At 38.0% G+C, this 72,089-nt stretch overlaps 1 long non-coding RNA gene across 1 annotated transcript; it reads right to left on the reverse strand.

Moving 5' to 3' along the window:
- Positions 1–30,826: 30,826 nt before the first annotated feature.
- LOC308499683 lies at positions 30,827–46,698 on the reverse strand. Its single transcript, XR_013993623.1, has 3 exons — positions 46,527–46,698; positions 32,452–33,330; positions 30,827–32,309 (listed from the first exon to the last, which is right to left on the reverse strand). It is a non-coding gene; the product is annotated as an uncharacterized lncRNA (long non-coding RNA).
- Positions 46,699–72,089: the final 25,391 nt, after the last annotated feature.

The raw sequence follows: 72,089 nt of genomic DNA on the forward strand, positions 1-72,089 counted from the left end.
GCAAGAGATCCATCCAATTTCTGTGGTATGAAATGGTATCACACCTGTTCAGTGACATCACAAAAAAACAGCTGCTATTTCTTTCACTGTTTTATCTCCTGTAAATGTTAAATATTGGGTTTTGTAGATGTCTAAATGTCAGGGGGACATTTTAAAATAAAAATGCCTTCTTTCATTTTTGTTGTATGCCTCCAAGTTTGACTTCTTATTTTTTTCCTTTCTGCTCTGCCAAAAAAGTAAATGTAAATTATGAGAAACACAATAGGACCACTTTGTAACTGACTTTCTGGGCAGCACACAAAAAGACTGCTGTTCTCTGATTGTTTTTTTGTCAGCTTCAAAAGCTATCTTTCTTCTGAAGTTTATAAATTTAAAATATTAGAGTTTAGCAAATGATTCAATCTAGCTCCCAAGATAGCTATTTGAAATCATATGAAATTGTTTGAGACCAGAACTGACCTGGTTAAATTTCAGTCCCTAAAAAGAGAATGTGGATGGAGTGGAGTGAGGTTACATACCGAAAATTTGAAAGCCATGAACTGAGTAGCTTATACTTTTTGCCTTAAAATTAAATGTCAAAGTTTTTAGAAGTTAGGCGTTTTGAAAAATGAATATTAAGATTTCAAATGCAAATACTAAGTCTTATTAAATAACAGAATTTAAGCACTTGAGAAATAGGTTGAAATGATTTGAAAATCAGATTTTGTTTTCTAGGTACAAAAACACTTACTGCGTCACGGTCTTTGGAATTGTGCAACTTCATAGGCGAGAATGAAGGTTTGAGGTAGGGTGGATGGTAATAGTTCTGTACTGGCTGAATTGTTGCAGAACTAAAAAGTTAAGAAATGTGAGTACATAAGAGTAATGTTTATCCAAGATGTCCAAACCATGGGTTGATTACGTTTTTTTTTTTTAAGTCATTAGAATCTACGTTTTCTATATAGTGCTAAGAAACAATTGATTACCCAAGTTTTTCTGTTTCTATTGTTGCTTCGATGTTATATAGAGTCAATCACAGACAGCCTTTTCTTTTTGATACTACTTCTTTCTGTGTAACATTTTTATTGCCTTATTTTCCCCTTCAACTTTAGAAATATTTTGGGTTTCCAGAAGTGATCTGAGATATGTTGCACATAATCACTTAAACTAGTTGTATCAACATGTTCATAATTAAGTAGTTAGAATAAACCTTAATAAAAAATTCAAATTATGTCTCTGAATAGGAATGTTATAATGGATTGATAGACTTCTAAATGGTTTACTGTATTTTAGGTCACTTTGACCATATAAATAATTCATATGTTTGGTTATAACTGCAAATATCAGTGCGTGACATTTAGCACTTTTAACCCTGATTCCTTTTGTACTTTCTACTGCATTGAAAATATGAGGACAGCAAATCAGTATTTGCTGTTCTGTTTCCTACTTCATGATTGAAATGTTTCCATCACAGTAAGAGCTACCACCCTTGGTTATTCACTGGCTGAAGGTGAGTTGGTGTGCTGTAGTTACTTTCTTATATTTTGGTTTTCGTTACCTTATTTAGCTTTCCATAGAATAGCAATGGTTTGCATATTTAAATATTAGTTCTTTTCTAAGTGCTTGCCTATTCAATATTGGATCAATAGTTGATACAATTGCTGCTTGGTCATCCATGTTTTCATCTATATTTTTTTATTTGACATGAATCCTGTATCATTTCTGATGTCTAATTTGCCACCAAAATGATGTGTTATGTTTACGATAGGTCCAAAGTTCACAAGGCAGTTAGACATGACTTTAGATATTTTATTACATCCTCCTATGGATTTTTTCGTCATTTTTCCTCAAAGGGTAATTCACTGCAAATCCATTTTTCATTTTGCCTTTGTATCTTTGTCAGAAATCAAATGATCTCATAAAAGTGGATGTACTTTTGACTTCTCCATTTTGTTCCATTGATCTATTTGTTGATCCTATTCCAGTACCACATTATCTTGATCACTTTATAGTAAGTAATGAGTTCAAGTAATGTAATTCTTCCAACTTTGTTCTTATGGATATTCTGGTTGCGTTGTCATATAAATTTTAGAATCTACTTATTGAATTCTAAAAAAGAAGCTTGATACTCATCATATGACAGGAGTAGATCAATTTGGGGAGAACTGAAATTTTAACATTAAGTTTTGAAAACCATGAACATGGTATATCTTTCCATTTAATTAAGTTTTCTTAAATTTCTCTAAACTGTGGTTTATTGATCCATTTTGTATTTTGAGTGTCACTGAAAAACATGCTGAAGTAGGATACTAAATGCAGTTTTCAGCTTCTTACCTCAAAGGAACTCAGTGGGTTATAAAGTTTTCCTGGTGCAGGCTTATACTTGTCTTTATACTTCCTAAGGCTGATTCTCTATGGTCAATCAGAAAGAATGTATCAAGCACACTTTCCAGGAGTGATGTGCTAGCTCATCAAAATCTGTTGCATGCATTCTTTTGGTGTTTCTCTTAGACCATAGTCACTCCTTTAAATGAATAATTTCTGTCACCATTAGATTTACACTCAGTGAATGTTAAAAATGATCCTCTGTTGATTAGTGTTTTGTTGAATATTTCATCATTTTCATCTGAATAGATTCATACTCAAAACAATCTATCATTATGCTTAAGTTTTGAGAGGTGAAAACATGCATTGCCCATTGTGCCAAAATTTGGGTGACTGTTACTTTCTGCCTTTGTTCTTTATTGGAGAGTTATGGCATCTTTTCATTAGTCATTGCTCTCCCTGACTCATTCATCATCACTGTAGTTTCCTATCCTCTTATAGCTTACTTTCCAAGGATTAGTACTATAACCTTAACATTGTACCTTTTGCAGCTTTATTGGCTTATTTTTTTTCATGTAAATGCTACATTCAAAAGTAAACTATACTTTGTATTGTTTATCCAACAGTACTATTAAATATTTAACAATGGGTTGAGGTCAAATGGTGATGACACAACATGTGGAAATACAGGAGAGATGATGCATTAAGTGTTGAAATAAATTATTTCAACACATAGCGAGCCTTGCTATTTTTTGGACTAGAATAGGAATATGTATGTATGTACATACACACACACACACACACACGTGTATATATATGTAATTTAGACTAGTAGGTGAATGATTTAGAGGCAGCCTTGGTCAATGTATACTTAATCTCTCCAAAATAATCACTCTTTAGCAATATAAAATTGTTAGTGTATGGAGGAGGCTAATTTATTTGGTTTTCCAATACATTAGGTAAATGATTCTTCTAAACTGGTCTCAGTGTAATTTCCTTGCAAATAAGGATATGAAAATAATCAGCAGCAATCATGTGTTAATAGCTCACATGCTGGGCAGATGGAAACAGTGTAGAAGCACCATTTAGTTGAGATCATTTTGGCTCCAAGGCTTCTAATCTTTGCTTTAGCAGAAAACATTGCTTTGGCCAGTCAGATGACACTACCATCACTGTCAACATTTTCCTTTTTGCCAGAGGACCATATTTCCTGAAGAAACCTTTAGGCAGTGATTCCTCTTCTTCTTATTCACAATCCCTTCAAGGAGTTATTGAAAGATATGAAACATCTCTTCAGAATAGGGCACAGACACAAATACATATACACCCACCCAAATTTTACATTCATTTTTAAGGGGATCATAAACATTTTGAAATCCATGCATTGGTCCTCTAGAGTTTCATGGACCCCAGATTAAGACCCCTGATTTTGAAAGATCCAACAACTAGATAGTTGATTATTCTGCGAGTATACCCCAATCAATCTACTTGCTTTTTAAAAACTTTTCAGACCTCAGTCAGAGGGTCCCCTCTGGAATAATTTTATATAGTAGAATGCCTTACAGAATTAGTGTCACCATTCCAGAAATTGTCTTGAAAGAGTTCAAACACACACACACACACACACACACACACACACACACGCTCAATATGCATCTATTATTTTGTTTTTTAACAATAGTTAATCATGTGTGAAGTACCTATTCCACACCAGGCATATTAAATATATAATCTCTATTTTTTTAAACTCCTTTCCAAGATAGGTTTTATTATCATTATCACCATTTCATAGACTCTTCCACAAAACACAGGACAAAGCTGAGCCAGGAAAATTTTATAGCCCAGTATTCAGGAAGGGATTGCACTTTAGGTTTTCCAAGGATTAAAGAACAAAAGAAACAGTTCTGTAATTACTACTATATTTTAAATCACACATTTACAGATAATATTTTTCTACTGTTTATTCACAAAATCTGCAGCTGAGGCACACAAAGTATGCTAGCATAAATAGCTCATGGTCTTTCTGTAGCTTAATTTTTAATATAATTTCAACAAATATTTATTAAACATCTATTATATTTTCGAGACTCTATGATAGAGGTAGAGAAGTAAACAAGACAAATCTAGTTGCAGCTTTCTTGGAAGTTTTCGGATAACAGAGAAGGCAGATAACAAATAAGCATGTTCAATAAATTGTGAGAAAGATGGCCAGGGAATATCTTCCTAATGAAGTGATATTTAGCTGAGACTTCATGTTTGAGGAGGGGTTACCCAGGAGAAGGTGGTGCTTGGAAGAGATGGTGAAAGAATATTTGTTTAGCCCAGGAGGCAAGAGAGGAATCATTTGAGGAACCAAAGGAAGTTTGGTAATGACCAAAGAACCTATCTGAGAGGAGGAATGGAGTTGAGGAGATGGGAGAAGTTGATGGTGCAGATTATATACATAAGCTCTTGTAAAAACCTTGTGTTCCCAAGGAAATCCATAGGAATATTAAAAGTAGAGGGTGACATAAGCGAGGTTTCACTCTCTGCCTGAATTGTAGAGATAGATTTGGAAGGCGCTAGCACTGGTGAAAAGCTACCTATTGGGATGCCATCCCATTAGCAGAGCTCTATCAGGGGTGACACTTGGGTTAAAGAAAAGGATAGATTCAAGAGATTATTAAGTGGTAGAATTAACAGGTTTTGTTGATTGACAGAACATGGGGGTGAGGGAAAAGGTGGAGTCAAGGATGGCTCTTGGGTTTCCTGTGTGAATAAGTTCGTGAGTGGTGGTATCATTTACTGAGATAAACAATAATGGAGGATGGGCAAGCTTCTGTTTAGGGCTTGTGTTTAAGGAGCCTGTGGGATTCAAGAAAATTTGAGTGCCCTAAATATCCAGGGTTACCTTTACAAATAAATCTATTATGGGTAATACAAGTCAGTCTTCCTTTCTGACCCTGGAAACAACCAAATCTACCTAGATATGACCAATTACAACCAACAATAAAAAGCACTTTGGAATGAACTAACCAAACGAATGAGAATGTGTAGTTGTTTCGTAAACCAATATCCAAGAAAATACACATTTCCCTTTGCACTTTCTAAGCACTAACTTTAAAGGATAGCTGTAATTCAAGATATAAAACTTACATGAGTATAGGGTGAAAGGGGCCCAAGCACTCTCTCAAGATACACAATTGTGTGGGAATTTTTGTCTTGGGTAAACCAATCTCAATCTAGAATGCAGTTCCTACAGTGGGGATGTAAAGAGTAGAAGATGAGAAGTCCATCGTCAGCTACTTCTGACATTTATTCATATATTAAATAATATTTATTATGTGTACAGAATTGAGTACAATTGAATACCAATTGACAGTAAGACCGTTAGATAAATGATTGATGGGGAATTGACATTTATATGGTGGCAAATAAACTAGATGACTTTCTAGTTTCAGGTGGAAACCAGCACATAATGGAGGGAGCAGGCTATCTTCCCCCAAATACAGAGGTCAATCCACGTATCAGTATGGGGGCAATCAGCTATTGGGTGTGTCCTGATTTCATGAAATGCAAAGAAATAACATGACGCATGATGAATTCTGGCCAAAATGTGTAAATTGCATCTGATCAAGATGTTAGCTCTAACTTCTCATTTATAGAAAATTCAGGAGGAAGAAGAACTACCCCACAGGACAACAATCAGACAAATCCAGGTGGTGGGTCGTTCTACGGAGTAACTGACCTAATCTCATCGAAAACAGGAGCTTATCGATAAATGCTTCCTCTTTCTTCCCCAGATAGATGATCCTGAGAAAAATGTCAAGTTATTCTGTGGGATTGAACAATCAGTGACAGTAAAGCTGGCCAGCTCAATAATGCATCTTTATATTGGCTTTCCTTTCCTTCTCACTATTGACCCCTGAATCACCCTTTCCAGTAAGGAGCTTGAACTTAAGCCTTCGTTCAGGTTGTGCTTTCTGGAGGACCTTCCTAAAATGGAGAGGAAGTGAAGCGCTGCCAACAGGTTCAAGGAACCAATAATATACTACATTTCGCTTATCTGTTCATCAGTTGATGGATATTTGGGTTGTTTCCACTTTTTAGCTATTATGAATAATACAGCTACGAACATACTCATACAAGTTTTTGTGTAACAGATCTTTTCATTTATCTTGAGTATTTATACCTAAGAGTGGAATTACTGGATTATATGCTACTCAATTGTTATCCAAATAGTATTTTGGAAACTGTTCATATTATTTTTATTCCACCAGCAATGTACGAGTGTTCCAATTTCTCCACATTCTTGTCAACACTTGTTACTGTCTTTTTTTATTGTAGCCATCTTAATAGGTGAGAAGTGGTATCTCGGATTTTTTTTTAAAGTAACAGATTCTACTTGAAGCTAAACTCACAAAGATTTTGTAACAAGGAAACAAATGACAGCAACTTTTGACCAGAAAGTAGCTTACAGAACCTGCAGCACAACATAAATAATTCATTTCAGAAGGAGACAGTTCCAAGGTAAGGTGAAAAAGCCCTAAGATTACAGGAAGGCAGCTCCCTACCAGCACAGAAACATTTACTGGTAAATCTTGCAACTAAAGCACAGGAGGAGGGTGGGGAGAAGAGGAGGGTGGAGAAAAACTACAATGCTGGAGGTGATTTGGTTTTGTGTCTGGAGCATAATTCCTCGTGTCCTGCGTTCCCCTCTTTGTGGCTTTTGTTTACATTTTCCAATTCATGATGCCATGAAAATATTGATTCCTTATATTATTAATAAATCACTTATCTTCCTTTTTCTCTATTTATATAGGATATGATTTCAAAACCTTGCTTTTTTAATGTTACAAAAGATTTTAAAATTTTTTGAAAAATGTTTTCTCTTAGAATTTTTTTAGATTTTGGCCTCCTTTGTGGAGCGAAAGCTCTTTTTGCACCAGACTAGACTTGGAAAAGAGAAGATAATTTACTGAAGCAGAAACACAGGGTAACGGTATATCTCAGTAACTTTAAGAGAAATACAAAAACTGTTTTTGCCCTAAGTACAAAGGTACTATGTGTTACTGCAGAACATTTGGAAAATGCAGTAAAGGAGAAAATTGAAATCAGGTGTTTTCTTACCACCCAGTGATAATGATTATTAATGCTTTGGTGCATATCCATCCAGATTCTTTGCTATGTCTAAAAGCAACGATTCAGAGGATCACCAGTATCAATCCAATAGGGCAGGCAGAACTTTGCCAAGAAATGTACAGGCATTCCGGAACTCCTCACTTTTCAGGATTCCTGCCAACATGCAGGGTCTAGCTCTGGGAAGGAAGGCTGGTAGGAAGTAACAGGTTCAAGGTTCTCAGCTTTCTGATTGGGTTTTGAGCAGGGTTCCAGATCTGGTTGTCATCGAAGATAAAGGGAACAAGATGAGGGTCCCCTGGGTCCGGGGAAACTGGCCTTTTGCCAAGTTCTATAAGAATGGCAGGGTGATGGATACAATGTGCCTCTTTTTCCTGTTAGGACTATCTCAAAGAGAGGGGATAGACTTAGCCTCTATAGCATTTTGTGTTCCAGAAAGAGAAAGGCAGATAACCAAAACAAGGACTAACATCGTGCGGGTTGAAAATGAGTCTTATTTCTAATATATTATACATTTTTTGAAAAAAAAATATTTAAACGTGTGCTTTAACATGGTGACTTTGTTTTCAGCTCAAGCTACTAGTGGGCTTAGTGGAATGTTTAAACAAGTACCGTAGAGATGTGCTCACAGAGCGTATTATGTTAATGAGTATTTTTAATAAAAGAAGCAGAAAATTGCATTGTGTTATGGGAAGCAATTAGAGATATTTGAGGAATGTGTATTCTTGTTGTCCTTACAATAGTTAAACAGCTTTTAGCTTTCAGCCAAAGTGTTTTTTTCCTCAGAAAGTTCTAATAAGATGCAAGCTATACATAGGTAGAGAGCCTCATGCAGTAGTGGGTGTTCAATAAATATTAAACACCATCCACAATCGTTGAAGTTTCCTATGTTATGTCTGCTCCAGAAAGGACTTTTTCAGCAGAACTATGGATTAAGGATAGCCTGGGGCTGCAAGAAAGAGAGACATAGAAACTTTGCCCACAGCCTAATCCCACACACCAACGTATCAGAACAAAAAGATCAGTATATGGCGGTAACTCCTGCAGTCCTCCCGACAGACTGAGCAGCCTTTTCTTGCTATTGGCCCTTTATGAATAAGGAGTTGAATCAGCCTGTGATAAGGCAACTGAGAAGCTGGCCTTTTGAAAAGGATAACCTGCGAATATGGTCTTGGGTTTTACTTACATATTTACATCTCTCCAGGTCTAGCTGCAACTTGAGAAGAAGTTGGAAATAAGGAGATAAGTATTCTTTGGCCCAAATGAAGGGCAGAAGTCAGTCTCCCCTCCGATCTGCAGTCTGGATCTCCTATCTGCGAGTTGAATCTCCATTGCGTGAGGGGCAAGTGCAGATTGTGCAACAGAGGGCCCCTGTGTGCATCTGACAGGAGAAGTTTGTTCCGAGTGTCATAGTGTTGTTTTCATCTTGATAGACTAGCACAGTCTGGGTCAGATGGTGGGGGGAGGGTGCTGGGGAAAGGAGAAAAAAAGGAGAAATGCTCAGGTAGCTGAACAATGAAAGCTTACATGCTACATGGACAGAAATGAAAGGGAGTATGCAGACGGCTCAGTGAAACCACTGGTTGGCTGAGGCAACTGAGAAAGTGGAGTGAAGATTTCAGGAAGAATAACATTTGTGAAGGCTGAAAAGAATCAAGGGCATCAGAAATGTGTAGTGGAAAAGTGATTTGAAATACAGTAATATGTCCATTAACCACAGTGCCATCACCACCAATCATCTTCAATCTAGGAGGAGAATTCAAAACTCAAGAGAGACCTATCTTGGCCTGTGTCTATACTTCATATTGAAGTATTTATTTTCGTCCTTGGTATGAGGAGACGCTGCTACTGACGGCATTACTATTCATGTGTGTGAGTGGGGCTCAAAGCTGCCTGATTAATGATGCACAGTCCAATCCTGTCTAAGTACACATGCAGACAGGCTGTCTGTCACTGTTGGTGGCTTTCCCTCTTCCTGTTGGGGACTCCATGAACTCTCAGTTAACAACAAGCTCCTCCAGGATAGAAGTATGCAGCATCCATCTGTTGACTGCTTTGGTTTCCCAGGATTCAGAGGATATCTTCCATCGCTAACTGTTGAGCTTTTATACGTTCATTCTTCCTACTTTGCTTTTGTTGACCCTGCTTCTAATGAAGCCCCTTTGGCTTGTGGCTGGTGCAGCTGCTGTGGTTTAGTGCACATGTCCAGGGGCAGAGATTCAATGAGCAGAGCTTAGATGGTGATGGAGTGACTATATTCTGGATCTTTGTTTTTGGCACGCTTGTATTTCCACTGGTGTTAATTATGGCCCATGGAGGATGCTGTGGAGACTGCTGGAGGAAGCAGGTGTCCCAGTTACTGTCGTTCTTCCCTTGGTGAGATGTTTACAGTGCAGAGATTTACTTTAGTTGACTGGTGCCATGTCTTGGTCCTTTTGGGGTGATGTCTACCAGAAGAGAGCTTTTTTGAACAAGCATCTTATTTTTTTATTTTTAGTTTTTAGGTTGTCCATGCATCTTTGATCAACAAATTGCCTAGGAGGTGGCATTTGCCTTTAATTCTTCCCAGTGGATTTCTGGAAGTTTTCTCTGTGAGGATGGCAATACCACCTTAGGCTTTGGATTACATTTTTGCATTGGTATGATTTTGCATCATTTAGGACAGAATTCCAAGGAATCACATATGCTTTCTTGCACTTTGAGTTTAAAAGTTTGGTACCTGAATGTATAGAATTTCCAGAATGATTGCATCAATGTTGCATAATACTGCCTTCTGTGCTGGCTAGTTGCAGGGGGCACAGCCCACCATCCCTTGTGGGAGTCAAACGCAGCAACCTTATGGTTGAGAGGATGCATTCCAACCAACTGAGCCATCTGGGAGCTCGGCAGCAGCTCAGCTCGAGGTGCCGTGTTCAATCTTAGTTGCAGGGAGTGGAGCCCACCATCCCTTGTGGGACTTGAGGAATTGAACTGGCAACCTTGTGGTTGAGAGCCCACTGGCTCATGTAGGAATTGAACCGGCAGCCTTTGGAGTTAGGAGCATGGAGCTCTAACCGCCTGAGCCACCGGGCTGGCCCTGGCTTGGTTTTTAAGAGGGTGCTGGGCATAGTCTGATTCTGGCTTTTAGAAGCATGATTTTGTCTAGCACACTGCACAAATAGATGTACCCAAATTCAACTGGTGGCGGAGAGCAGATTTCATAGCTTTAGTAAAGTCTGTCACCAAATCTAACATGCTGGGTTCATCATTATTTTCAGAGTTTAGGGAAATTTTCTTGAAAGATACCTACTTGTTAAGAATCTGGTATTAGAGTCTGAGGCTAACAAAATGCATTGAACCAATAGTATTAAAGATGTGAAAATAAAGTGGGTCAGGATTAAGTTTAGTTTCAAAAATTAAGTTCTGTGGTTTTTGAGGATGGTCTCTGATACCATAGAACTTGGCCTTCTTGCTTCATTGAGGAAAAAAGCTTGTCTGTAAGACAGATGTAACATTTGGACACTTTTTTCTTTACCATATTCCATATTCTGGTTCTTATCAAAACTGCTCTTTTCCAAATAGGTTTATATGAGCTGGTCAAAATTAATTAATTAATTAATTAATTAAGTGAGACGAAGTACAGATATAGAAATATTTCTACTATTTATTAAGTAGAGTGGTTGATAGTATGATTTATGGGTATAAAATTAGAAAAATTATATATTTATTATATGAAAGTGTATATGGAAATGAGATGTGTTATACATTATGAAATAAATTGCAATATTGGGGGATTAAGGAGGGATTTGCCTTTCTACTTTTAGGTATTAGTTGAATCTTTGTAATGTATTAATTTTTTATTGTGCTTCATTTTATTGTGATTTGCAGATATTGTTTCTTTTTATCAAACTTATTAGAATGACATTGGTTAGTAAAATTATATAGGTTTCAAATGTACAATTCTATAATGTATTCTCCATCTATTGCATTGTGTGTTTGTCAGAGTTAGGAGCATGGAACTCTAACCGCCTGAGCCACCAGGCTGGCCCTGGCTTGGTTTTTAAGAGGGTGCTGGGAGTATAGAGTATAGAATTGTGGGGGCAGGTAGTTGATGAGTCAGGAAAGATTAAATTGTGCAGGTCTTAGAATGACATATTAAGACATTTAGACTTGATTCTGTAGACAAAGATCATTAAAGGCCACAAAGCATGACAAGATCTGAAATATAAAGTCAATTCCTCTTCTATCACCACATATTTGACTCCCTTACCCTCTTCTATATTAATTTTATGAAGAAAAAAATACATGTGTTTATTGGTCATTTTGGGGCATCTTTGAGTAGACCCCACTCTTTTATAAAGTGAAGCAGCATTTTTTTATGGATGCTTAGGTGTCTAGGGAGAAAAGATAAATTCTGGCAGACTCGTGGTTGGATGAGAGAGCCCTGAGTATCGGGGTTCAGCAATCCTCAGAGATGAAATTGAAGAGAATGAACACTAAGAGTTAAAGTATTTGAATGAAGCAACAAGGTTGCCAATGATCATAAATATGTGGCTATTCACTTTATTATGTACAGCTACCGTGACTAATGCTCTTGACCCACAGGAGAACTAAAGAAGAGATAGATGTGATCTCATCTTTTAAAGATTGTCTAATTAATTAGAGAGTGAAGACCTGAACCATAGAGTAATCCCAAAGCAACCTAAAAGCAAGTGAATGACAATGTAATATACATAGTTAACATTATTTCTAAAGGAATTCAAGTCAGGAAAATATTCTGTGTGGGTCTGTTAGCTTAGCTAATCATGGTCATTATGCTTCTAAGAAAGGATCATTTGAAATCAACAATTCTCATTCAAACAATAAAGATAAATAAATCATACTTAATGTTTCCCAGAAAATTACAATTTTAATAACATTTATAGATAAAATACTGTGGGAGAATGGAGGAATCAGTAATTAATTTCTCTGAAGACGTCAAAGACGTGTCATAACATATGGAAAAGACCTCAAAAGATGAGAATTATTTTTTTATGAGAAGAATGGATAAATATTCCAGACAAAAGCAGAAGAAATAGCACAAATATAGGAAGAGTATAGAATTGTGGGGCAGGTAGTTGATGAGTCAGGAAAGATTAAATTGTGCAGGTCTTAGAATGACATATTAAGACATTTAGACTTGATTCTGTAGACAAAGGTCATTAAAGGCCACAAAGCATGACAAGATCTGAAATTGTTACATTAAAGGCCACAAAACATGACAAGATATGAAATTGTTACATACAAAAATTATAATTTAGAAATTAAAACAACAGTTCTGCACTGCGCAGGCAGCACTTTCGGCCATAGTGGAAGTTTCCTCTGGGCAATTAAAGACGCTGTTAAAAAGGAGTTTCCAGCCCAGTGAATCTGAGGGTCAGACCGTGGCCTCGTAGAGTGTGATGACCTTCTGTCTAGACAATGGCAAAAGTATCATATCAAAGCAGTGTTCAAATTCTGCCCTTACTGCGGAAATCCTTTGCCTATAGAGGGGCGTGAGAAGCCCCAGACCTTTGTCAGAGAGCTGTGTCACCCTTCCGAGACTCGAGACTCGGGGAGAGCTGAACGCCAGTTCAGAAATCTCTTCCAAGAAACAAACTCTGTCACCTCTCCCCCAACAGACCTCTTCTTAGACAGTGATAGTGCTGGGTCTGAAGATACCTTGAGTTCCTGCGAGAGATACAAAGGGTCCTGGAGCTGACCCCAACCCCCAAAAGCAGCATGCGGAGGCGAAGCCCTCAGATACGGAAGCGGAGCTGGGTGAACACTTTGCTTGAGGCCTTGCCCACAGGTACTATACTGATGGACAAGAGTGGGCAACACTGAGAGCGGGGATTCTTCCAGACCAGGAGAATCAGGACATTCTATATGAAGGTACTTTATCCACAGGTGGGCAGGTGATGGGCTGGGCTGGGCCATAGGGAAGCCAGTGCAAGGGGAGGGGCACCCCTTTCTGAGAATGGGAAGGAAAGCCACATCCTGGATTCAGACCTGATTCAAGGCAACTTTCTCTTACACTGGGGACTCTAAACCTACCTATCTATGGGGGTTGGGCAGGAAGAATAAATTATTGCAGGAATCTGGAAGTCATGTAATTGGGAATGGTGGGGACTGTGGCTAACTGGGGATCATGTGCCTTGTATAAAAGAGGGCGTTCTTTCAGTTCCACCTACTATTGTCATGTAGGAGTGCAGGCCCAGTGTGCCGGAATGATAAGGATGATGATTGTTGTAGCCACCCTGCAGAGATAGGATGGACAACCCCCTCCATCCCAACCCAAAATTTGGTTTGGATATAGCGACTGATGATGTCACACACACACACCAAGAGGATATGAAATATTTATTGTCTGTGTAATTGAGGTCTCTGGTGAGAGCAGGTCTGAAATGCCTTGAGATAACCAGGCAAGGGGCCTGGCCTGGGTTTTTGCTGTGGTTTAGGGGTGGGGCTGGTGTGCGGGTTTCTGCACATGGGCCAGGACCTCACATGGTTTGAATTTCTCACTTGCACCAAAGGAGGGAACACTCAGGCTTTCTTATCAGCTTGCCCATATGTGGGCAGGAGGAGAAGACAGAGGGCTGGGCTTAAAAAGCCGTCAAAGAGTCAAACGTCAAAAACTGGAATCAGACACTTCATTACAATAGAGAAAATAATAACTGTGCTGGGATTATTAGCATTAATCATATCTAAGATTTATTAAGTGCTTATTCGAGGCTAAGCCCTGTTCAAAGTGATTTATGTGTGTTTTTTTGCAATTTTTAAATTGAGATAAAATTCATAAAACATTAAATTCACTATTTCAAAGTGTATAATTCAGTTGGGTTTTAGTATATTCACAATGTGCAACCATCACTATTAGTTCCAGACCATTTATATCACCCCAAAGGAAACACCATCATACCTATTAGCAGTCACTTCCTATTCCTACTTCTCCCCAGCTCCTGGCAACAACTAATCTACTTTCTGCCTGTATGGATTTGCCTGTTCTGGACATTTCATATAAACAGAATCATACAATAAAAAACAAAAAACAAAAAAACTTCAACAGTTCAGATGGAAAGCCATAGAATAAGTTCATAACTTCTAAAACAGGTGCTGTTGACATTTCAGACATGCCTATTTAATCATACCATCTATGATTATGACCAAAAGACATAATTTATACATTCTTTGATACCCTAAATCTTTTCCTATATAATGCTGAAACAAAATTGAAAAATTATATTTGTTCACAGTTATAGCTCTTTGCTAAATGGACAAAAAAAGAAAACCCCCAAAGCACTAACAAAAATGAAACAAAAAGTGTAAGGAATAAGAAATTCACAATTTTACTTAAAAGCTTTTTTTGGTTTCCCACTTTATTACTACTAATACTAACAATTGCTATTTACCTTTTTTGAGTGCCTGCTATCAGCTATATATATGTACATATATATATATATATACATATATATATATATATACCCATATAAAAAACTATACTTTTAATTATATATATATATATATATATATATATATATGAATTTAAAAAAATGTTTTTTTATTTAGGAAAAAGACACTTAACAGGAGATTTACCCTCTTAACAAAATTTTAAGTATGCAATATATTATTGTTGACTATAGGTGCAATGCTGTACTGCAGATCTCTAGAGCTTGTTTATTCTGCTTGACTAAAACTTTATACCTATTGATTAATAATTCCCCACTTCCCTCTTCTCGCAGCTCCTGCCAACTACCATTCTGCTCTTTGATTCTATGATTTTTGACTATTTTATATACCTCATATGAGTAGAATCATGTAGTATTTGTCTTTCTGTGAGTGGCTTATTACACTTAGTATCATGTTCTCAAAGTTCATTTATGTTGTTGTATACTGTAGAATTTCCTTCTTTTATGAAAGACTGAATAATATTATATTGTATGTATGTACCACAGTTTCTTTATTCATCTGTCTGATGGACATTTAGATTGTTTCCACATCTTGGCTATTGTGAATAGTACTGCAGTGAACATGAGAGTGCTAATATCTCTTTGAGATCCTGATTTCAATTCTTTTGGGGAAATACCTGGAAGTGGGATTGTTGGATGCTATGGTAGTTCTAATTTTTAAAGGAACTTCTATACTGTTTTCTATAGTGGGTACACTATTTTGCATTCCCACCAATCCTACAAGGGTTCCAATTTTTCCACATCTTCACCAATACTGGTTATTTTTGTTTGTTTGTTTGTGTTTTTTGGAAAATGGCCATCCTGACAGGTGTGAGGTGATATCTCATTATAGTTTTGATTTACATTTCCCTGATGATTAGTGATGAGTACCTGTTAGCTATTTGTGTGCCTTCTTTGAAGAAATATCTATGCAAGCCCTTAGTCCATTTTTTAATTGAGTTATTAGTTTGTTTTTTTGTAGAAGTTCTTTATATATTTTGAATATTGACTTCTTATCAGAGAGATGGTTTGCAAATAGTTTCCCCATCCTGTAGGTTGCTTTTTCACTCTGTTGATTGTTTCCTTTACTGTGTAGAAAGAAGCTTTTTAGTTTGATGTTGTCCCACTTTTTTTGTTGTTGTTGTTGTCTGTACTTTTGGTGTCAAATCATTGCCAAGATAAATGTTGTGAAGATTTTCCACTATGTTTTCTTCTAGGAGTTTTTCAGTTTTGGGCCTTATGTTTGTCTTTAATCTACTTTGAGTTTAGTTTTTGTGTATGGTATGATAGGAGTCTAATTTCATTCTTTTGAATGTGGATATTCCAACACCATTTGTTGAAGAATCTGCTCTTTCCCCATTGTGTATTTTTGACACCCTTGTCAAATATCAGTTGACCATATAGCATGGTTTGTTTGTGGGCTCTCTGTTCTGTTCCATTGGTATGTATGTCTGTCTTTATGCTAGTACTAGTACTGTATTTTATCATATGTTTTGAAATCAGGAAGTATGATACCTTCAGCTTTTTTGGTCTTTCTCATGATTGATTTGGCTCTTTGTGGTCTCTTTGGTTCCATGTGAATTGTAGAATTGGTTTTTCTGTTTCTCTAAAAAATGCCATTGGGATTTTGAGAAGGATTGCATTGAATCTATAGATGGTTTTGCATATTATGGACATTTTAACAATATTAAGTTCATATATTATTCTAAATGCTTTACCTATAATATTTAAAACTTTTTCTAATTCTAACTTTTACTGTTTAAATAAACTGTTTCAGAGTTGATTAAGATTTATAGAAAAGTTGTAAAGATAGTACAGAAGGTTCCATATACCCTACACTCGATTTCCCCTATTATTATTAACATTTTACATTAGTAAATACATTACAATACATTAGTATTGTATAATATTGTACAAACTGTATTGTACAATTGTATATTGTAGTATTGTACATTACAATACGTTAGTATTGTACATTTGTCATAATTAGTGAATCTGTGTTATACGTTATTATTAACCAAAGTCTATCGTTTATTTGAATTTCCTTAGTTTTTACCTAATTTCTTTATTCTGTTCTAGGACCCATCCAGGATACCATATCACCTTTAGTCATCATGTTTTCTTAGGCTCCTCTTGTTTGTGACAGTTTATAGTAGTGTTCTTATTATATCATCACAGTAATTTCATGTGGTAGGACTATTATCATTTTTTTCTCTTTTATTTTACAGATGAGAAAACTGAGGCTCTGGTTACACAGAAATGGAAGTCAACTCTGCAAATCTGGGCCAGAGCCCCCATTCACAACCACTGCACTGCACTGCTGCTAATATATTGGATATTCAATAAAAGGTAAATGAATGCATAATTGCATATCTGGACCATGATATAAGGCAGCATGTGGTAAGTGCTTTAGAGCCCCCAAAGGTAAATGTTATTTCTGGCTTGTAGACATTTAGTAAAATTTGTGTAAATTTTCAACAATGAGGTGAAGTTTGAGCTAGGCTCTGAGAATTGGGAGGAATAATTGTATAATACTTTTCAAAATGTTAGAATTGTCCTGATTCATTTTTATTACGTCTCCAAGGACAGATGAATGGTTTTTGTCCTGGAGTGAATGGCTTGAAGACAAAAAGTTTTGGGCCATGGTTTAATAAACTTTCGCTATCTAAGCAGAGTCATGTCATAGAATTTTATTTCCAAGAGGACAAAACATTTTTAAAATGTGGTTTTTAAAAAATATTTTTTAACTTATGAACATTTAGTCTCACAATTAGCTTGATCACATTTCTAAACTCTTTCCCAACCAATTGAAGATGAGAATGAGATCAATTTTGTTTGATTAATGCATTGTTCATTCTTTCACACCATTCTGTTACATAGAAAGTCGTGAATATTTTAGCAGAGTTTAATTTTCTTCTTTCTATTTTGTTTTTGACTTTGATAAAGAGAAATAAAAATGCTATTAAAAAAAGAAAGTCATGAATAAATGTTTGTTGAATGAGTGAATGAATGAACCTAATTCAATTCAAAGAAATGTTTAAGATTTCTTGTTAATACTTTTGGAGGTGGAAGCAACACAGGGTTCCCCTTCTCAAAGAAAAACTGTTAGAGAATCCTAGCATCGTTTAATACTTGTACATGGTCAGACTCCCTGGGGTCTGTAAAAAGGAAGAACAGAGTAGTTCCAGAGAGTCTTTGCCCTTTACTCTTCCTATAATACCTGCTTCCCCTAACTATCTGAATTTTAAAAAATCATCCCTAGAATGTTCTAGGAATATGTTCTATTAATGTATACAACTTTTCTAAAAAATAAGGGGTAGGTCTTAGAATATCAAGTGTATTTGAAATGAACTCTATTGAGAATTGTTTTAGAATGACAGCTAGCAGCTTTACTTTGTGTTAATTAACTATGTTCACATGGGGCAACAATTACGCTGTTCATGATTGGTTTTATAAAGTAGTGACTGTCTAAAAAAACTGCATTTTGTCTCAGAGGAGAATGTGATACATATGTTATATATTGGATCTTTAGTGGTTTTGGGAAAATAACAGAATTTCCAAAATTGGAACTTGGTACTTATATCAATGACAGGTCAGACTGAAAATACGTCCTTTGGAATTATGACCTGGCTTTCTGCTGCCATCCCTTTCCCCCAACTAATGTGATATGTTTAAAAAGGGAAACTAGCCAATTGAAAATGTCCTGGCAGATTAAATCTAACCTTGCAGGAACCTGGAAAACTGCCCTCTAGTGGAGCTTATTGAAATTTAGGCCTGAAGGATTCCAGTAGAGCTCTGTTTTAGGATTAAGGGTTGGATGAAATTCCACATTGGTTCGATTTCCCCTATTATTATTAACATTTTACATTAGTAAATACATTACAATACACTAGTATTGTAATTCCATAATTCCATAATTCCATCACTTCTCTAAAGCAGTGATGAGAATGACAATTTAAAGTGTAAGGAGTAGAGGTCAAATGTCACCTGTAGAAGATACATTTATCATTTTGTTCTTTTTGTTTATAAGCTCATGTTAGTAAGGCCTATGTTTTCAAGTAGTTATAAATGTGTAAAAAAGATGTTATAAGCCAAAATAAAATTAATAAAAGAAAAAGATGTAGGCAGAATAATTAAACCTATGAAGAATAGAGGCACTCTCATTTACTATGTGGTAACTGTTTTTGGTGTTGGCTTTTAACGGTGATTTTGAGAAAAATGGCAACATCTTTAAATTTAAAATTAAAACATTGTGTTTTCTCTGTATCTATGTTCCTGTGTGGATAGCTTGGGAATATTCAGATGATTCTCTGGGCTTATCCTGACAAGGCAGAAATATGTATTGGCAGAATGAGAGGAAAGCTTCAAGGTGAATGTGTAGATGAGCAGTTATCTTTTACATGGTTTGATTTGAGCACTGTTGACAGGATGGATGATACTAATGAGGGAGCACCAGAATGATAATCTGCATTTTAAATATTCATTCTCTAACCAACATTCCACCATTGGAGATGCGTATCTTCAGCTCTGCATACTCTAGTCAACAGTTCTTTGTTAAAATCTTAATACATTATCAATGAATCTTTTAAGTACTAACCAACACCCTAAAGCAATCTTTCTCCATTGGTGGACCATCTGCATGCATCACAATCACCTGGAGGGTCTGTTAAAATCGCTGATTCTGACCGTTTGAACAGAATTTCTGGGTTGGGAGATGGTTGAGCCAGGGTGATTCTTACACCCAGTGAATTGTAGAATCACAAATAAGCTGAGAGTCCTCTGAGAACAAAACTCTGTAGAATACAGAGTAGGCACATGAGGAAGAGGAAAGCCAATGCCAGGATGAAGGGGAGAGCAGAGAAGGGGTGAATGAGAGATACCAAAGCTGAGCTTTGGCCTCTTCATGATTCTTCCCAGGGCCAGTCCTTAGAAGAATTAGTGTTGCTCTGTCAGTGGCTCTATGACTAATCTTCCTGATCAGGCAAATGGAAGACATGAAAACCTTCTTTTGGAGATGGCTGTACTAGCCCACAAGAATGTATGAAAAACAAAGAATTCTCAGAGATAAACTCCCTTAATTTAACCAAACCCCTAGGGGTAGTAGGCTTTTCATTTGTGCTGGCCCCAGTGACATGTGGTGCATATCCAGATATGTCTTGGGTCTTGTGATCACAGTCTTTCTTTTGAAAACAGTTGCTGACAATCTGTCACTCCTTTGTGTTAGAGCTCAGCCCGTTTGAAAATGCAGGGTATCAGCTGCTGTTGCTGTAGGTCCATTTCTGTTTTCCAGCAGGTGGGTGTGTCTATTTCTTTCCTTTCATCTCCATCCAGGCTTTCTTCTTTCAAGCACTTTCCGGTTTGTCAAGCCAAGTATGCCTGTCATGTTGGAACCCAGCCCTGGGACACTCACCAACTTCTCTTTGTGTTAGTATCTCCCTTGACTATGTTTCCATTCTTCCTTATCTTCCTAAAGCCTACCAGTCCATTCATATGGTCATCTGTGTGTTCTATTCTCTTTATTGTGGGTGCTCAAAAACTACTAGTTAACCTTGTAGCCTCACGTCTTCTGTGCTTTTGCTTTATCTAGACCTGCCTAGTGCTTTCCCTCTGGATCACCTTGGCTGTCCCTTCTCTCTTCTTTCCAGTATTTTCTATATCAAGTCATACTAAGTGCTTCAATAGCTACCCTAAACTGAAATATTAGAGCTCAGTAGAAAGAGAGTGGGTTTCAGACTCAGGCTAGGGTTGGAATCCTCTCTTTGCTACTTATTGGTAGCTCCGAAAACAATAATTCTGTCAGAGAGTTGTGAAAATTTAATTAGATAACATAGAAATATGCCAAGCACAGCACCGATAACAATAGATGTTCAACACATGGTAGCAAGTATTATTCATATTTTTGTAGGAAAACTTTCCATACTGCTGTAGCCCACGACACTTTTTCTTCCATTGTATTTGTGTAGATTTTCTTGGGTTTGGGATTCCAAAATAAGTGGGAGACTAGGATATACAGCTTTTACCCGTGTGACCCAAGAGTAAAGAGACTTTTGAGCAAGAGGAAGTGCTGTGATCTACAGACGTGCTACCTCATAGGCAGAGGTTTCTCTCAGGACAAGGCTGCTGGTGGTCTTTGCCTGAGTGTTCTAGTGGTTCCCTCTTTAAGCACAAGCCATCCCCAGAGCAATCTGCTTTTTGGAAGGCACATGGTTTCCTCATATTCAGTTAAAGCCTTGGAGTCGCAATCGGACTAGCTCAGAATATCTTAGGTAAGCCAAACGCTGTGGGACCATGGAACCTCCACCGTGTTATGGGTTTTTTTGCTGTTTCCTGGCTCTGGTGCCAACACAGTTTTCCAGTCTCCTGACAATCTATTCCCATTGCTGCTTGCTTCTGTTATGCTGCACAAGAATTTTTTAGATTGAGGAGCCCATAGAGAATGATGCCTCTGGCTTGTTAATCTCTGAGACCCCAGGAATGAGTTTTGCTGGTCTCCTCTTCCTTCCTTTTTGAACTTACATAGTACAACATGAACATAAACATCTTACACCTGGGAACCTCTGATTGGTTTCAGCCTACAAGCCATAGTCTCTCACATATGTTCTAACCTAGGGGTTCTCAAATTGGTACCATACCTGGGAGCCCTTCTATGAAATTCCGCTATGTCCTCCTCTGTCTACACTCTATTAAAAGTTACTGTTGAGAACCCCTTTAAGAATGTTGGGAAAGAGCCAGATTGATTTGAACTCTTTGATGGAATGAAAAAAATATTTCTTATTTTCCAGCTTTATTGAGATATGATTGACATATGACATTGTGTAAATTTATGGTGTACAACATGATGATTTCATATATGTATATATTGTGAAATGATTGCCACAATAAGGTTAGTTAACACCCCCCTCTTCTCACATTGTTACTTTTTTGTGTGTATGTGGTGAGAACATTTAAGATTTCCTCTCTTAGCAACTTACAGGTATATGATACAGTAGTATTCTTAACTTACGTTGTATATTAGATCTCTAGAACTTATTCATCTTATAACTGGAAGTTTGTACCCTTTGACCAAACTCTCTCTTTCTCCCACCCAGCCCCGTCCCTTGGAAATCACCATTCTACTGTCTGTTTCTATGAATTCAGCTTTTTTAGATTCTGCATATAAGAGAGATCATACAGTATTTGTCTTTTTCTACCTGACTTATTTCTCTTAGCATAGTGCCCTCAAGGTTCATCCATGTTGTTGCAAATGGCAGGATTTCCTACTTTTTTGTGGCTTACTATTCTTTATCCATTTATCTTTTGATGGACACTTAGGTTGTTTCCGTGTCTTGGCTATTGTGAGTAATGCTGTAGCAAACATGGGAGTGCAGATATCTCTTCAAAATCCTTATTTCATTTCCTTTGGATATATACATAGACGCAGGATTGCTAGATCATATAGTAATTCTATTTTTAATTTTTTGAGGAACCTCTATACTGTTATCCATAGTGGCTGCACCGATTTACAGTCCCACACAAACACATTGCAAAAGGGTGCCTTTTCCTTCACATCTTGCCAACGCTAGATAGCTCTTATCTTTTTGATGATAACCGTTCTCCACAGGTGTGAGGTAATATCTCCTTATGGTTTTGATTTGCATTTGCCTGATTATTAGCAGTGTTGAGCATCTTTTCATGTATTTTTTTGGCCATTTATAAGTCTTCTTTGGAAAAATGGCTGCTCATTTTTATAGGACATTTTATTTTTTTTGTTGTTATTGAGTTGTATGAGTTTCTTACATATTTTGGGTATTAACTCTACATTAGATGGTTTGCAAATATTTTCTCCAATTCCATAGGCTGCTTTTTCATTTTGTTGATTGTTTCTTTTCCTGTGCAGAAGCTTTTCCATTTGATGTAGTTCCACTTGTTGAAATAAACCTATACATATATAGTCAACTAATATTTGACAATGGAGCTAACAATACTCAGTGGGGTGACGATGGTCTCTTTAATACACAATGTTGAGAAAGCTGGATAGTCATATGCAGAAGAATAAAATTGGATGCCTATTTTATACCACTCACAACAATTAACTCAAAATGGATTAAAGACTTAACCATAAGACCCAAGACCATAAAACTCCTAAAAAAAACAAAGCTCTTTGATATTAGTCTTTGCAATGATATTTTGGATGTGATACCAAAAGCACAAGCAAAAAGAGCAAAAAGAAGAAAAATGTTTCTTAAAACTCTTAAGTTATCTGCGAGAGTAGACAATCTGGGCCTTGTCTGTCTACTTCTTACTCCTCCCCCAAATATTCCAGTTGAGCAGATAAAAATATCTAAAGCCAATTAACCAAACAACCAACCAACCAACCAACCAAACAAACAAACAGATCCAACCTCCCCCCCAAATTCCTAAAACTATCCTAAAGCCAAAAAGATACCCCCTCCTCTTCTACTCTCCCAGACCCTATTCACCCATTCTTGGACTAGCTTTTCCTTAACTTTCCCTTTACATCATTGTGCCCATCACCAGCAGCTCTGTCCTTGTGGTCCTGGCCACCTCTCAAACTCCGCCTTTCCTCAGGACCTTCAAAAACTTATTGTTTGTGCTTTATTTGATGCAGATTACATACTGTGTGGTTTTTAAATTTTATTAGTAAGGTTGCACCTTCATGTTTCATGAAGGTGCAGCATGCTTCATGAAGGTGCAGCAGCTTGTACCCCCTGTAGAAGGTAGCACGATTCTTTCCTAACAAGCAGCTGCTCAGTAAAAATACCTTGACTTCTTATGGATTTTTTTGCCTTAGTTATACTTCACAATTTTCCTACTTGCCAAGTTCTGTTTCTAGCCAACATGGGATTATGCCTGGCACCTGGGAACAAAGATGGCCTGGAGAACTCAAACCTAGAGATAATCCTATAAACTCATTTAGAACAAAGGTTTAATTATCCCCCCTATCAACTGAGCCTTTTATCTGAGCTGAGTTGAAGTAAGCAACAAATTGGTGAGTTCCATTCTCTCTGCTTGCTTTGGCTACTGTGACTATCACAAGGAACACAAGTCAGCGTGAGAGGAAAACCAAGGATCTGCACAGCATAGGTGGGTTCTGTTTGGTTATGTTGGCCAAAGAGCAACGTGTGTTAAGTGAATCATTGAACAAGTGTTTGACCTTTCTCTGTGGGGAAACAAGCATCTGAGTTTGTTTCACGATAGACTAGAGCTAGTCTGGGAATGACACTTACTTTCTAATGCCTGATTTTCCCTACTTATAAACCAGAAGGCTAAGTGGTGCTGTCTTTGGAGGTGGAGATGGCCAAGTGCCAGCGGGGGGAATAGAAATAAGAAAGGGGTTGGGGACGTCCCAGTGTGGCCTTTTATTGCTGCCAAATGGGTGGACTCTTTCTCCTTTCTCCTGACCTCACTACCTCTCACTGCTTTGAGGGTCGGAGGAAGCCAGAGGAAGCTGGTGACCAGCAGTAAAGCCTGATGGCATGCCTAAACGGTATCATTTCTACCTCCTGGAAACTTCTTGAATCCATCCATCTCTTTCCATCTTCACCACCATCTGCCTAGATGTGGCTTTTTATTCAAAATATTTAATAACTAGCCTGGCACAAGGCACTGACCTATCAGGATGGAACTGGTTATAAACAATCAGACTTGTCATACTGCTCAGACCTGCTCTTTGGAATCTAAGGTCCAATTGCCTCTGGTCTGGACCCTGTAAGGGCCTTCTAAGTGGATCCTTTAGTGCCCTGTAATCCACTGCACAATAGCCAAAGTTGTGTTTTTCAAGTGCAAATCTTGTTTGGTCTCCTTCCACCTCACTTTAAACCCTTCTAGGGCCCTCCTTAGCTCTTAAGATAAAGAGAACTTCCTTAACATAGCCTTTGAAGCCTTATATAATTTGTCCCCTATCTCCTTTTGATATAACTGATAGTCTATTTCCCACACCGAGCTGTAGGCTCCACGAGAGGAGGGACTATATTTGTTTTTCCCACACAATTATTTCTCCAGTGATACCTAGTATAGTGCCTGACACAGAGCACTATACAGAGCAGGAGCTCATTAGATACTCTTTGAGTGAATAAATAAGTCATGAAACAACCCCAACTTTTCCAACATGTATATTCATATCTAATCTTGGATTTTTATTATATATATATACATGTGAATGTGTTTTTAATCAACAGTTTCATAGAAGATACTTATTCATATTTCTTATATTGTTGAAGAGTCACAGTATTCTTTTGTGGTGGATGTCAGACATTTGGAAGCTATTCTAGGGTGTCCTCTTTGCCCTTCCCTTCCCCCACCACCCATGTCTAAATAGTTCTGTGGCACTAGAGTTCTATTTCCCAAATGATTCTCCCAATTGATCCCTCCTTTCCAACCGCTGACTAGGTTCTGGTTCAGTTCTCATCATTTTTTGAAGTTACTTCCAACCGGGTCTTCCTGTCTCTTTCTTACTCTTCCTCAGTCCATCTTCTGTTGAGCTGCTAGGGGAAATTTTCTAAAACCCAAACTTAGTCATATCATTCTCTTGCCATAAAATTCTTTAGGATATCCCATAGAAGAACAAGTCTTAGTATAACATATTTTGGGACCTATCTACTCTTTGAGACCTTATTCATTAAATAAATAGTTATTGAACACCTATCATATGTATATATGATGGGTTCTGTTGGAAATATGGTGAATGAGGTAGTATGTCTTTGCCCTTATTGAAAATACTGTCTAATATTGGATTCGCTTGGAACAAACATACAGATTTGTGAATACCAGAACCTGCCATACCCTCATATTTCTTTGCTATGACTGGGGTGCCCCTTCTACTCCTTACCTCTATCCACATTGACCCGATAAGCTTCTATATTTTTCAGAACTTAATTTAAGAACCATTTTTCTTGGGACACTTTGTCTGATCACCTCCTGTCCTCTAAGAAAGATTTACTGTTCCTTCATTGTCAATCCTCTATCAGAGTATTGGTTACACTCTTTATATTTCTTTGTCTTTCTTCACACTAGTCTATAAACCCCACATCAAAAGATATTTTGTCTTAGTCATCATCATCTCTCCAGAGAATAGAAGGGTACATGTTAAGTGGTAAGCAAGCATTCAGTATGTTTGTTGACTGAGAAAATGTTTTCTTGGAATGTCAGAGCCAAGAAGATATAGTATGTATTTAATTGGTCCTGTGCCAAACAGATTTTAAGATCTTAAGAAACCATAATTTGTTACAGTAATTTATTGATATATTTTAAAATTCAGTATATTTTAAAATGTAGGGATCCACTTAATTCAATATCCTTTGTTTAAGTGGAATCCAATTGTAAACTGACTCCTTATAAAGCTTCTTATCAACTATGACATTTAAGTTGTATACTTTGAACGATACACACACATTTACGATGAATCTCAGGAGTAAAAATTTCATTTGACCCTTTCCTGCTTTGATTTGTCATGGACTTTGGTATAGTCTGGTAAGGTAAACATTGATATGATTCCCTCCTGGAATTTGACAGACTTTCTTCCTATTGATGGGGATAGATATTTTAGCAATTTATTCTCAAGCTAGGTATCTCAGCCATCTCTTTTTCCCCAGGACACCTATTTTCACTTCTATCTCTTGGTTATCCTTAAGTATAAAGTTAACATAAACTACTTCTTCTTGTGACAGCAGACTGTGGTTAGAGTTCTGTAGGGTTAGAGCTCTGCATATATAAATTTTATATATATGCAATTTAAAAAATTTTTATTTTAAGGAGGGTGCAGCTCATAGTGGCCCATGCGGGATTGAACCGGCAACTTTGGTGCTATCAGCACCATGCTCTAACCAACTGAGCTAACTGGCCACCCCACAAGTATTTATTAAGTACCTGCTCTGTGCCCAACTCTCCAGTAAGGTGCAATTATTTCTTTCTTAGTCGCCACTGTGTTTTCAATGCCTAATAAATGCTTGATGAATATTTTTTGAATGAATGAATTGTTGGAAAATGCGCAGCCTGTTCCTGGAGGGATTGGGAAGAAGAGCAGGAAGAGAACTATCGATTATGCTCCTACTATTGCCAGGTCCTATGTTCCCACTTTTCACACCTAATAGATTTTGCAATAGCCCTTTGAGGTAGATGTGCTTATTTTGTTTTCCATGCATCCTTTGTTTTCCCTGTTGCAGAGCTAAGGCATAAAATAGGAATCACATACTCAGTATCATTGTGTTCCTATCTCTGACTTAAGCTGCCTTTATTGTCAGACCTTAGCTCTTCCAAAGCCCCCTCAGTCATTATGGAAAATCTGGTGGTGTCCCCTATGGACTCATGAAAATAGCCTTTGCATTTACCATTGCCCTTCCATTTCCACATTGTGTCTACCATGTTTTCACTTCTTGGGTCTGCTGCTGTGGATGTTTCTGCCTGTCTGCCTATGTCTCCAGGGGTTGGGCTGCACCATTCTCTGTGGCACTGGGGCTGCTGTACTATAACATCATGACCTATTTTGTCCACAGATGCAGCAGTGTCACGGATCTGTGACCAGGTTATCTTTCTCAAAGAGAGAACAGAGCATGTGGAGGGAAGGGCTGATGTGGGCAAGGGGCTCATGTGATGTCTTACATGTGGGGTGGATGTCAGAGCGTGGAAATTGCTGTAATGCTGCTGGGGGAGGGAAAATGGCTGGAGCTTCAGGTTAGAGAGTCCACCATCTGGCTCAATCCACCTGATAAAATCTGCTGTTAAGATAAACATTCCAATCCCATAGGAGAAGGAGAGAGGTAGGAGACGTTTGGGATCCGATGGGAAATAACCCTTGGTGAATAAGTAGTATGTTCTTCTTTGTAGAGACCAAGCAGGCTTTAACCAGGAGGAAGGTATGAGAGAACAAAAAAGGAAATTAACCTGGGCCAGCCCGGTGGCTCAGGTGGTTGGAGCACCCAGGCTTCTAATGCTGAGGTCACCAATTAGATGCCCATATGGGCCAGTGACCTGCACCCTTTATAGCTAATATTGTGAACAATGGCTCTTGTGACAGACCGCTTCAGTGGGAGGTGGGGTGGGGCAGCACAAGGCTCATAATACCAGCATGGGCCAGGGAGCTGTTTCCTACACAACTAGACTGAGAAACAATGGCTTGAACAGGAGTTGGGGGTTGGGGGAGACGGAAGGTGGGGGAAAAAAAATTAACCTGGTGAGTACTGTGTTAGCGTTTTCCTCTTTCTCCACCTTCGAAGGAGGAAGCTTCCTCTTTGCTTCAACAGTCCTCAGGGACTGGGATTTTGTTCTGGTTAGCGTCTGGGGTATAATGTTGGAAGGAGCCCCACCAGTCTATATTGATATCCAAGAGACAGGGCAGAGAGCTATTGAGGAAGAATAACAGATCGAGAGGTAAGGGGATACTGAGAAAAATAAAGCTGTAGTATGTATGGATTAGAGTTTGAAAGAGAGAGAATATAAATGAGAGGGAGAGAGGAGTGATTACTGAGTAGCCGTTACAAAGACTTCAGAGATAATGATGGAAAATGAGGATCTTTGGCATTTTTGCTGTGCCTGAAAAACCTCAGTAAAAATTTAAGATATTTTAAAGTGTATCTTTGGGTTTTGGACTTATGTTTCTGTTGGATACAGCACTGATCTAAGGCTGGCCATGAGAGCGTTTCAGCTTTGTGTTAGCATCTTTGAGAGCCAAAATGAAGCCATGAAACCATTGGCAAACAGAGTGATGGGTTTTGAGCTGCAGACAATATGCGTTTCCAGAGAGAGACAAATCAGGAATCAATATGGGCTGTGGTTGTTGGTGAAGGTTTCAAAGAGCTTAATGAAGCATAGCTGGGAATCAGATCTCAAAAAATACATAGGATTTGAATAGATGGAGAGAAGGAAGGACATTTTAGCCAGTGGAAATACATCTAAGTAAAGGCATAAGGTAGGAATGAACATTGTATCTTCGAGGGGTTAGGCAGGAGTTCAGTCTAAGGGGAAGAGAAAGAAGAGTGATGAGTAACAACTGGGAATTAGGATATATCAGTAACGGGTCAAGTCGTGGATGGCTTTAGAGGCTACACCAAGGATACTGTATGTGATCTACAAAGGACACAGATATGTTCTCTAGAGTGATGAAAACTACGGTTTTAAAAAGATTCATCTGGAGAAAGTAATTGAAATGGAGGGAGCCTGGAGACTTTTTGTTGTAAATCCATGTGTGAGATTTTAGGATTTGGACTTCGTGGAGAGGAAATGTTGAAAGGATGAACCTTAGGACTTATAATTGATTGGCTATTCAGGACAGATGTGATATCAGATTCTAATTATTCTGGTCTAGATTAGATGTTTTGGAGAGTTGTGGTTTCATTCATTCATCTATTTATCTTTTCACACATTCTGTAAATATTTATTAAGTATCTACTGTGTTCTCCATACTGGGATACAATGAACAAAACCATTGGCAACTCCTTGACCTTATGGAACTTACATTCACTAGAAGGAGAAACAGAGAAGTAAAAATACAAACAAATAAAACACGTAACATATTAGCTGGGATAAATTCTTTGAAGAAACAAAAAGAGAAGGGGAATTATGAGTTGGGGTAGGTAAAGAAGTTACAATGATAAGCAATTGAAATGGGGCTTTGGTAAAGGAACTAGTTGTCAGGAAAAGATGGATTTGGACACATTAGTGGTATTATTTTCTGAAAAATGTAGGCCAAGAATTCTCATGGGATGTTAGGATTGGGAGTTTAGATTTGGAAGCTACCAGCATATAGTGTAGTAATTGAGGCCTTTAACCTTGGAAGGACTCTTACAAAAGCAGGAAGATGAAAGCCTGAGGTGTCAACCCTAGATGATGCTCATTTTTTAGAAGAATTCCTTGGTAAGAGGAAGAAGACCCAGGGAGGGAGGAGCAGTATTCACATGTCACCAGGGTTAGAAAGAGAGGCAGGAAAGGAAGGGGACTTGCTTCTTTAGGATGTTTTTACTGTTCTTATGTAGATGATAAGTGAAAGGTATAAGCTCATCAATATACACACAATCTTAACCATCCTAATGTCTTAAGACAGTTTCTGTAGCTATCTGGAAGATTGCTGATGGAAAGGGCAGTGAACTACTTTGTTGCCCAGAAATGGATAATCAAAGTAAGATTCATTTTTCTCTTAACACCAAAAAGAACCATGAGAATGACAGTGCCCCAGTTAATGAATACCTTATGAGTGCTAAAGACTGTAGAAGTGTTTATTTCACATTTAACCCATCCACTCACCCTCTGTAAAGCTGTTACAATATGTCTCTTTATTCCATAGCCCCTGATCTTGAAGTTTTATAATCTAGCATGAACAACACCAATGTGGCAGGGCATGAAGACTCTTTAGACAGGGAAAACCCAAAAGCAAATATAAAACATGAAACAAAAAGTAAATGAATAGGTGACTAATGCTGTGGTCTGAAGGGAATGGCTTACCAATTAGTCAATGATTTCCCATTATTTTACAAGGCAAAGTTACTAATCTTTTCCTATAAAGTCAAGGCTGCTAATGTACCTGGGATTTGTTTCCTCTGCCTTAGAATATTTGTTTTTTAATTTAAAAGGTTACTATGATAGAAAAATGAAGTGAAGTGTGCTCTAGGGTGCTGAGGGATTGAATTATGAGTTTTAGTCTGTGAATTGTAAAAGATCCTTTGCCGACACTCCTGTGTGAACTTGCAGGCTTGTATTATACACAATAGTGACGCAACATCCGCATAGTTCTGGAGACTTTACATGATTGTTACCTACATCTCACGTTACCAAAATCTTAAATATTAATGATCTCTTGTAAAATCAGTATGTATCCAACTGTATGGAAATTTAATAAGAAAAACCAACTAATATTTAATATAGGTCACAAGCCCCTCAGGCACTCATTTAAAAAATTAATTTACTACTTCTTTATCATATTTATTAACTTGCAGGGAAATTAAAATAATCACAAGTGATGGCAGTGATTGCAACAAAATTTCTTTTAATAATGTCACATGAAATACTTAGAGGCTGAGAATATTTGTTTCTATCCTTGTGTGATACAGACCATCTTTTGGTAATGGAAAGAAACAAGTGATCATCTTTAGTATTGATGCTCATGAATTATGACTCATCCCCAGTTTGGGAACCCAGAATGGCTGACTAGTATTATCCCTGACTTGTAAACTCAGGTTTTGCTATTGGAAGCAAATGCTTCCAGTCCCACCTATTCCTCTGCTCTTTTCTCTCTAAAGTTCAGGACTGAAAGGGAGTAAATATTTTTATTTTTGCTTTTTCTATAGATAGTAAACATACTATTACCATTCTTGAACTACTAATGACAGCTATTTGAAGACAATATGATGTCATTTAATTTAGTTGCCTGTTTTTTCTCAGACTAGACATTTCTGATACTGAAGTTGATTCAGTTTTGTATTTCTTTGTTGTGAGAAAGGAATGCTTACTTTCTTAAACTATTTAAAAATATTAGAAAATTAACATATATCAACCCAACACCAGTCTCACTATAACATTCAAAGTAGCTTAAATATTGTTTTAGTTATGAAGTTCTATGCTCCTGTAATTGATAAATAGAGCAAAGGAAAGTCTAGGAAACAGTAGTTAAATTGATTTTTGTAATCCTTCTTCCATAGAATCATCTGGAATGTATTAAACACTTCTTCCCTCTACCTTACCATAAAAATCTAAGGGGAAATAAATATTTTTACAGAAGTGAATCATTCTTGTTTGAAGTTGGTGAAAGTGAAGGCACACTCATTTCTTTCTTTGTTTAAGTAATTCCAAATACTTTACTGCATGGTTTAGTCCGGTCAAATAAAAAGAGGAATTGGGACCCATATTCAAGAAAAGTATGTGTAGTGTACAATATCTGTGTTGCTATGTGCTTTGAAAGACTCAGAAAAAAACTTTACATGTATTTCAACATGTCACATATGTTTACATATTATTAACATCTTAAAACACTGGACACAAAATGAAATGTATAAAAGCCAATCTTCTATCACGAGGAACAGAAAAGAGAAGAAGCAGACATTATAAGCTTTCTTATATGCTTTATACCCAAATTATTTAAAAAATAAACTAGAATGTGGCTTGAAGCCATAAGTGTAAAATAGATTATAAATTAATTTGGAAGCAGGTGTTTCCATGGTTGTGGGAAAAACAATGCCAACTGAACATTTCCATAGCATTAAAAGAGCAGACCATGGTTATTCTTACAGCAGGCCAAAAAAGAGAAATAAGATCATAATGCTGGAACATATTCTTCACTTTCTGAAACAAAACCTGGAGCCATAAATGCTGCAGCTGGAAGAGTTTTGGAGGAGTTTTGATCTTGGTGGGCGAATGCAGCATGAACGTCTTTAGTCCAATGCACAGCTTGTGGTAAAATCCATATCCACAAGGTATTTTCTATTCCCAACTGGGACGTTTCTGTTCTTTTTTTTTTTTCTTAAAAAGAAATAAACAAAGACCAAAAATTACTGTATTTGTTAAATTTCAACTTGTCATTTTTTGGAGCAAGGAAAGTTGCAAAACAAATTCTCAAGCTAGCCATATATCTAGTTACGGTATTATTATACTTTATACTCACTGGCGCAGGATCCACTCCATTAGTGAGCTGCACTGAAGAGTGACAATGTCTTTGCGTCCGTGGGCAGTGTTTTCCTCTGATAAGAGCTGTGTTTCCACTTGATCACAGATTCCATCTGCTAGTTTTCCAACACCTAATTCTAGCAATTCCCACCCTCCACCTTAGAAAAAGGTCTCACACAGGATTCAGTTGTCATTTTATCCCCTGGCCGTGGCTAAATGGCATCTTTTTCACTCTAGTCTCCATAGAACTTGGACATGTTATGGGATACATATATACAAATTAAAAAGAAGTTACCTGGCTCTCCTGATAGTCACTTGCTTGATTATTAACGGCTCTCTCACATAGTACATTTGATTTCATAATTAACATGTGCATACACATTTAATATAAAATATTATTTGATATATGCATATAACGACCACAGATGTAGTGAAATTAATACAACGGTTGCTTTCCTCATGTTTTAGTGGTAACTTTAATCTCTTCTGGTATTTTCATTAACTTAAAACTACTAGGCAAAAATAAATAAATGAATCACGTATCAAACAATTATTTCCCACCATCCTCCTCAAATTGAGTAATCATCTACTGAATTACCTGGTTGTTTAGATTTGGTTGAATCATGGCATTGTTATTTCCAAAGGAGAAGAACAGTTGAATATTAGTAACGTCATATGGCTCAACCTAATGGATTCAAGATCAATTGCCAATCATGTATTTCCCTTAGCTGAAAATATTTGGAAGAGGAATCTTTCCCCCATGCAGTTCCATTTGAGGGATTCAGCTTTCTCCCACTAATTTACCATATGCCCTTGTTTCTTCTTCAAGGACCCAATTTCTCTGCCTTCATATTCTTTCATCTTTCTTCTATTGTTTCTGGAGAGAGAGAGAGAGAGAAAGAGAGAGAGAGAAAGAGAGAGAGAAGATGGAGAACAGTGGGATGTGATCCTTCCCCATGAAACTGTCCCCAAATCCTCCAACAAGTTCTAAACTAAAAAAGTGTTTGGCTTTAGGTAGATTTTTTGCAGAAACCAATGAACAGACTAGGTTTCCTGACTGGATAGAGGTGTGGGAGCCCAAGGCAGCCAGTCCTGAGCATTCGCAAGAAGCACCAGGAGGACTCAGCCTTGCACAATCCTATAGGACGTGTTTTTATTATTTTTTTTTTTAAGGAGGGCGCAACACTCAGTGGCCCATGGGGGGATCGGACCCGGCAACCTTGGTGTTATCAGCACCATGCTCTAAACAACTGAGCTAACTGGCCACCCTAGAATGTGGTTTTGCCCAAGTTTAAACAGATCTCCAAGTTCTCTATTTGACATCTGTGTTTCATTTTGGGGCCCTGTCCAGTATCGTTTGAATTAAGACTCAGAGCTGAACGGCTGTATATTGACTTCCAAACGATGGGGTATATCATGCGGGGAGATTAGGGGTTTGTTGGATTGCCTAAAAATCTTGATGATTTTGGAAATTCCATTTAAATTTAGAGCAAAGTTGTGGAAACCATTCAGAGATAGGCTTTTGGGGGAAAATGCACTGTTTAATATTGGCTGTTTCAGAAAGAAGCCAAGTATGTGCTGAATCATAAACAAGATGGGTGGTAAATTCTGTCAATATAAGATATATGAGAACATATATAGCACTTCCTGTATGTGGTCTGGTTTTGTTAATGGAGAGAAGAGACAATTTGTGGCAAATTCCTACTAGCAGGAAAAATCATTGCTTTTCTAGAAATTAAGGTCAGGAAATGGGCAAGAAGCCAGAGAGGTGAACTACCCGGCCTCATGACAAAACTGCTCATATGTAAACACCTAACCCTTTCTTGTATGGGGATGAGGCCGTAGAGGGAGGAGCTGCGGAGGGCAGGGTGCCCATTAAACAATATCTCTTCCAGGGTGGTCTCTGCTTCTGAGGGAGCAGAAAATGTGGCACAAGATTTCGACTGCAAGTTTTACTCCCTTCCTGGGTCTCTCTTAAGCCTAGTGCTGTTGACTGTAGTGCTACATTCACAGACTTCTCTCTGGGTTCTTTGGGGACCTCTGCTGCCGGAGAAGGCCTTGTCTGGTTGGGCAGAGTGGGAGTGATTCCTTAAATAATTGAAGAGGCGAAGCCAGAAGAGGATTCCAGCAGGATCTTCAGAGACTGGATTTCTCTAAGGCCATAGGAGAAGGATGGGGGAACTTGGAGCCGTGGAGTGAAGAAGGTGTGTGGTGTGCAGGGGAAGTGAGTGCCAACTAATCAACCTGCTTTATCTTCTTACCTTTTCCTTCAGGGGAGAAATTGGTAAAGCTGTGAAAGACTGCCAGTATTCTACTTCTCACCTTCACTTAGGGATAATTTTCATAAGATGGAGAAAATTGTACTCACTAGAACAGGCAGATGTCCTGTTTAGGAAATTGCTAGGGGTATAGAATGAGATTCTAAGGATATGGATGGAACTCTTTTGAGCTAGACAAACAAAGAGCTTTCTTACTTCCCGGTGGGAAGGAAAGGAGAGACTGGTACTGGTGGACACACCTGACTGATGGAAGGTCACGTGCTCTATGATGCAGTCTCTCTTCAGGACCGTGTAAATTTGTAATCAAGGTAATACATTCAACAAGGGCTTAGTGGGGTTTTGGTGGAAGCCGATGATGAAGCTCTGTGTGTAATTATGGGAGCACATGCTTGGCAGAGCATGAAGTCAGACAGAAGGATGAAAAACTTGGACCTCACCTGGAGTGTGCTGCACTCTCACAGTTCGTATAATTGGCAGCTAAGTTTAACCATGTCTATGATGGATGTGTGTGTGTGTGTGTGTGTGTGTGTGGTCACCTAGCTGAGTAAAAGGAGTCATGGCTTCCCGGGAACCTTCCAGCCCCAGGACTCTGTATTCCCATGGCAGCACTTTACACACTGTATTGTAATTACAATCCTTCTGACTACTTTTTTCCCCCCACACAGATATTTCTAATCCACTGAGCGGTCACTGTTCTTTCATTCAAAGGTTCCCTTGTTTCTCTGTTTCCATAGGAAGGAAAATTCTTTCAAATAACTCGAACCTTGTCCCCATCAGATGGAAATAATAAGAACAAAAGAAAAAGGGAGGGGAGAAACCCCCTCGTGACTTGCATATGATACTGCCATCCTCTTTTCTGCCTTCACATCTCTGTTTATCTTAGCCTCCTGCCTCAACGCTTTCCTTCTATCCAAATCTGACCCATCGTTTCAGGCCTATCTAAAGGCACAGCTCCGCCTGAAGTTTTCTCTGATCCTTCCAGGTCTTGCTGCCTTCCTTTCTAGCACTGATCCTGTCTCACTAACTCCACTGCCTCCTCCTTGAGGATGAGGCGTGTTTCACACTTCTGAAACCTCTGCAGTGCCTAGCACAACACCGAGTGTGTAGTAAGCATTCCATTGAAACAACCGTAAGGCTAGCTATGTGCAAATGTGGTCTACCGATTGAAAATGCAAGCCCCTAGAGGATGGGCCTGGAACTTGCAAGTGTTTTTTTAAAGGGCTTCACACATTTTAGTTTGTTTGACTATATTGAACGATGAGGACCACGAGAGGACTAGAAATCTCATTGAAAGTCTCCATCGGATGTGTGCCTGCTCTGATAATTTATGATAGATGGGAAAGAGCAATGAGCTGTTCTGTAGGTGTACTCCCAGTGGCCAGGCACGACAGGAGAACAATCCTTACAGTTATTATCTACTGAGAGTTTAACTGTTTTTCCTTTGTGCAAATATTTCTGTAAGCCTTCTGAAAGGACCCAACATCTTGGGTCTTTGAATTCATCCCAAATTGAATAATGAATTTTTATTACTAGAAAAGACACAAGAGCACAGTATAAGTAGAAAATCACCAACCATTGGTCCATAGTAAGACTGGAAAAATGGAATTAAGCCAGAGTCTCTTTACTCACTCAGAGAGCTCATACCTTCCTTAAAGCCTTGTGTTATTAATAATAATAATAAAATACTTTGTCAGCTACTTGGATCCAGACAGCATTCCAAGATCAACAGAAATGGTTTCAGGGAGCCAAGTCTTCAGGGTTTGCATAATTGCTAAACACTGTACTTCTCAACTTTCATAAGACAAACCCATCTTCAAAATTTATTTATGAGATGAATAATTGAGCCTGAAAATTTGATTCTGACATTTCCTGTCCCTATTGCAGACCTCTGAAGAGTTGTCTTAATCACGTTTTCAGTAGTGTCCAAGAATGACATTCTTTTGCCTCCTTTTAAGCAGAAACCACAGAAATTTTTTAGTGTAAGTGATCGCCTCGATTTTGGTAACCATTTCCTTTGGGGCATGTAATTGTGCCTCTTTCACTTGTGGAGTAGGTCCTACAGAAATGGAGGAATCACATCCTTCCCCCACACGATCAGTGCTATGGAAGATTTGACTTCATGAAGAGCCTTTATGTATCACAGACAAAGGATATTCTTTTTCATCCCTGTAAAAGTTATCTTGCCCAGGGAGTCACATAGAGAAGGGTTGGGTGAGGCAGGAATGAACTGACTCATTGATATATCTCTCATGAACTCTCTGGATTGCTTTGGAGGGATGAAATTGAGCAGTTGAATGATTGTCTAAATTCCGAGGCAGGGAACTGGCTTAAGAACAACAAACACAATTTGGGCCTGCATGAAATAGAGGGCTTTCTAGGGGATCAGAAAAAACCTGTTTTGCACAGGTGTTACTCTAATTGTGATCCAGAGCTATGGAGAATTTCACAGTGGGCTGCAGTTCCTGCACTGAGACCACAGCTGTTATAATTCAAGCCCCTCTCCACCCTGTGTGGTGGTCTTGTATTGTTACATAGGTCCATAATAGGGTGCACATAGAAAAATGAAACAAGACATCAAGGCTCATGCCTGGATGAGTGGGGGTAGCTTTGCTTCCATAGTTTGATTTTGGTCTGTTTAATAGGCCTTTGGAGAGGCACTGAAAACTTCTTCAACTTGTTTTAGTGGTTACCAAGTGAAGATTGTATACATGCTTTTATTTTAAATTAAAGTAGAAGGCAAAAACAGTTAAGGAAAAAACTGGTGTTTCAAAGACCGACACCCTGGTCAATAGGATATGTTTCTGTTAATGGGATTTTTTGGTTTTATCATTCTTAAAGGGTAGTTTGGTTCTGAATGTTAATAAGTCTTTTGAATACAAAATTTTATCTACTATATTTGGCTCTTGGGGCAAGAATAGAAAGCATCCATTCCTTTTCATTAATGAATTCACTTGATTATACATGGGTCATTTACTGGTCTGCTTTTAAACTGGTGGGTGTGGGTTTCCCTGGCAATTGTCGTCCTGTACAGTATTGGCACAATATTATGAAACACAAGGCCCAGTGGAGTGGACCAGTTTTTAAGATTGCATGGTTGATTTGCTGTACTTTCTGGGATGAGGAAATAAGATACTTATCTCTGTGAATTTAAACTTTTAAAAAATATCAACAACAAATAACTTTTCCTTGGTTATTCAGAACTCCTTATTGCAATATCAGTGTCAGTTCTTTTTAATTTTGAAAATCTTGTCACCCTATCCTAGCTGACGTATCTCCAGTCTTAAACTCTGTCTTAGGTATTCTTACCTCCTCAACTTTCTACAGAGCTTTCCTTTTCTCACTCAGTTCCATGTAAATTGCTTTATAGTCACTTTCACATATAGCTATATTTTAGTGCTTTTCCCTTCCTTTTCCCATAACACCTTATATATTTTACTGGTAAAGAGACTGCAAATTTTTCAAAGGTTAGGAACTGTTGTATGCTTATCTTTATATCTTTATTAATTTGAATGTATTTATTAGCTCAAAGATTATTCCCCACCTCTTCTTTCAAACCCTTTGTTTCTTTTCTTAATATGCCCTCTTGTCATATCACTGAGAGATATACTTTGTTAATAACTTCAGTGCAGTGGTCCCCAACCTGAGTTACATATTGGGATCACATGAAGTGTTTAAGAAAATACTGATAACTGGGTTTCATCCCCAGGAGTTCTAATTTAATTGGTCTGCAGTGTGGCCTGGACTTGGGTTTTATACAAAGCTCCCTAGGTGATTCTAATATCCAGCCAAGGTTGAGGGCTACTGCTCAAGTCCCCTATCAATTCCAATCATGAGTTCACTTGGCTTTGCACTTCCTGCAAATGTGTAGCACTTTAATTTTTGAAATGATGTTTACTTAAAAAGATGATGATGATTGTAATATAATAATAATAACAACTAACAGTTATTGAGCACTTCTTATATGCCAGGCATATTTCACAAAAAATAATTAGAGGTAAATAGTACAACTCCCAATTTACAGATGAAGAAATTTAGACACAGAGAGGGTAAGTAAATTGTGCAGAGACACATAGCTAGTGAATGACAGCTGAGATTGATACCCAGGCAGGCTAACTCCAGAGGCCACACTCCCAATGACAACATTATGCTGTTGTCTGTCACATCTTCTTTTTGGGACAGTGACTCCTGATTAATGTGGATTTCCAATTACCAGAAAAAAAATTGCTAGCTGGTCACATAGCATCCTTCCTTTTGCCTCTATCTATACAGCTCTGCACTGAATGTATGATGAAGAAATTTCTTCTAAAGAGAGAACAGACAGGTCAAAATATACAAGAAAATGTGCCACAGCCGTGGAAACATCTAATCCAGTATTTTAAACCATGGCACTATTGACCAGTAGCACACACCTCCTCCAGTTGTGACAATCAAAAATGTTTCCAGACGTTGCCAGATGTCCCCTTGTTGAGAATCACTGATGTAATCAAACAGCTTTCAAGCTAGTAATAGTAATGAAACTTAAAGTAATAAGATGTTTTGATTGATAGTGACAACTTTTTTCAAAACAAAGATATCATTATTTATTCAAATGAGTGTTTCTATCTAAGTCATCAACTTGGAAGACTACATTCTTATGCCAACAACACTGCTGTTGTCCAAAAATACTTTAACAATTGTCTTCAGATGATTTTTAAATGTTCCCAGCATAATAAATCATCCTTTAATGGTGAGTTTAATATTTAGAAAGCTCTAAAAGATATTTAGAGTCAAGTCTGGTGAGCAAGGTGTGCTGATAAAGATGGACTGTAGTTTTTGTAACTAACAATACGGTCCTTCTTGTGTGGCTCGTAAACTGTCTTTGACAGACATTAAATAAGAAGAGTCAAACTAATGTTCTGATTAGTGATACTCTTTATAGAAGTTTTCCCAGAATTTCTCCTCTGAAATACAATACTGTCTAACAATACTGTATAATGCTTAATTTTTGTTTGAAAAATAAATTTCATTTTCTAAACATCGCATATTATGCAGGTACTAAAAATTTTCATTGGTGAGCAAGCTCCAGTACCAGAGAAAAGTGGGAAGGCTTCCAAAAGGGAGTTAGTTTTGAAAGAAGGAAAAGCCAAGGACTGTATGAGAAAAGTTGGGGAAGCTATCCAGGTAGGGGCAGTAATTTGTGCAAAGCTTGTGAGTAGGAGGGAGTTAGTCATGAGTTAGGGATGGTAAGCAGGTGCACTTACTGAGATTGGAGAGTCTGAGTCTGATTGGAGAGTCTTACAGGACTGTAAGTCTCAATCCTGGCCACACATCAGCATCACCTGAGAAGTTTAAAAAAATGATGGCTGCTTGAATCCCACCCTGGACCTGTTAAGTAAGACTCTGGGGGTGGTGCTTTGAGCCTCTGTGTTTTGTTTTGAAAATCTTCACACGACGTCTTAATGCATAGACATGTTTGAGAATCCGTAAGACATAAACTTGGTTGAGTAAAAGGAGCGTGCAATCCATATATTCCATGACTCACAGAGCAAGTCAGGCTGCTGAGCAGGTGAGTAATAACCTCATGCGGTTCTGTAGATACCAAGATAATGATACTGATTTAATATCAGAGCATCCAAAAGAGGTTAAATAACTTGTCCAAGTTCACCTAGCCAGTAAATGCAAAGCTAAGGAATCATTTCAAGTCTTTTGATTTCAGTTTGGTGTTTGTGCATGGGGCTGAACAGAGAAAGAATTAGGGAATTTGTTGGAGAGGAGGAGTAGGGGAGAGGTTAGAATAATATGGAAGGTATCAGTGCGTTGAAAGGGACTTAGGAAGCCAGGAGGGAAGAAAACTGAAAATTGAACACCCATCATGTGCCAGGTTATCTGATTTAATCTTCCCAATACCACAACAGGGCAGTCATAGCCCATGCAAGGGTACTGAGGCTCAGAGTGGTCAATAACTTGCCCAATGTCATACAGATAAAAAGTGAAATGTGGACCCACTTCTAGCTCTGCTGGCTCCAGAGCTCATGCTCTTTTTACTACCCCATTTGGTCCCTTATCCTAGAACAGTAGATCTTCACCAAGGACAATTCTGGCCCCCAGGGACATTTTGCAATGTCTGGAGACATTTGGGAGACAATTGCTGGATAGGTGGGGGCTGCTACTGGTATATGGTGGATAGAGGCCAGATATGCTGCTCGGCAATGCACAAAACAGCCACAAAAATTATCCAGCTCAAAATGGCAATTATGTTGAGATGAGAAACCTTGACTCTGAAGCATGGTTGTAGCTCAAGAAGTTGGAAATGAAGGACAACGTTATGGGGAAGATAATGAAGTGGCTTCCAGCATTCACGTACAAGCACACCTCGTTTTAGTCTTTGCTTTATTATGCTTCACAGGTGTTGCATATTTTATAAATTGGAGGCAAGACCCTCCACCAGCAAAAGGATTACGACTCACTTGATTGTGATACTTGCTTTATTGTGGTGATCTGGAAGCAAACCTGCAGTATCTCTGAGGTGTGCCTGTATTAGTTAGGTGTTCACTTAAATTTAGATTTGTCTCGTCTCCTTCTGCCTGAGAACTACTTTAGGCTGAGGTGTTGCTCACTACATTGTAATCGAGCAACTGAGTTTTTCAGGCCTTAACCAACTACTTTTCTACACAAGCACTCCTTCAAGACCCCGGATGGATTTACCACTCGAGTAGCCTCTGTGTCAGTTTCTAACCACCTGTTAAGATGAGGAGGCTTTTTACCTCCCATTTTTTTCTTCCCTTTTTTTTCCTCTTGGTTTATTATTGTTACTTTTCTCTTTCTTTCTTTCTTTTTTTTTTTTTTTTACGGCCCATTGAGTTCTTGGCACATCTGTTAGACATTTGCTCCAAGTTTCTCTTTTTGGGGTTTTTGTTTGAGGGAGGTGGATCCTTGTTTACTAGGACCCAAGTGGAAACATCCAAACCCAGAGGCCACAATAAGGCAGCCATTTTTTGTCACTTTCCACCTGGGCTGAATCTGAGCCCGAAGATAAGAAGCAAAACATATCCCATTATCAGGCCCGTAAGCCATCTACTCCCCTGATTTCTCCCACGGATATTCTTGTTCCAATGCCAGTAAGCCCACATATTCTGTTTGTGGTGGCTTGGAGCCAAAATCCAGGTGTGATATTCCAAAGCATTCTTGTAGAGGAGTTTTCAGCTGGTATTTTGTTTACCTGCATTTTTGGCCAGTCTCAATCCTTTGGGAGCCAAAAGGTTACAGAACTGTAACATCTCTGGCTCTTGCCATACCTGTCTATAAAATATGCATGAATACAGACTTTACACAATGTGTCTGTGGCCTTTGGTGACCCCTGCCTTGTCTTTATCTTTCTTCAGGAAATTCCAAGAGACTGTGGAAATACTCCTATCTAGCTACTGCTCATTGGAAATCTGGTACCCTCACAAAGTGCTCTGAGGTCCTTGGCAGGAAAAAAGGCACCCTGTAAAATCAAGGTATGTTGTTCTTGGGATTACTTCCTATTTTTTAGTAGAAGACTCTTCTCGAATGTTCATCTTAAGGCAGCCCTGGAGGAAAATCATAATAAATATACCAGTCATAAATGAGTTCTACCACTCTATCCATTCTAAGAAAAGACCTAAAAATAATCTAGACTTGGATTTTGGTGTTTTTGGCTTTGAGAATCACAGTCATCCCCCCAAAACTCCTCTTTGGCTTCTTTGGGGCCTTTGTGTTGTTGCTCTCATCTTGGGGCTTGGATGTGTGTGTTCTGGCTGGCTGTGTGACTTCCTGCTGTGCTCACCTCTGCTACTCTTCTCGGCCTTATCTCTGATGTCCGTCTGCCTTGGCCTCTGGTTTGCGGGCAGTGGGTCAGGTAGAGGGCCATGGGTTAGTAGACAGAGACTTATGGCAAAGGGCCTGCAGGCAAGTTTTCTCCCCAATGCTTTCATTGTGGACACAAGGATGCTCTCAGTCTTATTTCTGTCATCTGCAAAATGGCAAGAATTCTCTCTGGCTTCTTCACCCTGCTTCTGAATTAAGAGGACTTTGTCTTGCTCACCATTTCTAGGACAATGCCTGGTGCGTAGTAGTCACACAGTAAATATAGTTGACCCTCAAACAACGTAGGTTTGAACTGTGTGAGTCCACTTGTATGCAGCCTTTTTAAAATAAATATTGTAAATGTATTTTCTCTCTCTTAATAACATTTTCTCTAGTTTACTTTATAGTAAGAATACAGTATATAATATATATAACATACAAAATATGTATTAATTGACTGTTTATGTTATCGATAGGGCTTCCAGTCAACAGTTGGCTACTAGCAGTTAAGTTTCTGGGGAGTCAAAAGTTATATAGATTTTTGACTGCTGGGGAGGTGTCAGTGCCCCTAACCCTGTATTGTTCAAAGGTTAACTGTATATGTTGAATTAATAAATAAATGTCCAGCGAAGTCTCTAATTCTAAATGAATTTAAGGTACTGCTTTTTTAGTTGCACTTTAAACTTGTCTATTTTTAGTACACATAAGATGAAATAAAAAATTTTGACAATATTTCTGCCCTGACTTGTTCCTGGCCCTGGGCCATGCAGCTATCGGAAGAGCACAAGGAATGAGATTATCATAGATTTTTCCATGTCAGTAGTGAGGGGCCTTTCAGAGCACACAATGTTTTCTCCTTGGCAGAATTTTAGTGAAAAAATGCCTATTCCTATTTCTTATGTACTTGTTAAGGGAAAATCATTGTGTAGAATCTTCATCTAGATTTCTTGCATCTCAGTTTTTAAGATTTGTATGAAGAAGAGAATGAGATAGGACGTAAGCTCTTCCAAAGTCCACTGTGTTGTACACTTCCTAGAGAGTTTGAAGCAGGGAGAACCCCAGCCTTACAGCTCAGGGAGAGTAAAAGTATCTATATAGTCTATGCCTGTCTCCTGATTCATAGGCATGCCATGCACATGTTTCTGTACACACATGTGCATGCATTCACATACACTGTCAAGACAGTGGAAGCTCATTGGATGGTTAGTCCTGTTGCTGGAAAAGTCAAATTTAAGTGTTTGCTTGTGTCTCTTGTTAAGATATTCTGCTGCACTACTGTTGAATCTTAGATAACTAGAACTTTCATATGTTTTTGTTTAAATATTCAGTGGTAATTTTCCTTTTTTGAATATCCCCATGATTAAAAATTGAAATGTTAGGATTTCTTCTGCCATTGGCAATCTGTCTGATCCTTTAGCTAAACACCCCAGGACCATTTGAGACTTGGAATTTTTAGATTTGAGTTTTCAGATTTTACACTTTAGATTTTTAGAAAGACAATCAGGTGCATTTACTATGTTATCTAATACCCTCATCTGGGTCTGGTCTCGCATCCACAGTCAATCAAGTTTTTGCAATGAAAGGCATGATATTTATACTAAGGGGGATAAATGAAGACTATAAATAGCCTTCAGGAAATTCAGGTCAGATTTTGCCACCAAATAAGTTCAAATCAATTCAGGTCTGGCCACCAAAAGAGTTTAGGGAAAAAACATTTTGGCTTTTAGAAACTTTTGGATAGCATTTGGATTATAGAAAAAAGATTGTAGACTTGTATTTCAAAAACACAATTTTTAATTTGCTTTATTGCTGTGAATTCCATTAAGAGAGAAACCTTGTATTGTCCAGAGCCTTGCTTATGGAGGTCTATGTAGCTTTCCTTGAGGTCCTTTTTCTTCCACGGAAAGCCTACAATGTTTCTGCTTATAGTCCTTTGAAAATCAGCTCGATGCACTTCGTGGTGCAGGCTGTTAAAATGGTTTGGATTCCACTAGAGGGCAGTTGGGCCTTATCTCAGTGGACTTGATGGTTACCAGGTCTGGTCCTGTCATAATTAGGTAATTTTTGCCATTGACCACTACTCATTTCTGTTTTTATTCAGCACCTGTGTGTCCCTCTCGACATCACCCACACATCTGTATGTCAGTGATTCCCATGCTTACGTTTCCAGCCTGTAGTGCTCTTCTGAGCTCCTCCTTAGCATCTCTAGTTGGCTGTTTTAAAGACCATTCAATCTGGACATGTTGAAGATTGACCTCAGGAGCTTCCCTGCCTGTGCTTCACTCCCAGTTCTCTTCTTCCTATGCTCCTTGGCCCAGGCAAAGTCACCAATATCTGTTTGCTTATGCAAGCCTTAGAACCTAGGTTTCAGCCTCGACACTCCTCTTTTCCTACAAAATTCCTCATCAAATTCTGTTTCATTAATGTTTGCCAAATATCTCTAATGGTCTGTCTACTTTTCTCTGTCTCTACTCTTAGCTACCACGTTCCTTAACTTGGCTACTAGCCACCTAACTGGTCTCCTTTCTCCAGGCCTCTGTTTCTCCTGCTGCCAACTCGAGACTTTTCAATCAATCTCAGTTTCTGTCTACACACTTGTAAGTCCCGATTCACTATGAAATACTGTTTTGTAAACATGTGAAAGGCCAGTGCACCAAGGATGAAGGTAGCAAGGCCCAATGTCCCAAGAGGGTGGTGGGAGATCATATGTACAAGTAGTCCTCATTTCGTATGGTTCCTTAGACGTATGAAGTTCCTGTGAGTTAGTTAAATAACACCAGTCACCCAACAGCCGTCTGCCAATAACATGGTTCAAAGTTTGGATGTCCATGTAGTCATTTCCTTAGAGAAGTCTTCCCCTCAGAGATCAGAACATCTGATAGGCACTCGTAGCTCTAGGTATCTTTTTTCAATAGCACTTACCATATTTGTTATTCTTTCTTTTTCTCTCCCTTCCTCCCTTCCTCCCTCCTTCCCTCCCTGCCTTCCTTCTTTTCCTATCATAAATTAGCTTATTGTTGCCTGCCTTGCTCGTTAGATTAAAGGTCAATGAGGTTATTATATCCCCAGCTTGTTACAGTGACTTTGAATTCTCAATTAATAATAATAGCTGAGTGAATGAACAGATAAATGAACAAAAACCCCCATTTTTTTCGTAGCTACCAGAATCTTCCAAGGTGTTAGTTGAAAATAGGTTTTACACCTCAGCCATAGGGGAGGAGGAGAGAGATACTTGCATTTTAATAAGGAACTAAGAAAGATTGAGAGAAGGGAATTTTAGCAGAATTTTACTTGCAATAGAGCCTCTGTAATATTTGTTGAATTAAATGACAAATATCTGGTTCTAGAATTGATATGAAGGAGATATTTAGGAAGGCTGAGTCTTTCCAGTATCTTAAAGGCAATTATTTGAACAATTCAGGAAGACATATAAAAGAAAGTACAACAGCAGCAACAACAACAAATAACAAAAATCCCCACCCATAATCCATCACTCTTACTCCTTTCCTGTTTTCTTTTATTATTCAACAAATACATGAATACATTCTTGTTTTAGATTCAAACTATACAGATGTTTGAAAAAATAAAGAATAAAAGATGAAAAGCTCTTTCTACCCTTATTTCCATTCCCATCCCCAAGGAAACCACCATCAAATCAGAGGTGCATTTTTTCTAGAGTCCCTTTATGCATTCCATGGCTATATATGTACAATCACTCACATTAAAAAAAAACAAAAACAAAACATGGAGGAGAGTGAAAAACCACTGAGAAGGCATGAGGCTGGAAGCCACCACACGAGGGAAAGAAGTCAGTGCAAACATCCTGCTAGGACAGTTAAGGAGAAGAGGAATCACATATTTAGCTCAAAATTGTTTGATTTGTTCTAGTGCCCACATCCTCTGTGTCCAATCCCAGGCACTCTTCAAAAAAATCTACAAGTTCTGACAATTAAATTCGCGAATTCATCCTAGACAAAGTGCTACATACCTCATTGCTGAATATCACTACGGTCACCTTCCAAGTACTCCCCTTGGGAAGCTATGCACCGATGCCAGCACCTGCTCTACCCTTCAAAGCAATTTTGGAACTCTTTTTCTGGAATGGCCATCAGAGCTGTCATCAAAATGTCTTCCTTTCAATATTTCCTCTATCTTTGGGTAAAGAAAGAAGCCATTGGGGGCCAGATCAGGTGAGTAGGAAGGGTGTTCCAATACAGTTAATTGTTTACTGGCTAAAAACTCCCTCCCAGACAGTGCCGTGTGAGCTAGTACATTGCTGTGATGCAAGAGCCATGAAATGTGGGTGAAAAGTTCAGGTCGTCTACCTTTCTCATGCAGCCTTTTCAGCAGTTTTGAATAGTAAACTTGGTTAACTGTTTGTCCAGTTAGTACAAATTCATAATGAATAATCCCTCTGATATAAAAAAAACTTAATTTAACAACATCATCGCAACAAGTTCGTGAACTTAATTGTCAGACTTCACATACAAAAAACAAGCAAGAATCCTAACAAATCAAACAAACATACAAACAAAAAAGCAAACTGAAATGGGATTATGTCTTTCGTATTGTTCTGTAACTATGCTCTTCTCCTTAATGACACTCAGAAGTCTTTCAACATGAATAAGAAATTTACCTTTGAAAAGAAATTGGATGTCACAGGGCTTCATAATGTGGATGGATTATCATTTATTTACTATTCCACTGTTATGGACATTAATGGACATACAATGGTTTTTCCATTGTTTTCAATTGCAAACCATGCTTTATTGAACCTCCTAATTTTGCACATATTGAGTTTTTCTCCTGTGTGGATTCCTCAAAATAGAATTCCTAGATCAAAGAATTTGCACATTTTACATTTTGATAGATGTTGTCAAATTGAATCAATTTATACTATTTGAATGTGCTTGTTTTCACTTGTCAAGACCTAATTTTTAAATGATTTAAATTAAATAATGTCTGATGAATGAAAAATATTTCATTATTGTTTTAGTTTGCAGTTCTCTGATATATCATGTTGATGAGCATACTTTTACATGGTTAGTGGCTATATATGTTTTTTGGTCCTATCTTTTGCCCATTTTTTAAAACCTTTTTAATTTAGAAGAACTCTTCATAGTTTTTTTTTTTTTTATTAGTTTCAGGTGTACAAGACAAGGTAATACTTAGACGTTCATCATTTATATCCCTCACACTGTGGACTCCCCTACCCCCATACCCCCATCCACTATCCCTCCGACATCGCATGGAGCCATCACATTATATATATAAAATTATAGTTGGTCTTCATAGTTATTTGTTTAGTCTAGTCAACAAGCATTTCTCTACCACTTGCATTGTGTAGGCATAATGCTAGGTATTGGGATTTCAGAGAATACAATACACAATACACAATGACTACCTTTCTATATGCAGTAAGATGTTACAATTGTCATGTTAAACTGCTAACTTAAGAATATTGGGTTGTGTGGCTGTTGCTTATCAGTCATCTCAGAGGGAGAAAAATTGAAAATGGCATAACATTTTATCTGTGTAGCAGCAAATTTACAACTTTTTGAAAGTTGTTTATTATTTTTTAGCTTGTTGTTCTATCCTTAAATGTGACTTTTACATATTTAAGTCAGTAATGATTGCTTATGCTACTAAGTTGGTACAAAAGTAATTGCGGTTTAAAAGGTTAAAAATAATTGCAAAAACCGCAATTACTTTTGCACCAACCTAATAGTTCTGAAGACCATAGAACTAAGAATAAATACCTCGTTGTAAAGACTCGAGGTAATTTAGTGTTTCTCTATAGAATATTTTCATTTTTAATTGTATCTTTAATTGCAGTGATGATCTCACTCAACTAGATCATTTGTCCTTTGACAGCTCCCATGACCTTGCACTGTAAACATTTAGGCTGAATACAGACACAGACACAACTGAGCTCAGTGGTATTATGAGAAAGGACTAGACAGGATGCTGGTGACTAGGATGTTCCTTAGATGAAGAGGACTCTGCAGCTGGGGAGGCCCACATTGATTAGATCTCTATTTGACAAAATAAAGCTGACTTACTACATCAGTGTTGCAGTTTATTAAGCATTGTAGAGACCTGAGTTAGGATAGTAAGTGCCTTACTTATATCCGGGGAGAGGGTAAATGTTTGTGTATCTTTACAGAAAACTATAAAACTCACCTTATTTGTACAAAAGTTATGGACAATTGATTCTCTTCTTTAAGTGGGAAGCAAGAGAGGTGGTTCAAATTTACTGAGTGAGCTCCCCATGGATTTAGGCTGGCAGAAAATAGGTAGTTGTAGTTCTTTGTAAGCACAATCCCAGTTAAACAGACTTGAAAGAAGATATGGAATGAGTAGCATTATTGGTTTGGTCAGTGCAGAGAAGGGCATGATGTCTTCCTTACTTCAGGCTCTATAATTGCTAAGTAAGATCCCCCAAGGTGGATGGGAGAGAGTGTCAGAATATTATAAACCATGGAATATGATAGTACATGCAATAGCTTGTCAATTGTGAGACATAACTCAGAGTGATATTCTATTCTGTAGAAATATAAATCCCAACTATAGGCATCAAATTTCAGTTATAGGATGCGTTTATTAGCATCAATCTGGTTCGAAAGGAACTTGCCTTGGAGCTCTGATTGCTGGGCAAACACCTTGTTTTTGTTTTGCTTGTATGTGAGTTGGTCAGAAAGGCATCAATATAGATTATGGGTCACTACAACACCACATGTACCCTCAAAGAGATCCCATGGCACCATCATTGAACTTCACAAATGTTTTGTCAAGATAGACACTGAAGACAGATAAACTCTGACCGCCATTTTGTGGAAGGATCTACCATTATCAAACCAGATTGAGTGTGAGATGGTGGTAGTGGAGGAGGGGCTGAGAGGGACATAACAGCCCTTGGTGTATATTTTTTCTCACCTGAGGATTCTGGTAGGGACTGTGGGAGAGATAAATCCCTCAGATACAACTTTTGTCACCTGACAGGAGAGTTATATTACCTGAGCCTGCAGAGAAAGTCTTTTCTTAATTTTATTTCGGTTTCTATAGCATGGAGGATCTGAAGTAGCTTTGAGGAGCATTTGTCATTCCTTATCTCCCTGTTTCCAGATCCCCTAGCTTGGGAAGGTATTTTTCTCACATTCTTCAGAGTTCAAAGAGCTTACTGAACAACAGACACTCAATATTTATTCTTTAATATTATTTCATTATATACCACACAAGAGCACATTTGTTTTTACAACATTTAATTAGATTTCCCGGAAATGGAAAAGCCATTTGCTTTTTCATGGATTTACTATCAGTCCGAAACCCAAGAACCTTTCCAATATTTTAATACAAACCAGTCATACTGATTTAAATTAAAAGAATGTGTTCAAAGTAGGAATAACACTGATAAAAGAGGCTTTTGATATGTCCTGGATAGCACCCAGCCTGACAGGATGACATTTTGGTGAAAGTGAATAAGACATGGTATCAAAGGGAGATTTTTCTTTCTTGAAATATTTAAAGCACAGTTTGCTTTTTACTTGGCAGAACAACAACAACAACAACAAAAGAAACCACGTGGCCATTTTTCACTTTGCAAAGCATTCTTTACAGATGCCTGTCTGGTTGTTCTTGGATGGCTTCAGGGCACTGACACCGCATTCATCTTTTGAAAGTTCTCCACCAGGTCCAAGTGGCTGTTGTTGATCCCAGCAATGAGTGAGGCACGTTATGCCTTCCAACGGTTCAGCATTTTGTCTGTAAGGTAGCGTGCTCAGGAACATATCTGGATGAAGTCTTATAGCATTCTATGTTTCTAAGGCAAATTTGGTAGCAATACCTAGTGCAATGCCTTAGCCATAGTAGGTATTGAATGTTCCAAGACAGAAGGTTCTAGCTATTACCTGCAAACCTAGAAATGTATGGAAATTCTTGCATAGATGGCTGAAACAGCCCCTTCTCCAAAAACACGGCCCCCAATTCTGCTGTACTGCCATTTGGGGCTGGATAATTCTTTGTTGTGGGGGTTGTTGTGAGAGGTTTAGCAGGGTCCCTAGTCTCTACCCACAGGACACCAGGAGCATTACCCCGCCCCCAAATGAAAATGTACTCTGGGGTCAAAAGTAACTCCCAGTTGCAAATTACTGCCTTAAATTGAGTGAGGTAGTGTGGAACAGATCTGACATCAGGCATTCGAGTCAGCAGTAGTAAATAATGAAATATGCTTTGAGCACCTTGGAAATGCTCTTTTAATCAATAATACCTCCTCTGCCCACATCATCCTCTAGGAAGTCTGACCATAAACATTTTAGCTGGGATAGTTACAGAAAGTTGAGAGCAAATGACTGAGCAATCAGCCAGGGAAATGGTTCATTTCATTCATTCATTCATTCATTCATTTATTCATTTAAATTTTATTGGGGAATATTGGGGAACATTGTGTTTTTCCAGGGCCCATCAGTTCCAAGTTGTTGTACTTCAACCTAGTTGTGGAGGGCGCAGCTCAGCTCCAAGTCCAGTTGCCATTTTCAATCTTTAGTTGCAGGGGGCACAGCCCACCATCCCATGATGGTTGAACCGGCAACCTTGTTGTTGAGAGCTCGCGCTCTAACCAACTGAACCATCCCGCTGCCCTGAAATGGTTCATTTTTGATTTAAAGGAAAGGACAGTCACTCAGGAGTCATGCAGTCACATCTAAAAAGCAGGTATCCAATAGATAATGTGACGTAATGGGGGAGGGGAAATGGAAATGAAATCAGGAGACTTGTACTCTAATCCTGGCTCAGCTACTGACCAGCTAGCTGTGTCTCATAGGGGAACTCTCTTCATTAGGCTGATCACAAGTGACCCATAAAGTTCTTTCTACTCCTCAAGTGTGAAGAAATTATGGATTTAACTAATGAATAGCTTATTATTACCTATTTTTATAGAGCATGAGTAGGGCTTTGAAGGAATGCAATGCTGAAATCAGGAAGGTGGACATTAGGAGTATGGAGAGATAAGTAATGGGATTTGGGGGATGACAAAGTATAAGATGAGGGTAATTGACTTTGTGCTAAAAGAAAATCAGAACGTACAAGAAAGACACAAAACCCATACAGTTTTGCTGGTGTGTGTGTGTGAAAGTTGGTGTGTGTGGGGGTGCTCAGTGGGCCTCAGCTTCCCCATGGCTCCTTAGGGAATAGGGTTTACTCAGGAGAACAGTTTCTCTTGCCATATATGAAGACCACCATCATAGGTTACTACAGCAATGGGCACTCTTGGTTATGTATGGAAGCTCTCACTGGAGCAGTCAACTGTATTACCTGATTTTTGCAGATATATGCACATCAAAATAGTCCATAAATATTATGTTTTGTGGAAACCAGTGTCATGATTCATTGACTAAAAAATGTCAAATGGCCTGAGGAATTCTGATATTCAATAACATAGAAACTAGGGTAGGAAAAATCTGGCTGGAATTTGAATGTTTGAAGAGTTTTTCAGCCATTTTGGGTTTGATAAAAGAGCAAACTCATTTTATGAAGCAGTCTTACCCTTCCTTTCTAAACATGATGTGTATTTGAAAGGAAATTCAATCCATATGGTTTTGATTAATTTTACTTAAATCATCAAAATATTATTTCTTAAGAGTTGTTTGATGTCTAAGAAGTATTTAAGCCCTTTGAATAATTTAAAAAATATATATTTTTCTCTTTAAAACAGGAAATCACTTTTTAAAGAGTTTAAATGGGTTTGGACACAAATGAGATTCAGACTTGAAATCCTGACCCGGTAAGATTAGGGAAAGTTTGAAACTTGCCAAAATAGACTCTCCCGTTCCTCCCTAAGTCACTACCTTCTGATATTATATTGTCAGCAGAAATACTTGGACATTGTCCAAGGAAGTAAAATATTTTGTTATAGTTTTCTCTTAGTCATAGGGCTCGTAACCTCAGTAAACTTTGACTCCCATCTCTCTCCTTTGCATTGGCCTTTAGGTAAGTCACTAAGTTCTCTTTTTCAGTTGGCCTTGTCCTCTTGATTTTCATTGCCTTCTTACCTTTCAGGCTTTTATCACCTTAACTAGATCACAGCATTTACCATCTAGCTGGTGCCTCCCTCTGTCTAGTCTCACCTGGCACCAATCAAATATATGTCACTGCCTTTTAATCCTCACCGAAATCCTCACTAAATCTTCCCTAAAATGATCACTCTTCTACTAAAGAATCTTTAGTGGTTTCTAAAGCCCATGAATCCTTTAGTTTGCGTTCAATGGTCTCTGCATTCACTGGCCCCATTGTACCCTTTCAAACATATCAGCCATTGCTGACCAGTGGAGAATCTCTTCCCAGAGTGGCTTGATTGCTTTGTGAGACCAATATGCAGATGTGGGTCTGAGATGCCCGTCTTCCTTTTCCTCCTACTCTTTTCATGAGAGCCAACCCAAGTCTCACCTCTTTTCTGCTGGTAAATCACTCTTTCTTACACCACTCTCTCTTACGTCACTTGTCTCTATAAGTTAGTGTCTAATCTTATGTTGCTGCATAGAATCATGCACTTCATAGAGGTCTGTGTCTTACCTACTTATCTGGACTAGCGACTTCATTCCATAGCAGTGGTTCTCCAGTGCAGTTCCTGGACCTTAGCATGAGCGTCATTTGAGAACTTGTTAGAACTACACATTCTTAGGCCCCACCCCAGAGCCGCTGAAACAGAAATTCCAGGTGTGGGGGCCAGCACTCTCTATTTTAACCAGCCTTCCAGGCAATTCAGATGCATGCTCAAATTTGAGAACCCTGTCGTGAAGGAAAAGACAAGTCTTATACTTCTTTGTGTCCTCCACCATGCCAGGGCAAAGCTGAAATGTAGAAGATATTAAATTTCTAGATAACTTGAATTTTAAGTTAAGTTCTCAATGACATGCAAATAAGAGAATGGAAAGACTTTAAAAAGTTTGTTATGAAATTTTAAGAAATTAAAAAGCCACTATTTCTTTCTGATTGCCATGGAGGATTAAAGAGTTTGCAAGTTTATTAATAATCTTCTTAAGGAGAATTTCGTTTATTTTCTACTCCCTTTCTAAGTATTTTAGTGTTGTTCACAACTGAGTAATTAGATGATAAAATTCAACACATTATGTTTCAATATTTTTAAAACTCTAAATTTGTAGTTTATAGATGATTTTTTTCTTTGGAGGTTGTGTGCTTGGTGGCCATATGTGAGCATGGAGAATCCTTTTTTTTTTTTTTTTTGGTCTATTTCTCATTAAAATTCTTTATTAAAGCTTATAACTCTCAGGTAAAGATGAATGTTGCTACAGAATCGAAAAATAGTGGTATACAGAAAAATCAACCCTTTGCATATGTCTATACACCAATAAGGGAAAAATAAATTTAATTGATTGTTTTTCAAGAAATATAAATATTACATTCTTCTCTACCTTTCTCAGTCAAATTGTATACATCACCACGGTTTACAGGCTTCGGCACTGAGGTAGCCCTTACCCCAGTCAAATTTTTTCTGTAATCCTCAATAAAGTTCTACAGTCCGTGATGAACCCTATAAAGTCCCTGGGTCTGGCAGACCCTCCTATTGGGCAAGCCCACAGTTGCACTGAGCCAATCTGACAACGTCTGTATACGTGAGCCCAAGCAGATGACAGAAGAGCCGAGGGGCTACCTGGATTTTTATTGGCAACAACCTGTGAGCCTGGAGTTTGATTAGAGGCAACAACATGTTAGTCAGTATAGCATTGGAGAAAAAGTTGGTGCTTTGGAGACAGACGAATCTGAGTGTGAAGCCCAGCTTTCTATCTCTAACTAGTCATTGACCTCCTATTTGTATTTCCTTTTGGAATGAGATCCTAATATCTGTCCTCCAGGGTTGTTGAAAGAGGTATAGCTAATGTATGCGAAGTGCGTGGGTCAAGCTGGATGCTCCGTAACGCAGTTATTACTGTTAATCTCTGATACTTACTGTTTGTAATTCTTTTATTTTTAATTTCAAAGACATTACTTGAATGAGATCATCTTTGTCTGGCTTTCTTTATTTCAGAGAGCTGGGCTTCTAAATGTTCTCTCTTAATAGTGACTGTGTTGCATTGATTTAAAGTGTATTGGACAATGTTTCTTTTGCTTTTCCTCTGCTCTTTTTTTGGAAGTACCTCTTAAATTTCTAGAAAGCAGGTAGATAACTATATAGTACTGCGGTTATTCAGAAACTAAGTCTGTCTGGACCTTCCTACCTTTATTGAGGTAGTATTTATTGGTTGCTTACTGTTGGCCAGACTCTGAGGGTACACAAGTGTGCACAAGGATCAGAGTGTGGTCTCTTTGATTTCGGCCAATAGTCAGAAAGCTGAAGTAAAAACTTGTGACTACAAGTATTCTACTGTCCATATTGTCCCTACAAACTTAGACTTAAGAGTTGTGGGAGTAGGTTAGGTGCCTACGTGGTGAGATTTTCCAGGACTTAATGCAAGGACATTTTCCTCATTCGTTTGTAGTATACCTGATGTTCCCTCCACTAGAGTTAGTGCTTAGTCAAGGCCTTCACCCTTATTCGCTGATGAAGGAGAATGTGAGCTAGAAGTAATACTTTGCCCTGCAGCATTCTCTGAATACAGCAACAAAAATTAACTTATCAGATCAGCAAAGCTACACTTAGTAAGGAATAGAAAACTAGAGGATAAATGCACTAAAGATTTGTTTTGGTTGGGAGGCCATCTGGAGAGGATGGCCATGACAAGGTAGGCAGGCCAGGGTGGAAGGTGTTGGACATTTAGGGTCTATGGTAACCTCTAAGATGGCCCCCAGTGATTCTCGCTTCTCGTTAGTAACACTCTTATGTTGTCTCTACCATGTTGAACAAGGGTTACTCTTGTAACCAATAGGACATTGTGGAAATGACTCCCACAGCTAGGTCACAAAACACATCAAGGCTTCTGCCTCACTCTTAAATCAACCATTCTGGGGAAAGCCAGCTGCCATGTTGTGAGGACACTCAAGCAGCTTTATAGAGTTTCTTGTGGTGAGGAACTGAAGCCTTCGGCCAACAGTCAGCACTAATTCGCCAATTATCGGAATGAATCATATTGGAAGTGGATTCTGCAGCCCTAGTGGAGTCTGCAGAAGACTGTAAATCCCAGCTGACATCTTGACTCTAATGTCAGGAGAGACCTGGAGACAGAACAATCCAGCTACAGCACATTTAAATTCCTGGCCCACAGAAACTTTGTGAGATAATAAATACTGTTTTAAGCCATTATTTTGGGGTAATTTGTTTAGCAGCAATAGATAACTAATACAGGACCCAGCATATGGAGCTAGATTCCTGGAAGAAAAGAGCAGATACTGAAAGGGAAGATCACTGAAGTCAAAGATTGACCCTTTCTTATACTTTGCAAAGGGTATATAGAGATGGGGCTGGGAATGGCAGTCGGAGAGAGGGAGAAAATGAATTTATTGCTCAATTCCCAGAGTACATGGAAGAAATTTAAAAAGGCAAAAGGATGGATGCTAGTTTGGGAAGGACTCCTGAATACGAAAACTTGGAAATGGATCTACCAACACTATGTGAAGTTTTTTTTTTTTTTTTAATTGGTGAATATTGGGGAACAGTGTGTTTCTCCAAGACCCATCAGCTCCAAGTGGTTGTCCTTCAATCTAGTTGTAGAGGGCGCAGCTCAGCTCCACGTCCAGTTGCCATTTTCAGTCTTTAGTTGCAGGGGGTGAAGCCCACCATCCCATGTGGGAATCAAACCTGCAACCCTGTTGTTGAGAGCTCGCGCTCTAACCAACTGAGCTCTCAGGCCGCCCACTATGTGAAGTTTTGAAAATTGATTTTTCCTTGAGCAACCCTTGGATTTCATCAAACAATAGGATCATAGTAATATAGGTAAAAGAAGTCTCTGGAGATCCTTGAGACCTTTTATTGTCCCCACATACAAGGCTCTAGTTAATGCTACCAAAGACTATTTATCTCACCTTTTAAAAGTCAACATGCCAATGAAACTTGCAGTTTCCAAGTCTTGGCAAAAGGTTTCATATTTGCTTAAACAAAAGGGGCTCTTTCTAAAATTATCTCTAACTATTCAGCTGTGAATCATTTTTGTACTTCCAGGAAGGACTTAAGTGACAATAAGCAAATTAGGTAAGAAGGCTTTGTATTAGAGATTAATTTTTTTTTTTTTTTTAACAAATTGCCTTCTCCACATGATTTTATAATCGTCAGTGTTTTATCTGTTTTTAGGTGGGGAAAAGGATGAGTTTCTTTGAAAAGGGACAAGGCAGGAAATCAGTAATGATTCATACTACTTTTTCACATGGTTCTCTGACGAGGTTTAATCACAAATCTGGGTCTACTTGTATAACAAAAACATTAAAAGAGGGTATTTTAAACTGCGTCTTTTTATTAATCATGTATTTAGTCTTGTAAATAATACACGCACGTACATCCCTGTTACGTCAGTTGGAAAACAGTGATTAACTAACTAACTATCTAGGAGGCAAAAGTATCTTGCAATTTTCTATGTACTTCTTAAATAAGTATGTGTTTTCTCTTGTGGTATTTGATTTGATTTAGGCAAATATTTTATATTTTAGAATTCCTTTAATTGATTTTTAATTATAATGATACTTTCTATCTTTCTTTACATTTAATGGCAATTTTTAGGACTCTAGAGATAGTTTTCTATGCCACAATGCCTTTTGAAAGAAGGAACATTTATTTGAAAGATATACACTTTATGATTTCTAAGTCCCTTTGATATCACTGAAAATGGTTTTACTTTAGCTTTTCCTTCAGCCTAATTCTGTTTCTGCTTTGTTTCTATTGGGATGAGGTAATCCTGGGCTTGTAGAGTCTTTTGTGATGGAAATGACTATGACCACACAGACACAGTGTAATATTTACTAGGAATAAGGGAAAGAGAAATATCAATAGTGCTGCTCACCAAGCATTTGAAAATACGTAAGTCCTTCATTTCCAGAGAGAAAAAATGCTACTTAACATGTTCATTATTAATTTGGGTAACTGAAACATAGTTGTGCACATAAATTGTGAACCAAAATTGAATGGGAGGAGAGGAATGAAATTTAAAAATGAATTATAACAAATAAGTGAAATGGTCTGAGGTTAAGGCCAGATGTATTAACAGTGCACTAATACAAGACATTCATAGGTGGAATAAGGAAGTTATATGTAGTTGAACAAGCTCAACAGATGAGTAGGGGAGTGTGTGAATACAGTATCTGGCTCAGTAATTGTAGCCTAGATTCTAGATCAGCGGTCAGGTACCTTTTTCTGTAAAGAATCAGATAGTAAATATTTTAAGCTTGGGCCTCCCTCACAACTGCTGAACTCTGCAGTTGTAGTAGAAAGCTGCCATAGACAACATGTAAATGAGTGGATGAGACTGTGTTTCAATAAAACTATTAAAAAAAACAGGCTGCAGACCAGATTTTGGGCTGCAGTTTGCCACCTCTTATTCTATAGTTTATAATTTTTCTTATTTACTTATTTGTAGACAATGCCTTCCATAATGTTTGAAGCAGCTTACAAGAATCTGTACAACACTCAATGCTTAAAGTGCCTGTGGCAGAGTAAGGCTCACAGGGACCTGTAGTGATTTTGTGGGTAGGAATGGAGTGGGCTCCAACTTACACTAGATAGAATACATCCATTTCTAGCAACAGGAAATCACTTAGATGTCCTTCATGTTGGTGTTGGTGAGAACCTTCCAGGTCCAATAACCAGCATGTCTTTCAGTGATCATTCAGGAGAAATTATACTCACTTCTCATTTAATTTTATGCAAAAAAATACCAAAAACCAAAAAACAAAACACCCTCTTTTCAATGGACGCTGTTAGATGCCTTGAGATAGGAGGTAGGGCCCTTGACATGGAGAGAGGTGATAGGAAGGGAAATCTGCATCTATACTGAGATGTGACTAAATAGGACTACCAGGCCCTCCCCCCTCCCAGGTGGAACGAGAAAAAAACACACTATGTAGGTATATGTCCCTTGACCCTATAATTTCACTTGTAAGAATCACTCCTGGGGGCGGCCGATAGCTCAGTTGGTTAGAGTGGGGGCTCTCAACAATAAGGTTGCCAGTTCAATTCCCACATGGGATGGTGAGCTGTGCCTCCTGCAACTAAAGATTGAAAATGGCAACTAAAGGACAATGACTTGGAGCTGATGGGCCCTGGAGAAACACACTGTTCCCCAATATTCCCCAATAAAATAAAATTAAAAAAGTAATAGCGTTCCCCCCCCCCCAATAATCTATGCTAAAATGTTTTTTGGAGAAGCTACTAAAAATTTATTATAGCATTTAAATATAGCCTCATTTATTAAGGCAAAAATTGAGAAGAAGTTAAATTATCCAGCAGCAGGAAAATAAGTAAATACTGTATACTACATATGAGATGAGATAATGTATTGTCTTTTAAAATTGTTTTTGAAGACAACTTTATGACAGACAAATGCTCAATATACAGTTCACAGTTGAACAATGTGAGGGTTAGGGGTGCTGATCCCTGTGCAGTAGAAAATCCGTGTATACCTACAGTTGGCCTTCTGTATCTGCTGATTCCTAAGCACAGATGGAAAATATAGTTGACGCTTGAACAACATGTGTTTGAACAGCGCAGGTGCATAAGTAGACCTGTACAGTTAAACCCACGTTGTTCAAGGGTTGACTGTAATTTTTTTTTAAGTTTTTTTTTGGAGAAGGGGAACAGGACTTTATTGGGGAACAGTGTGTACTTCCAGGAGTTTTTCCAAGTCAACTTATTGTCTTTTCAATTGTAGTTGTGGAGGGCGCAGCTCAGCTCCAGGTCCAGTTGCCACTGTTAGTTGCAGGGGGCACAGCCCACCATCCCTTGCAGGAGTTGAACCAGCAACCTTGTAGTTGAGAGCGCAGAGCACGGAGCTCCAACCGTCTGAGCCACCGGGCCGGCCCTCAACTGTAATTGTAAGTGATTATAGCAGAATATAATATGATCCTAATTTTGTTGAAAAATATATAGCAAAAAGTGTAGAAGAAAATATGCCATGGAGACTACTCCCTATCTACCAGTTTTTTAAATCTCCTTCCTGGTATGCAGCCACACTACATTTGCCAGCCTTCCTTGCAGTTGAGTGTGATCATGTGACTAAGGTCTCTCCAGTGGAATGTGAACATAAGTGATGTATTCTACTTTCAGGCTTGACTCATAAAAATCTCCCACACTTTTTCCCTGCCTTTTTTTTTTTTTAATACCTTCAGTTGACTGGAATGTCAATACTTGGGGCAACGTTGGCAGTCGCATGTTGAAAATGGCGGAGCGGCCATTAGCTTAGGTTCATTAGTAATCATAAAGAGGTGAGTTCCCCTGCTGACCTGAGGACTTATCTGGACTTGTCACTTTAGGGAAGAAATACATGTCTATGGTGTTCAACTACCATGGTGGTGCCTGACAGGAAAACAAATGTATGTAAGTCCAGTGAAACGCCTACTGGGGACTTCCAGAAACTTTTAGTTGGGGGCAGAGATGGTGTATTTTATAGGAACCCAAAGACTTACATGAATATATAGGAGTATAGGAATATATAGTAAAATTTTAGTTACTGTTCAAGTTACCTCATTTGTATCTACATGTTGGTGTGGTCTGAGGAAACTTGGGCTACATGTATTTTTAAAATTTTACACTTAATCATATATTGTATATCTAATTGGGAGAGTAGTGAAAAATACAAAGGTATACATGATAAAATGAGAAAATACACATAAATTTAAAAATATGGACCAGGGAAGGCATAAATTAGTATAGAAGGCAAAGACCCAATGAAGATATGACACACATGAGCCACTGTTGGATTTAAAAATATTAATCCCACAGAGTTTCTGAAAATTGAGTGTTTATTAACTCTGATTTTCCTATAACCAAAGTGATTACTTAAATGATTAACACACGAGTTTCTTATAGGCGCAAATGTTACCTTTGGCAATTAGTTATGAAAGAAATTTCTCTGTGGATCTTCAGATAGGAAACAATGTCCTCAAATATTCCTAAGAAAACAACAGAATGGGATTTCTAGAGCTGCCTCTAGATGAACTAAAAGGACACGAGTCAAAACAAACCTTAGGGAAAGAAAATCAAAAGAGAGAGTAAAAGGTGCAGCCTGACAGTAGGACATGGGAGATGATGGCCCCACTTGATCCAGAAATTAAACCTGTGTCTAGAGAAATGGTTGGAATATCTGTTCTTTAAATAGTCCTCCATTAATATCCTTGCTCTTCACGAGGCTTTTTTACAAGTTGGGCAACAGGTGATTTTTTTCCCGGAGTTTTCCCAGAAACTGCTGCAAACTTCCATCTTTTTCCATTTGCCCACATGTCTGTCTTCAATAACTATTAAAAAATATTAGCTCTCCTTCTCTGTTGCCTTCTCAATCTTGTAGGAATACCTCTTACTGACAGAACTTAACCCAGAACCATAGTTCAAAGGGATTCTGGGAAGTGAATTTCTGGGTTTCTCCCTTGTGATAGTGCGAATATAGGAGGAAGCTGTGATGTTGAATGGATAACAGACCATTTGGCACACTGTATAATGTTATGTGGCAGATCTCCAATATGATAAGTCAATAGACAAACAAACCAAATTGCCAACAATAGGTAATTATATTATTTTTTAAAAAATCACTTTAAAACAAAATTATACATAGAAATATTTGTATGTAAATGCAAAGGAAAAAAGATAAATAACAATCTGAGAATAAAAGTATGTGAGGGGGTAGGAGTGGGATTTTTGTAGGACCAAGAGAGATTTGTACATTATCTACTTTATTTGAAATTTTAAAATTATGTATTCTATAATTAGAAAGGAAAAATAAGTGAAGTTATCCTGAGATAACTAGTACCTTAACGTAATAGTTTTAAGTAATTTCTATTATATGGTATTCCGTGATAGCGCTGAAGGCAGTGAATGGCAGAAAGCTTGAGTTCTAGTGTAATTCCTGCATGAGCACTATGTGGTAGGACTTTGGATAAGTAATTTTATGTTCTTAAGCCTGTTTCCCAGTTGCCAAACAGAAGGATTGGGCTAGATGATTCCTAAGATTTCTCTCAGTATGATAGCTTATAATTCTAGGATTTGTTGTAAAGAAATATTGGAAGCATAGCACAATTATAAGTATGGGGAAAAGACATTGAAATACTGGTCTCTGGGAAGCAATGGAACTGCCTGAGGCTACTAAGGATTCAGAAAATGGAATCTGGTATTTCATTGCCTGGCAGTTGAAGGCAACTTTTGTATACGCTAAAATTTACTGGAGTGTAGCTGTCTTCCTACTATGAGACACTGGAAGTGACACAGAGAAATTTGTCCTTATGTCTATGACCAGGGCTTATATTTAGCTGGTTTGCAACAAAATTGCTCAAAGGGTAGTTTTTTTAAATTAAATTTTATTGGGGTACAATTGTTAGTAAAGTTACATAAATTTCAGGTATACAATTCTGTATTACATCCTTTATAAATCACATTGTGTATACACCACCAACCAGAGTCAGTTCTCCTTTCTAAGTGTTAGTTTTGGAGGGTATCCTTGCTAATTATTTGTGTCTATTCTGTATGGATTTAAAAATATTAATCCTAGCCATACATCATACTCATACATGTGAAGAGATGTAGTCCTTTTTTATTTCCATTAGGAAGAATCTTAATGTGAAGTCTTGAGGTTTCACCATTCAGGGATCAAATTTTGCAAACACTCATATCACATCTGAGGATGTACTCTCTTAGGGACTGAAAGACTGAAAGTGAAGGCGAATATCCTTCAAGTAAAAGTGGAACTGAACATCTTATTTATACAATCCAAGGAGAATAAATACATAAAGACCAAATAGCGTATCAGAAAAAAGTTTATTAGTAAAAGAGCATTTAGCAAAATTAGATGTAATAACCTGTTTTCTGTTATTTGTTGTAACAATAATATACTTTCATATAATTTCTTGGGTAGTATTATTAACTTTTCACATTTATTAGACATCATTTATATCCTCAATACTGCATGCTATATAACAGTGTTTTAGAGCTACTGTTCTAAAACATTCCAAGAAAAACACTTAGAAAGATTGATAACACAGGCATAGAGGCCAAAAAGAATTTTGTATGTTCATGAATGGGAATAGCCAATATTGTTAAGATATTAGTTTTCCCAAAATTGATTTATAATGTCAAGTCCAGTTAAAATATCATCAGGCTTCTCTTCTTTTTTTTTCAGGACAAACTGATTCTAAACTTTATATAAAAATGCAAAGGATCTAGAAAAATGAAAACAATTTTGAAAAAGAACAAAATTCAAAGACTTAACACTACTCAATTTCAAGACTTATGATAAAACTCTAGTAACTGAGACAATGTAGTCCTGGTGTGAAGACTGACAAATAAATCAATAGAACCGAGTGGAAAGTCCACAATTAGACCCATGCATATACGGCCAGTAGATTTTTAGAAGAGCTATGAAAGCAATCCAATGGGGAGAGAATGATCTTTTCAACAAATGGTGCTGGAGCAGTGGGATAGCTTTGTACAGAGAAATGAACCTCTACCTTGGTCTTACATCATATACAAGTATTAACTCAAAATGGATCGTAGAACTAGATATAAGAGCTAAAACTATAAAATTGCTAAACGAAAACATGTGAGAAAATCTTAGAAACATTTTAGATGGTGAGCTTCCTGAGACGAGAGACCCATTTCATTATTCATTTATCTCTCTTCCTTTAGCACCTGGCACAGTGCCTGGCCATAGAAAGGGTCCAAGGGATGCTGGAACTCAAACCTAGATTTGTTCTCTGTATTGCAGATACCTAGTATGTTGCCTCAGGGTTGGGCTTCACTCTTTTCATGCTATCCTGGTGGAGAAGGGGGAGCCCCATAGACCTCAGCTCCCAGGGCGTAGTTCTGATGCCCTTCCCCTTGGGGTTTGGCTATAGCACTTCCGAACTGAAATAATGGGGCTCCTTTCTTGGCCCATAGTTTGCCATCTCCTCAGCTCTTAGTTGATCCTACTTTAGATCGGATCCAGTGACATGCTGCTGCCTGGCCACCCAGGCTGAGAGCCTGAGAAAACACAGCAAGCCAGAGTGCTGACGTTTATCAGTGAGAGGGTGGCTCTAAAGGAGTTGTTCCGAAGGAGTATAGTGAAGGGCACTTAAATCAACATAAACAAGTCAAATATTTATTTTTAAAGTATTCACAGGAAGGATGTGATGCTATTTTTATCAGAAGGGCAGACTTTCTTCGTTTCCTGGTCTCTGAATTAGAGGTCTCCAATTTACTTTGCTCATAATTTAGGAAGAAATACTATTTTGTCTTTCCTCCTTTTCAGTCTCACCATTGTGCTGCCTATTTTCTAAGCGCCAGCATCTTGATTTAAAACTTTAGCTGATCTAGTCCCTGGCAGAGTCAGTACTGGATCTTAGTCCTCATGGGAAACTATTGTCATTTAGCAACAAAAGTCCTGCTCCATTTGGAATATACTCATGCTAGAAGAAATGGTTGGAGATTAAAGAGGGTTGCCTCGGTCAGAAAAGCCTAAAGACCACATTTTGAACATCTATGAACTTCAGAGCCTTGCCCTCTTAGTAGAATTCTAAACTTCAGATCGTTTTTCTTTGATAGATTTTTATTCCTTTCCCTTGTGGTTGACACAGTGTTTTGTTTTATGGCAGCAGATGCGTTACTTCCAGGGACACCTTTCCTCCCTTCATGGAGCACCAAGAGTACTGCTAGACAAGAAACCTTTATTTCAGGTCAAGATTTCCCTAGAACTAGAGGACTTCATCCAGAAGAGGGCATGCTCCAGGATGAGGAGTTATTCTGAACACCGTCCTACCGTACCTTGGCACTTGTCTAATCCTACACCATAAGCCCTAATGGTTATATATGACAATCATTTAAGCAAGAGCTATGGTAGTTATTAGGTTGTTATATTTGAGGGATCCTTGGTAGCCAAGTAATTTATTTCCTTCTCCAAAATGACTGCATCTATCTTCCTGCACATTATTTTGGGGGTTAAATGAGCAAAAGATATCTTTAAACAAACTGGAGGTGTCTCTGTATGTACATGGATACCACATATAAGTGAGCCCATGTAGTTCAAACCTGTGCTATTCAAGGGTCAACTATATTTTCAATCTGTGGTTGGGGATCCAAGAATATAGAGGGCCGACTGTAGTTGTATGTGGACTTTTGACTCTGTGGGGGTCAGCGTCCCTAAACCCCAGGCTGTTAAAGGGTTAACTGTATATAGCTATATACATCCCACTTCTTTCCAGAGACTTTGTAAAAGTCCAACCATTTTTGCCTTCGCTCCCTACCTGCTACACTAGATGATTTGAGAATAGCTGGCCCATGACTGGGGGATGGTCACTGAGGCAACAGCTAAAGAAACTTATGGTTTACACTGTGGGAGTTAAAGGTTTTCTACAAATTTTGGAGTAGTTATAAGAACAGCAAGCTTTTTATTTCAGGTATAGTTTCATTTTTTTTGGTAATATCTCATTTTACAAAGAGTTTTAAACTGCTTTTTCATCAAACCACATCCTAACAGTGAGTTGACATTTATTTCCCTTTATCATCTGTGTGACATATGTAAAGTAGGCATATGAACAAAGAGTCATGCACGAGAAGGGTCTGGAAAGTCCAAAAGTTGATGGGCATTTCTTCTATAGATTTTAAAGAACTAAGATTTTATACTGGTACCATGTTCTCTGCAATTGCTACAGCATTGAGGCTTTTGTGTACGCTATTGTTCACAAATCATTGCTTAGAAAGCAGTGTATGTTTGATAGACTCTAGTATGAGTAGGGGCAATTCCACCTGAAGTTTTGATGGCTTCTGTGTGCATGACTTGTCTTCCATATTGGAATTTTTACCTTGTCATAGTCTGCTTGGGTTGCTATAACAAAATATCATAGACTGAGCAACTTCAACAACAGACATTTATTTCTCACAGTTTTGGAGGCAGGGAGTCCAGATCAAGGCTGGCAGATTTGGTGCCTGGTGAGAGAATCTCTCCCTGGCTTTCAGATGGCCGGCTTTTTGCTGTACCCTCACGTGATGGAGAGAGAGAGAGAGAGAGAGAGAGAGAGAGAGAGAGAGAGAGAGAGAGAGAACTCGCTCTGGTCTCTTCCTCTTCTAAGGGCACTAATCCCATCATGACGGCTCCATCCTCGTGTCTTCATCTAAACCTAATTACCGTCTAAAGGCCCCATCTCCAAATACCACCACATTGGCTTTAGGACTTCAAAATATGAATTTGGGGTGATGCAAATATTTGATGTATAGCACATCTCTTGCCCTTAATTGCATGTGGGGTCTTCCTATGACTTCATTGGACATAAGCATGAGAACCTGAATAAGATTTCAGTTGTGCTCTTTATTATTAGTCCCCAGAAGTAGAGGGTCTAGTGAATTTGAATTCTTAGGAATTTGCCATCAAGGGAAAGGTACATAATTGTGATTAAAATTTAGCATCTAGAAAGAGCTATGTTAAGCATTCCTCAGTTTTATCGGGGATACCCTGAGTAGCACACGGGCAGGAGGAGTTTTGAAAAACTGTGTCAGGCTGGGAGGATTTTGCCATTTACTTTTTGATATAAACAGATTTTATCTGGCACTTACCAACAACTTGACCTACATTTCGCATGGTACAACAAAAAATTTCAGTGAAAAACAGAAACCAAGAGTGCTGAATTTAAAGCTAGAAATATTTAAGAGGGGGGTGTTTATAGGAGAAACTTCTTTCTGTTTACCATCTTAACATGGATGCAGTACCAATGAAGGTTCTAGGATTTTATTTCAGCCCACATTTAAAATGTTCTGAATAAACGCCTGTGGTTTACTTTCACAATGTTTATAGAGCACAATTAAACAGTGTTCAATGTCTAGGGTTAACCTCAAAATATTATGTGTGTTACTGAAAGTAGAATGTAGTCTCCTGAGCAGGGCTGGACAGTAGGTGCATTTATTCTATGCTTGTTTATTGGAAGCCAGTTCCATTAACTCTGTTGAAACTTCGTTCTCAGTTCAGTGATAATTACTTGCAGTGAATGCTATTTGTTGTCCTCTCATCTTTCTGTTTTGGGTAGAAGACAGATATTGTCAGATACTTTGAAAGTCTTTCAGGAAAATAAGAAGCAAGCTTTCTTTTCCTTCTAATGATACAACATATAGGGATGTAGGCTATGTTCCTTGGTCAATGATCAGCTAGGCCTGGTGTAGACTGTGATGACTTTTGGGCCTCTGATCTGTTGCTTAGGGAACAACAGATCTATGGAAATAAAAGGGCTAAGGGTTGCGGGGAGTTTCTCCAACCTTTCCTCAGAGTAGGAAGCAATTGTCTGTTGCCTGGTACTAGCTTTAAGACTGGAGGAGACCCTGCTTTCTCACAGAGATGTGAGCCTTTCTTCATAGGATTCAAATTCTATCGTAATATTATCTAGTCAAAATCATAGAAAACCTTCTTTTATTCAAGCCATTTCTTGTTGATTAGGGACAGTTTCTCATTTTCCTTTATTTATTTATTTTTTTAGCCTTGACCTTCCTTTGAAATATATAGGGACTCTGTTTTGACTTTAGAACTAGAAAGTGGAGGAAGTGGAGACAGAGTAACAGAAGAACAAATTCCTAAATAACAGAGAAGAAACTTCCTTTTATAAAGCTGAATTTAAAACACTCTCCTGAACTTTTGGCTAGGGCATTTTTGGGCTGTCTAAACACATTTAACAGTCCACTCGCTATGAACAAAGTCACCAGTTTCATTTATGGATAAATCCATTTCCTCCCCTTATCATCAGGCCATGAGAGCTGTTGTAGCTTAGTTACTTAAAATCAATGCACAAAATCTATTTCTCATAAAATCTATTAGAAAAAAATTGAAGAACCCATGGCTGACTAAACATCTCATTAGACTATAAGAATTTAGTTACATGTAATTGTACATGTAAATTTATATTTATAACGTTAAAGAAATATTGACTAGCTCAAGTGCAAAGCCAATCTGTCTTATAGAAATTGAAATCTTTTTTGGAGATGTTTTCAGCTATATCTCAGAATTCTCTGCTTGGAAATTTTTACTTAAGTGCACGTGTGATGGTTAATTTTGTGTGTCCGTTTGACCGGGCTAAGGGATGCCCAGATAGCTGGTAAAACATTTCTGGTGTGTAGGTGAGGATGTTTCTGGAAGAGATTAGCATTTCAGTTGGTAGACTAAGAAGATCGCTTTCACCAATGTGGGCAGTTATCATCCAATCTATTGAGGGCCTCAATAGAACAAAAGACAGAGGAAGGGTGAATACTTCAGCTTATGCTGGGATAGCCATGTTCTCCTGCTCTTAGACATTGGCTCTTCTGGTTATCAGGCCTTTGGACACAACCTGAATTACCACTGGCTTTCCTGGTTCTTCAGCTTGCAGATGGCATATCGTGGACTTCTCAGCTTCCCTTATTGTGTGAGCTAATTCTTATAATCGCTCAATCCCTATCTATCTATCTATCTATCTATCTATCTATCTATCTATCTATCTATCTATCTATCATCTATATCTATCATGTATCATTCTTATTGGTTTATTGATTCTGTTTCTCAGGAGAACCCTAATACTGCATATAAGGTATAAACAAAATTACTGAATCTTATCCTCATCTTAGTGATGAGCACTGGTTTATTCTTATTCCTGTTTTCCTGTAGGAACTGTGGGAACAGTGAAGTAAGACACACTCGGATTGTGATTTTAGAAATTCTTTATATGTTTGTTAGGAATATATCTAATGAACCCAAAAGTTCAATACTAGGGCACTGGTAAAATAAATTAAGACTATTAATATAATATTATACTGTATAATGAACATTAAAAATGGTGTTGCAAATAAATACTGATACAGATATATATTCATAATATATTGTTAAACTTAAAACTCAAAAGCATATGTAACACTCATAAAGAGGTAAATGTACATGCATAAGAAAGTTCTAGGACAGCATTATTCTTCAGAAATACAATACAAGCCAGAAATGCAAGCCACATATGTCGTTTAAAATTTTTCAGTAGCCACATACAACAAGTAGAAAGAAATGAGTGAAATTAATTTGAATAATATATATTAAGTTAGATAACTAACAAAATTATTAGTAAGATATTTTATGTATTTTTATACTCGTTTTGAAATCTAGTGAGTATTTTACCGTTAGACTACATTTCCATTCAGACCAGATATATTTCACTTGCTCAGTAGCTCCGTGTGGCTAGTGGCTTCCATATTGAATAATTTGAGCTAGAGGGACATGCATCAAAGTATTAATAGAGGCTATCTATAGATGATAGAATTATGCATTCATCTTTTTGCTTACTTATATTTTCTAGTTTTTTACAGTAAACATCTATTACTTTTATAGTAAGTTAAAAAAAATCTATGTTAAATGTTTCATAAGGGGATTTTATATTCTGTGGTGAAACTTCCATTTGCTCATATGTCTAAGTACTCTAGAGGAGGAAGATGTAGCCTGTGTTTTCAAGATAGCTGAAGTTTGTGAATGGAGACTCATATCAGTACTACTGGCAGTCAGGAGACTGTGTGTGTGTGTGTGTGTGTGTGTGTGTGTGTGTGTGTGTGTGTGTGTGTGTGAAGAGAGATGGTTTAGGAAGAACTTTCTGTAGTTTCTGTAGACACTGGCAATCCCCTGAGTTGTGGAGTCATGGTTGCCTTGAGGCACAAGCACCATAGCCTTTCAGTGATCATAAATCCGAAGTGATATTCCTCAGTCTCGGGTAATTCCATTTTTCCTCACCAGAGTATTCTCACGTTTGTTAGCCCAGGATGACCTACTGGACGAAACATAAAATCTGGGCTAGATAGTTTTTGGGTTGAGTTGTAGAGGTTAAGCGTGAACATTTCAGAGCAGTTGGGGCCAGATTCCCATCAAAAGCAACCTCTTGGGAATTTGGAGTACTCATGTATTAGCCAAGTTGGGGTCTAGTTCAATATTCTTCTGAAATGACACACTGGAATTATTCTGTCAGAGGGAGCTATGGAATTTATTGCATCATGTGATCAGAAAGCCCTGAACTATAAAAAATGGAACTGTTAGAATGCCAAATGGAATCATATGGCAATCAATGACACTTTACATGCTATTGTCTTAGTGGCCATATAACAAACATTGTATTCATTGTACTTGGTGTAACTTGACCTGTTAGTGATGGTCTAAAATGCTGGACTAAATTGTTTCTAATTTCTTTGGCTTTTACTATAGTAAAGTTAATCATGATACACTCATTTAGTGTTAATGCCAAGGTCATAAGTACTTTTTCAGATTTTTTTACCCACAATTCATTGTTAATTTTTTAGGAGATTACCCGATGTCCCTAGGAGAGAGTTAAGGTAAACATGAACTGGTTCCCCCAAGGTTATGATTATAACTGTTTGAGTAATTTGACAAAGCCTCATGTGCCTTTAAGTATAAAGTACATGTGCACCAGACCACTGGAATTCCTTGGCGTTGTTTTTCCCTAGCAGAAGGCTTGAGTAGTGGGGTACTTAAGCCACTTAGTATTTCTCTTTTTGTTTTAAAAATAGAACATTCTTACAAAATAAGCCTCATCTCTGGTTTCTAAACCATAAAATTCTTAAGTGGGGGCTTTCAGCAAACCACTGTATTTCTGAATGAAATGTTGCAAAGTCCCACTGTCATTTTCAACTATTGCACTCTCTGCAGAACACTCTAATGGTCTGTTAGTAAAACTATTTCACTGAGCATCGATACCGATACAAAATTAAGGAAAAAGGATATCATACCTCTTCTTTATTTGGGCTACAAGTATTAATTGGCATTGTTCAGGCCTTTTTTTCTTTTTTTGGCTTGATGGCACAGTATATATGACACACGATTGCTCTGTTTCCTGTTTTAGAGAGCAGACTATGTGAGAAGAACACACTTAATAACATTATATGTAATGGAAACATTAGTCTCCCTTCACTACGTGTATAGTCACAGAAAGCTTATAACCTGTCAAGCCTAGGACTTGGAAAGATAAGCTAGTGAGCCTTGTTTACTAAAGATTTTGGAAAGACTCACTGTTAAATAGGGTAGGCCAATTGCTTTAACAAATAAACCCCAAAGTATATAATGGCTCAAATATAATACAAATGCATTTCTTGTCCATATACCAGTGCTGGATAGGGAAACAGGTAGGTAGTATCCCTTTTCCACACAATCATTCAATAATTCAAATTAATGGCAGTCTAGCCAACTTCAACATTTGGATACCACAGGGTTCTCCCAGTAGGGGAAAAGAGCAGAGAGGAAAATGCATAGAAGAATTTTATAGACGTGGCATGTAACATTTCCACTCACTTTTCATAGGCTAGGACTCATTTATATAGTCTCACTTAACTGCAAGAGATACTGGGAAATGTAGTCCCTGGCTGGGCAATCACTTTTGAAACAATTTCTACACTACGGATGGGGAACCATGAATTTTAGGTGGACAGTTAGCTACCTCTGTCACAAGCTCTGTCCTTTTCCTTTTGAGAAAATTTAGTCAGATGAAAAATTAAAACTAGTGTTTAAAATGGAAAAACAACAAGAGAACAACAGATCGTTGTCCCTAGAAATAGTCTTAATGATGATACCTTCACCACTGTTTCCACTGTCTTCATGAAACGTGTATAGAGATTAAAGAAGAAAGGAAATAAGGAAAGAAGGAGAGAAACTCAAAGAAGGAGAATAGAGGAAAAGAGGGAAGGGGAAAAGATAGAGAGGAGGACAGTGAAAAACATATGACGAGATGATGAGGAAGATAAAATTGTACTACATTGGATATGCTTGGGTATTAAGAAGAATTAACAGCATTTTATGTCTCTTTCATTTTCCCTCTCAAGCCATAAGATGACTCCATACTTGTTACAAATTTGTGTGGGTGTAGCTAGGCTCTGGGTCTCCCTCACTACAGACATGTTCTAATACTGGTTTAGTCATTTTTTTTTACCATTACCCTAATGAAAAGATAATGCATATGCAAAGGCCTTGTAAAATACAAAGAATTATCCAATTGTAATTATGAGGTGTTTTAGCATTGGACCTAGAACATGTTTTTTAAAGGTTGGATTGTTGGATTAAGTCAGAAAATTGTAATTTACTGATGGAAATTCCATTTACCAAATAATACATATTGATATATAAAATACATATAGGTGAGGGCATAAATCCTCATTGTGTAGCTTGATGGGTTATCACACAATGAACATCAAAAAACGTAACATTATCAGCATCCAGACAATCCTCTTGTGCCTGTTCTGACTCATTATCCCTTTCGTCTTCCCCAGAGAATATTAATCTTCATATAAATGGAATTATACACTATGGATTTTCCCCCCTGTTTGATTAATTTATATTGTTGTGTGTGGCAGTAATTTGTTCATTTTTATTACTATATAGGGTTCTATTGTATGAACGTACAACAACGTATCTATTTTACTCTTTAAGGGCATTTTGTTTCCAGTTTTGAGTTA

Source organism: Rhinolophus hipposideros, assembly GCF_964194185.1.
Source record: "Rhinolophus hipposideros genome assembly, chromosome: 7".
NCBI lineage: Eukaryota > Metazoa > Chordata > Mammalia > Chiroptera > Rhinolophidae > Rhinolophus > Rhinolophus hipposideros.